Raw genomic sequence first — 66,772 nt, 5'->3', positions numbered from 1 at the left:
CAGCATAAAATGGGTACATAACGAAAATGATACATTAACAGCCACCAGCTGTTTACATTATGGGCAGCAGGTCGGGTTTTTTAACAGTTCCATAGGAGACAGGCAGCAATAGGCGAATGCTTCTCCAGATTTCCCTCTCTACTAGCTGGTTACAGCTATACCCGTGGAATTCCCGCCTGTCACTTTACCATGAAAAAGAAAAAGGAAATTAGAAAGTTATTTCCCTAAGGCCTAAGGCAGCCATTCAAACTGAACCCACCCCCGCTGCTGCCCGCGCTCTCCCATAAAACGCAAAACGGGTTTGGGACTCGCAGCGCTTGAAGGCCCCGTTTCGCCCCCTTAGCAACAGTTGCCAAGAACTGCGTAAGGAGCGAAAGGCGCCGAAGAAGCCAAGAGCGCCACGCATGCGCTCATGGAGTGAAGCGCTGGAGCCTGTGAAGCTGGGGAGGGTTGACTAAGAAGAGGCTCTTGGGCGAAGCTGTTTCCCCCTCTCCTTTCCCTGAAAAAGCGGGCGGAGTGGGGAGAGAGAGGGAGATGTAGGAGGCCTCGGAGAATTCCACGTTCCTTTTATGCAGGGGCAAAGGGAGCCGCGTCCTACAGGCTGGGTGAGTCCATTCCGCGCCTAGGGGGGGAGTGGAGAAGGTTTGCGGGCGTTTCTATTTCTGTAGAGGGGTGTGGCCGCTATAGTGCCGTGCCCGGTCAGTTCACGACGGCGGGCTGGAGTTTTATTGCGGATCTGCCTTTGCTCCTGGGAGGGGCAGAAGGAGCAGGCCGAAGAAATGTAGCCGTCGCGTTATTTTTGTCCGTTATGTGGCATAAATTAACGGTGGTGCTCCATTGCAAGGGAGCCTACCTTGCCAATAGAGTAGGGGGCGCAGGGAGCTAGTTGGAAATGAGAGGCTGCTGGTAAAATGGCTGGTTCCCACGACCTTTAATTAAATGGGGGGCGCGTGCCACTGTAGTGTTATACCATAAGGTATAGACTGCCTCGGTCTCGTTCCTTCTCAACATGACCCCAGGAGGCAGGTGGTCCCTGTTTTAACAGATGGGCAACTAAGGCCAAAAGACTGCCAGTGAATCTGCTGCTGAACAAGAATATATTCTTCCCAGCTATACCGGTTATACCGTAGTTGGTTTTTAAAGAGTTGCCAGCTTCTTTTCTTATCAGGGTTCCTGTCCATTTAAATAGGAGAACGATTGTCAGGCATTTAACACTTTAAAATGGAAAGGGTGTCTGTTGAGAAGAGATGAGTGCTGAATCCTTTTGTGTGTGTGTAAATTAAACTTGTGTGTTTTCAACTCTTGCTGGCATTGTAGGAAGTTGCTGCTTCTGTGTTTATGTTAGTTTGAGGCCCCCCCCACCACCACCACTTGTACCTATTCTCCTTTAGGAAGGGATTGGAGTAGGAGTCTTCCCCCCCCCCCCGGATTATTATTATTGCTACATTTGTATCCCACCTTTCCTACAGAGAGCTCAAGGTGTAGTGCATGGTTATCTACCCACTCTTCATTTAGCATTCACAACAACCCTGTGGGGTAGGCTCAGAGACAGTGACTGGCCCAAAGGCACCCAGCAAACATCATAGCTGAGTGGGGACTTGAACCTTGTTCCGTCAGGTCCTAACCCAACACTAACCACTACACCACACTGCCTCTGGTTTCTGTGCTGCTTCAACATAAAAATGCTCCCCATTTACTCAAGAGTGTCCCCAGCCACGGTAGAAGGTTGGGCTCTGACAAATGGCCCATGCTAGTTGGAGACACTTTCCTTGTCCATCCCAGCCTCTCATCAAGGACAAATCAGACAATGACTGGGTTCCCCCTCTTTGAAGGTGCCATCTGCTGGCTGCCAGCATGCCTACTCTGGAACCTGAGCAACTGACCATCAGAGAAATGAGAGAGGAGGAGACACCAGTTGTCTTGGAGCTTCTGAAGGTGAGATGGGCTTCTGAGAGAGGTGGCGGAGAGCCCAGGCTATATAAGCACTCTCTTTCCTTTCTAGAGACTTAGGGAATGTGTCATTTAATAGGAACCTTCCCCTAGAAGTGGGGTAGGTAGTTTGGTGTTCTCCAGATGTTGTGGACTACAACTCCCTTCATCCTTTACCACTGGCAATGCTGACAGGCTGGAGAGAGTTGTAATCCACCAAACTGGAGAACATTGCATTGTCTACTTCGTATTGCAAGGGAACTATGTGTGTGTGTTCTAGGAAGCTGTTTCAGTTCATCTAGGGCAGGCATGGCCAGACTTGGCCCTCCAGATGTTTTGGGACTACAACTCCCATCATCCCTAGCTAACAGGACCAGTGGTCAGGGATAATGGGAATTGTAGTCCCAAAACATCTGGAGGGCCAAGTCTGGCCATGCCTGATTTACGGCAATATTTCCCAAACTTGGGCCGCCGGCTGTTTTTGGACTACAATTCCCATCACCCCTGACCACTGGTCCTGCTAGCTAGGGATCATGGGAGTTGTAGTCCAACAACAGCCAGAGAATCAAGTTTGGGAAACACTGATTTAGGGTAACTAAGAAGCCTAATCAGAGTCCCAAGTAGGAAGTCTTCTAGAACAGCATCATCTGCAAAGCGCAGAGCTCCTCAACAGACAACTTGGAATGGGCAGGGATGTTTGAAAACCACTGAACTGGAATTACAGTACTGGTTCTGCATGCAACTTTATTTCCTGATTGTGATGTTAGCACTTCTGTTTTCTTGCATGCCTTTCACACTGCCGTACCTGTTGCAAAGGTGTTTTTTTTAATACTGATATTTCACGCTAAATTTCATTCTCAGCAGTGAGTGTGGTGTGACACAACAACAAAGGTTATTGAACGTTGCCACTACTCCTCCACCCTTTCCACACATGCATGCTTCTGTTCTCCCATGATTCACCCATGAAAACAGTAGGAAAGATCTTTATGCTGGCATACCGCCTCAAATTTTGTCACTTTACACCTACATATTTTCTGGCCTTTTGGGACTGCAAACAGATTTTTTTTTATGAAAGCAATTAACATGGAAATGAGCACTAAACTTCATTGTACTGTATTTTGCTAGATTTCCAGAAGCAGCTTTTACATAATGTAAAAGCACAAATATAATGCAGAAATTAGAGAAACTGAATAAACTGCTGTTTGAATGCAGCCCACTCTTCCTGCCACCTCCACTCTGATTTTTTTTTGGGGGGGGGGGTTAACTGAGCATATTAAACCTAGAGAGAGAGAAAATTGAGATGTTAGCAGCATAAAAAATATTAAAGGGAACTTGGCAAGAAGAGGAGCAGCAATTGATGATGCTTACGTCCAAGGATTGGACCAGGCATCCCCAAACTGCGGCCCTCCAGATGTTTTGGCCTACAACTCCCATGATCCCTAGCTAACAGGACCAGTGGTCAGGGATGATGGGAATTGTAGTCCAAAACATCTGGAAGGCTGAAGTTTGGGGGTGCCTGGATTGGACAATAAGCAATTGTGTTATTTATCCCACAGTTAAATGCTAGAAAGAAAATTCCCTCCACACTTAAAGACTGAGAATAAAATTTCCTAAGGGAAAGAAAGTGTGGTTCAACCCACTGGAACTATCTCAATTCCAATGCTCTTTTGTTGAGGTTCCTTGTTTCCCACTGTGGCTTGCATTATAGAGAAGCTGGGGTAGAACAACTTTCCTATCTGCAGGACAGTTCTGCTTTCAGTGTGGCTCTTGTCTCTCCAGCCTTTTCTTAGCCCTGTGCAAGTTGCTACAGACGCCATAGAATTCCCCTCCTTGTATGTTTTCAGGTAAAGGGAAGGAGAAGCATTTGTTTAGAGATGCACAACACACCCCGGGTCCTTTACTTCATATCCCTTTCTTTTTCCCACCAGGATGGATTCAAGGATACAGAGAACCGCCTGATCCTCTATGTGTTGACGCGGCCTCTGGCTTTGCTGCTGATGGCGGTGGTGAGCAGCGGCCTGCGTTTCTTCCTGAACTCGTTTGTGGTGGCTCTCGTGCTGCCGGTCCTGCTCACCGTGGTGGCTCTGAAGCTTCTGCTGTGGCGCTCGCCGGACTTGAGGCACCTGCATGCCTACTACAGCTCAGGGCAGCGCGGGCTGTGGGTGGCTGTATACGACGAGGATGACGTGTGCGGCTGCGTGGCGCTGGAGCCCTGCGGCGGGGAACCACGTACGGCGGAGCTCAAGCGCCTGGCTGTGAACCGGTGGTACCGGCGCTCTGGTGTGGGCCGCTCCCTCCTCAGCTTCCTGGAGGCTCACGCTCGCGCCCAGGGCTTCAAATTCTTAGTGGCCCAGGTCTCGGTAGTCACCAAGGCGGCGATTGGGCTCTTTGAGAGCACTGGCTACAACATGAGTGGTGGGCTGCGGTGGCTTGGCTACACCATTCAGCAGGAGTTCAGCAAGGAGCTCTAGTTGGTCTGCCTGCCAGTTAGCCACTAGGGAGGGACCCAGGCAGGGACAGCGCATTGTCTTGAGGAATCCCTGCCCACCCCGTAAACGTGGGGAAAGCACCGAGCTCCAGAAGCAAGGCTGCAGGGAACAAGTAATCTCTTAAGCCCCCAAACAGGGCAGTTCCTCTCAGCAAAAGTGGCTTCCTCCACCTGGAAAATCAGACACTGTAGCCATGAACACAGAGCTAAGCAGGGGAAAGGGTTGTCCATTAAGAGCCTTCTCCCTGGTCTGCCACGTCACTCAGGCTCCCTGTCATTTAGAGATTTCTACCAAAGATTATCTGTCCATAGTTTTGAGGAGTGGAAATAACCAATAATTATTGTTGTCCCATTCCCCCCCCCCCATGCCCTGCATCAGGTCAGACTCTACACCAAACACATTCAAATCTTACACCAGGGTAAACCTCAAATTCCAGGACTTATATAAATACTGCATATCAAGCAAACCTGGATTTCAATACAGTGCATTCGGCATAAATGGCATTTTATAGAATATGAGAGGGCAGGTCTTTATGCCAAGGAGCTTTCTTTCTTTCTTTCTTTCTTTATTTATTTATTTATTTATTTGCTTTGTTTTATTTAATAATAATAATAATAATAATAATAATAATTTTATTATTTATACCCCATCCATCTGGCTGGGTTGCTGTATAGCCTTGCCCTATTCTAATGTCTTTTTGTGCATTTGGAACTTCATGGGGAGGAATGCTTTTGGTGTGGGTGTGGGTGGTGGTGTAGCAGGTGGGAAAAAGTTTTAGGAATATGCACAGGTGTGTGTGGACAACTTTTCTGCTTGCTCCAAATCTCCCCCTCCATCCCAAGCTGCTTTTCCTTAAAAAGAAGGAGCTGTTTCGGTTCTGTTAAACTCATTTCCATGCAACATGCAGTTTGACTTGCAAGACGGCAAATGGCGCCTTGTTCTCTGTTGGATTTGTACAGCTATCAAACTAGGTACATTCGAGTATGATCCATTCAGGGCTTTATAGGTCAAGGCTGATCCTGTCAACTGTGTCTCTATACGCACATGGTTTCTTTTGATGGTATCATTGCAGCTGACAGGGTCTTTTTGGAGCCTTTCAGCTTCCTCCTGGGTTCCAGGACTTGGGTCTGAAGAGAGAGAACCTCTTCCTTATGGCTTGGTTTCTGGATCCCTGTTCCTCCAGAGGCTGAAGCAATTGATAAAACTGTGGATTGGCTGTAGGGTGGGTGGAAATCACATTTCCAGTTCCCAGCCCCAATTCAAGTCAGTCTGTATGTGCACCCCATTCCCCAAGAGGACACAGCAGACTGGAGACTCTATGATAAGGCAATTCAGGGAAATGTATAGTATGATTGCAGATAAATATGTCTCGCTAATGGCCTGTGATTATAAGTGGGAAGAAGTGGCTGGACCCAGGGGTGTAGTTCATAATACAGAAATGCACCCTGCAGCCCTCTGGAATGAATCCCTGATGATGGGGACTGGGTTACCTGGTGTTGGGGGCAGAGGAGATATTTTGCTTTCATTAGAAGTGCTCTCAATATGAGCCATTTCCGTATTCCCACAGGAGTGGTACCTAAAAGAAGGAGCAGGGAGCAATGGCTTTTTAACAGGAGGATGAAAATTTCAGCTGGGAACCACCTTCCTTGGAAAAGTTGGGCCATTGGATGAGGGGGGGGAAATCTCCACCCACCCACCAAATAAAAATAAAATAAAAAGTTTGCCTACCTTAGTGTGTCTAGGGGAAATGTCTTTTCCCAATGGATGAAAACTGGGAAATGGGCTTGAAGTGTGAGGGTGAAAAACATGTCCACAAAGATTAGCTATGTGGAGAATCCAGAGGGGAAAACTTGTGATAAAGAGAGTTGTTGCACCAAAGCTAAAATGGCATATGTGTGTGAATATGCACAGGAGCAGACTTCTCCAGGTTTATGTAATTTAAAACTGGAGTAGATGTTCCTCCATTTAAGAAATGAATGGTGGGTGGGGAGAGTGAGGAATCCAAACAGGGGTGGTGATTTGGAGAGGGTTTCAAAACGCCGGAAAGGAATGACTTTTTGTATGTGTGTATAAATAAATATTTAGATGGTTTTAATTAAGGAGTTTTAATGACTTGGGCAGTTCAATTGCACTCTGTGTGTAAACCTCATTGGCAGACTTGTGTGGATTGAAAGTTAAGAGTAGAAATGAATTAAATACACATTTTGAAACAATCTGAATGGCATGGAAATTAGCTGTACTCCTGCTTATCTGTGATGCAGGCTGAAATTTCTGAAGAGTCCAGGGCAGCTCCACATCAGACGTATTGCAGTAGTGTCGCCTTGCAGCCCTTTGAAAAAAAATAAGCTTGGTGCCCAGCACCCTTAGATAGAAGGGAACAGTCTTTGATCTGGAAGCTACTGCCCTAAATTTCAAACAGTGTAGAACATAAGGTGTGAATACTGAGTAGTGCAGGGAAAGACACATTACACATTCTCAAAATCACTAGTTGATTGCTTCACGTGTTCTAGGGCTGCGGCCTGACTTTGTAAGACATAAGTTCCAGGGACCAGACTAGGCTGAATAAAAACTGTTGTAACTGTGGTCTGTGTGCACACAATTACCCCAACAAAAGATCCTAGCAACTATGCACTTAACTATATTTTACTGGTCACCCTCCCCAAAGTAGCCTGCCGCTGCTCTAAATTAGTCTGGAATGTTTGGCTGTGCAGTGCTGGGTTGCTATGGTTACCAGTTTATTGTGCTGGAAACCATGGAACCAACCCAGTAACAGAAATTCTTGTTGGAGCAATGGGCACATCCCATAAACTAGGAATAGCCGCCATTGGGTCCCCCAGGCTCGCTCAAAGCAGCCTCCTCCCAGCATGGCCTGGCTTCATGTTTCTGGTGGTGCCTCCATTGTGATTTCCCCCAGACACAACCTGATCTTGACTGTTTCTGTTCCTCTTTTCCTAAATACAAGAAGACCAGCTGGTTCTCTGGGATGGTGGGTGTGACTCATATTTCCTGTGACATGCTTTCCCTGTGGATAGATTTGGCTATTGCTTTGCTGCTGTTGCTGCTGTGCTTCCAACCGGCGTCAGTCTACATTTCATCCCTGTGTGGGTGTTAAGATAAGGAAGCTCAGAATATTGTGAAGCGCAGGAACTTCCACAGATCTGCAGGCCTCAAGTAGGGGCCACAGTACCACACAACCCTGTCAGAATGGTTTCAATGCTCTCTCATTTGTACCCTGTCCTTCCAAGGAGCTTGTGGCAACTGACTTTGTGTCTCCCCTGTTTATCCCACATCGAATGAACAAGTCAGTCACTGTTATCTTGGTGGGTAAGATGCCATTCTATAGATAGCAAACTGAGGCAGAGTATTTGCACCAAAGCCAGCTCTATTACTTGTGAAACTTGTGCAACATGTTACACCAGGGGTCAGCAACCTTTTTCAGCCGTGGGCCAGTCCACCATCCCTCAGACCACGTGGTGGGCTGGACTATATTATGGGGGGGGGGGGGAATGAATGAATTCCTATGCCCCACAAATAACTCAGAGATGCATTTTAAATAAAAGCACACATTCCACTCCTGTAATTCCCAGACCATCCGTGGGCCAGCTTGAGAAGGCAGTTGGGCCTCATCCGGCCCACGGGCCTGAGGTTGCCTACCCCTGTGTTACACAGCAGCTTTGCAAAGTGATACTCCAACACTTTTTCCTTTGAAACATATCTACCAATTCATTTGAAAAGGGTAACGGAGGGCGAAAGGATATTCACCCAAGCTCTTCCTCAGTGAAAATGGTGGATCTCCCCCCAGCTGCTGTTTGCCCTTTGAGAAGGGAGAATTGGAGAAATGGTTGAGGGGAGGGCTTAAATGTGTGTGTGTGTCACACTGCTCCTGCTCTGGAAAAACACAGTTGTAGAACTCTGGAGGAAGCAATGGTTGGATTTAATTCAGCAGTGTACTAAAGGAAAGGGGCAGTGAGACCAGGTAGAAAGGAAAGTTGAAGGAGGTGGGAAGAAGCCAGAGGGTGTGGGAGATGTGTTGAGATAGGAAATTAAGATAAATGGGGACAGTGGGAAAGGGTAGAAAAAGCATTTGTGTAAGTTTACAACCTTTTCTCCAGCACATGACAGAAGTTCCAGCAGTGGAAGTTTGGACAGAGGCCTCATGGAAAAACATTCACTTGTGTGATACTGCTAAAGGTGCAGAAGAGGTGCCTGCCTCTTCTACAAAAGGTGCAGGGGGGGCACAAAGCAAGGGATGGGAGATGAAATAGGGCTGAAGAAAATGTGCAAGGGGTGGCTAGCGATGAGGTGTGGCCCTGGAAAATGTTTTCACTTTTTCTCCCCACCTCTGCACACAGATGAACTGGAAAGGCAAAAGAAATACTGCATTGAATGAAACTAGGCCTTTAAGTCTTTGTGAGCTTGTAGCCAGAACACACCATTTCAGAAGTGCTACTACCAATGTTGTTCCTTTGGAAATCCTTGCACAAATGTGGCTCTCCCAGGATTGTTGAAACGCCTCCTATCGGTCTCCTCCACTCTGGCTCTTCCCAGGCTGCAGATTGGAGGCTACATGATGACCCAGAGCAAGCAAGGGTGTTTCCCACTCTCTTCTGCCTGGCTGACTCACTGCCTGGGTCCTCTGCCGGCAATAAAAAACGCCTCTGGTTTACAGAGTTTCCTTTGCAGCTGACCAGAACACAGAGCCGGCCACTAAGACAATGCAACAACGCCTCTTGTTTTTTCTGGGTGAGTGTTGCCCTCTGCACAGCCAACCCCAATTCCTGGATGCCACTCTGAAATTACCTTGTGAACAGCTGATCCTGCCAAGGAGCAGGGGGCTAAGAGTTTCCACCAGCGACATCAGAATTGTGGGGTGTGTTTATTGGGGACTAGGATGTCTGAGCAGGGAATGAGTTCTACTTGAGAAGCATTGAAAAGAAGCCTACTCAGGTCAGTGCAATAGTGTCTGCAATGCTGCAGCATAAATAGCATCTTTACTTTCTCAAAGCAGCTCTGCTTGCCTCCCCCACCACCACCTACTTGCACATTGGGAAATCTTTTCTCCGTCTAAAATACATGTTGTAAATTCATTTACTCTGCAATCTCCTGATCTGTATTGGTTTCTGAAGCAAGGGACTGTTGGTAAACTGACACTCATAACTGATCTGGTTGCACTTATAAAGAAAAGTTGCAACTCAAGCATGTTCTGAAACTTTTATTGTCCCCATTTACTGTGAGTGGAGGGTTGGAAGAGAAGCAGTGCACTGATATGTTGTGTCCATTTACTAAAATCAAGGTATTGCCCCCAAAGTTTGAAATCTGCAGAACACATTTTTAAAAAGACATTTCCCAGTATCTCCCTGAAGGACACGACAGGGAAATGTTGTTCCAGAAAGCAGAGAGATAGTTTGACCATATTTAGAATAGATGTTGTTAATGGCATTTTACATTTTGTGAATTCTGTCCTCCCATAAGTCTCCCAGGCACAGTGGTAGGCTTGTGGCAGATCTGGCATACCCAGTGGAAGACCAACAAATTTGTCCCTTCCCTCAGTCCCCTTCCATGCTGTAACTTCTGGTGGGGGTGTAATAACGTAGGTACTGAGCACCTCATCACTGCTGCATTTCTAATTTAGGTCATTGTTTTGGGCAAAGGGAATACCAAAATGGAAAAAAGGGGCTGCGATAGCTCAGTCAGTTGAGCACGAGACTCTTAATCTCATGGCAGTGGCCTCAAGGCCCACATTGGGCAAAAGATTATGAATCCTGCATTGCAGGGAGTTGGAATAGATGATCTTCATGCTCCCTCCTACAGGCAGGCAGTTCAGACCTCTGGCATGAGGGGTCTGTCTTTATTCTGGAATGTGGCCCCTAACAGATTATCCCACCCCTTCTATCAAGAAGGACTCCCCACCACTGATCCATTACTGTGCTCTGAACATGTGACTAACATCCAAAATCCTTCCCTATAGCCTTTGTAAGTTAAGAGTACAAAAGGCTGATAAAAGAGTAGGAGGAGTTAAAGAAGCTGGTGTAATGCTCTAGGAATTTTAAAGAGTATTGGTGAACAGCTGCTTGTGATTGACAGGAGCATTCCAAGGCGGTTGGAGTCTGTTGGAATCAGAGTCCACTAGAGAAGGCCATTGGGCTACCATATTTATTTGCCACCAGTAGCTGCCTCTATCCACTCCCTCTAGAGGAAGGAAGGAGCCTGGGGACTGGGACCCATCAACACCTCAGCACATCCCTAATATTGAGAGCCAATCTGGTCTTTTTTAAAACAAAACAAAACCAGGAGTTAAATAAAGTGTGGAATAGTATCAGTGGTGGTTAGGAGACGTCAGGAAAGAAAAGTTAGTGAGATTAGGGTGAGGACAGGGATGGAAGATGCAGAAATAGACTTTTCAGTTGTGGATAGGCTCAGGCTTTGCTCTTATTTTATAGGAAGAAGTCCCAGGTGGTACTGGTTAATACACACCTTTTTATTTGTTTAACCCTCCAAATATTATTTTCTGGCTCTGGCTCTCCCATGAGCATGAAAATGTCTACCTAGATCCATCTCTGCCAGGGCTTGGCAGCCTGTTGTGATCTTGAGAACACAGCCCAGAATGTTTACACCGGTAGAACTAACCATCCACTTGAGCTTAATCTCATTTGAAACCTCTTGCCTTGTTTTTGCAGTTGCCTTCCTGAGACTTCATGCCACAGGTAAAACGGAAAGGAATCTTTGTCTCTTTCCCCTTTGCTTCCTCCAGTGACCTCCAGGTTGGGAAGATAAGCTTAGCTGCCTTACCTCAAGTCAGATAATTGCTCAGTCTAGCTTAGTATTGCCTAACACTGACTGTCAGCGGCTTTCTGGGGGTTCAAGAAGGAGTCTCTTCCGGAACTATTTGGAGATGTCAGGGGTTGATCCTGGGACCTTCTGCATGCAACACAGATTTCCTACCACTGAGCTACGGCGTTTCTTCACAGCCTGGGATGCTATCACCATACCTTCTATTTTCAATGTTCAGGCCGGAGTACCTGTGCTGTGCAAGCAAAACAACACCATCCGTGCACTAGATGAACATCTCAGAAGGCTTGTAGAAGTAAAAAACAAAAAACAAAAACCCAAACCTCAAAACCCATAGAAAACAACAACCACCTAGACAACTGGATGGGAAGGGGAACTGAATGGAGTACGCAGGTAGAGGGCATGGCTGGCTGACTGGCACTGTGAACAGGAGCACTCCACACTGCAGCATTTCGTTGCAGGTCCCATGTGTCCTGCATAATTAGATGTAGAATAGGCTGACAATTCATTACATGCTGTGCTCCCCATCATTTTCCAAGGGGGAAACATCCGTTATTTTTCATTAGTGTGCAAATGAGAATAGCATGTTTACAAACACTATTGATTTGATCTTGCTATAGTTCTGGCTTTGGGGGAGATCTGGCCTTAAGAGTCGAGAGCATTGTTTAGGAAATCTGCATGAAGGTGAAAACTGACTTGATTATGAGATCAAGAGATGTCAGGATGGGCATATGGGATATCAAAATCCAGAACCCCCTACTCAAAGTGGGAGAAAGAGATAAGACAGGTCTCTCCTTGACTTTGATTATTTCTCCTCCTGGCAGGTCCCTTTCCAGTACGTCTGTCTGGAGGCCCAAGCCTCTGTGCAGGACGAGTGGAACTGTTCCTCCAGGGTGAATGGGGAACAGTGTGTGATGACAGTTGGGATTTGCAAGACGCAGCTGTTGTGTGTCGAGAGCTAGACTGTGGGGCTGCCCTTTCAGCACCCCATGGGGCCTGGTTTGGTGAAGGACCTGGACCCATCTGGCTGAATGAGGTGCGCTGCCTGGGCACCGAGGAATACCTGCATTCCTGCCCCCACATTGGGTTTCGCAAGCATGTCTGCACCCATGAGGAGGATGCCAGTGCCATATGCTCAGGTAGGACTCTTGTGATTCAGAAATTTCATCAGAAGAACTCTGTTGACCTTTCCAGAGAGTTGATTGCTTCAAGCGAACGGGTTGTTGTCACACAGACACATCTCTGTACAGTCCGATTTAAAGCACCCACCACGAGAAGGATGTTTAAAGATAAATTCAGCACTTGAATTATTGGAAGACACCTGTTTGTATAAAGTTACATTTGGCTAAACTTGTGGGAGTCAGGGGGTGAAGCTTGAATTCATTAAATGGCCCCTGCCTTTCCTCTGTATAATTCATACTGCTCTGCTTAGTTAAAAAGGCCTACCTGCGAACTCCCTTTAACTGAAAGCTCTGCAGTCTCGCCTTTTGACAGTATGGGGGAATGTATCCAGCCAACTCTTTAAAATTAAGGCTGCTTGTTGCGATTGGGTCCAAGCATAGAGCTGGATGCAAGTTTAGGTGTTTAATAACTATTGTTCTATCCCTGAGGAAAAGGGACCTAAGTGTTTTGTAGCATACTGGACCAACGAGCATGTTCATTTCTCTCTCATCTCCCTTGGCAGCTCAGCCCTTCGCTCCTCTTACCGCCTTCCCCCCTCAACCGGATTTCAGATGGGGCCAAATGAAAGCAGCACCGACAGCAAGACCATTCATATCTTCTGCACCTGCTGAGGGTGAGTATGCAGGCACCCCTAAAATGCACCACTTTCATTGTTTAGCTGAACAATACCCATCTCCAGAGTTGGGTTAAAAGAGATTGTGGCGATGTGTTCTGGGGACCCATTTATTAATCTTTTGCCATATATTTGCATAGTGGCAGTGCTCCTGTTGCGACCCACCTTGGATCAGGTTGCAACCCACTAGTGGGTCCAGACCCGCTAGTTGAAAACCAGTGATCTATGAAGATCAAGCTTGCTTCCTTTTTACCAGCCCAGCTTTAACATAGCAGAAGAAATCTTCCCTGACAGCCTGAGAGCTTCTTCTGCTACATTTTCATGAGTTTGTTAAGGCACTGGAGCTGTTTGCTTCAGGCACAGGAGCAAGACCAGAACAAAGTGGCAACCATACTAATTTTTGGTTCTATTATTATGCCAAGTAATCATGCCTCAAATGGGAGAGAAAAGATGTAGGTATGAAAGAAGGAAAAGTCTATTGGTTTCACAAGGCACTTTTTATACTGAACAAAAAGCCATTATTTAGCTCAGAGATGGAGAACCTTCTTCAGTCCATGAACCACATTTGCTCATGGGGACCAGTGGTGAGTGGGGTCAGGGGCAAAACTGGGCAGAGCAATGGATATATGATGCTTAGCATCATACATTCCAGCCATGAAAAGTCAGAAGGTTTCCACCCCCCTCACTCAGATCTCCATCCAGCTCAAGACAAGACATTATACTTAGGGAAAAGCAATCAAGGGTGTAAAGCAGGACCAGTGAAGGGTAGGGCATAGCCTAGGAAAAGTCCTGGGGGCCCGAGGTCTCCCTTTCCTGCTTTAGTTGCACAATAGTTGTGGGCTTTCATCTAGAAATAAAATGGACAGTGGCATTCAGATCGTGGCTTGGGCTGGAGACAGTTCAGTTCCACTTGCCTTAAGGTTAGTGGGGTTCAGCATTTGCTTTAGTGCCCAATCAGAAATATGAACTCATTTTCCTTGAAAAATCAGATAGGCTGTAAGATAGGAGAACCCCATGCCACACCTTTGGGCTCTCCAGGTGCTATAGCTTGTCTTAATCTCCTCTCCCCCTTTTCCCCCCCAGGGACTCCTGCTCTACGTCTCGTGGATGGCAGAAGCCGCTGTTCCGGCCGACTGGAGGTGTTTCATGAAGGGGAATGGGGCACAGTATGTGATGACATGTGGGACCTTCTGGATGTTGCTGTGGTCTGCCGGGAGCTGGACTGTGGGGAGGCACTGGCAGCACCAGGCAGTGCCTTCTTTGGCGAGGGGAGAAGTGTCATCTGGTTAGATGATGTACAGTGCCAAGGAGAAGAGTCAATGTTGTCAGAGTGCCGTACCAGCCTTTGGGGGACAACCAACTGCCGGCACAGTGAAGATGCTGGGGCTGTGTGTTCTGGTGAGAGAACTGTAGCATTACTTACACTTAACCATTTCAGACTTCCGAGGAAATTCTGAGAATTCTAGTTTTGTGAGGATTCCAGAAGCTAGGAATCTCAATCATCTATCCCTTAGCATCTATCCCAACAGCAATTTCCAGGATCAGTTGGTTAAAGCCATGAGTTATAAAGCTGGTGTAGATATACCATTGGTATACAGTGGTACCTCTGGTTACGAACTTAATTCGTTCCCGAGGTCCGTTCTTAACCCCAAACCATTCTTTACCTGAGGCACGCTTTTGCTAATGGCGCCTCCCACTGCTGCCGGCGCACGCCTTCCTCTCGCATCCCGGGGCAAAGTTTGCAACCGGGAGCATCTATTTCCGGGTTAGCGGAGCTCATAACCCGAAGTGTTTGCAAGGAGGACGGTATGTAACATGAGGTTCCACTGTACTCAGGCCATGGAAAGGTAGCATTGGTCTTACTGTGAAAATTATTTCTCATTTGGTGTGTGGATGTCTCCAAGTGAGATGTGTTTCTCCTGTTGCTCATTAAGGCAGGAAACCATGTTGTACGCTCTCTCTTCCTGTTGAAGCCTCTGTTCCATGGCTGAGCTAAATTCTCTCTCTCTCTCTCTCTCTCTCTCTCTCTCTCTCTCTCTCTCTCACACACACACACACACACATATGTACAGTACAGGCAACAGCAGAGATTGTAGAAGAGTATGGGCTCTGGCAATACTGGATGTCAGGACTACAAGTTAGCTAGCAATATAAGAAACAGTGTGAAATAACCACTATTAGGATGTGGCCTGTGCAACAACTTTCACAGTAAGACCAATGCTACCTTGTCCTTTAAGTATGGGATATCTCACAGTGGGGTGTACTAAAGCTAATAATATATTGGATGGGAAATTAAAAGTCTTCTGTCATGGCTCTTACATTCTTTTCTCAAGCTGCTCATACTTTTTGTTATCTTGACTACAGGCTGTCAGTAAGTGGTCAGAGACTATAGTCCTATAGTCAGAATGTGCTGATCCCAGGGTGTTCTTCCACACTCAAGTCATGCTTGCACTATAGGCTGAGTGCTGCTTCTTATAATTCTGAGATTATGAATCTCAGGCTTGGCCATGTGCTTTCTCTTTAGCTAGTTTTGTTTTGCAGTATTGGAATATCAGACTTCAACAGGGAAGACTGAGGCTTCAACAGGAAGAGAGAGTTGAGAAATTCCTCTGAAGCAAATGGTTTTCTGCCTTCCCAAGCCACAGGAGCAACCCAACCCACTCGGAGACATCCAGCACCCAAGGGAGAAGCGAATGATTATACCAGTATTAATTCCGCTCTAAATTATTGTGTGGGGCTAGGGTTGCACTGAAGCTTCCTTTGTATGTGCTGTGTCTGTGTCACGTGGTGTATCTTCTCCCCACAGGTGAGATGCCCCTGGCCATGGTGGAAGAGCATGTGGCCATGCTCACAAGGACTTTGGCACCCCAGAGGCGTCGGTATATGGCCCCTAAAAGAATTCCCCGTCCTACTCAGCCTACAGGGAACCAAGAAGCAACTGTAGTTAATGAAGCATTACAAATAGAGAAGAGCCAAAAGGAAGCAGTGCCAGATGGTGAGTAGCAGAGAAAGGTACTGTAGGTGTTTATGTCCATCATTGACTCCCATATAATTCGCACAGGTGCTGTTTCTTGTTTCCCCAGCCACTCTGGGCGGCTTCCAACCGAATATTAAAAACAGTACAGCATCAAACATTAAAAACTTCCCTAAACAGGGCCGCCTTCAGTTGTCTTCTAAAAGTAAAATAGTTGCTTATTGCCTTGACATCTGCTGGGAGGGCATTCCACAGGGCGGGTGCCACTACCGAGAAGGCCCTCTGTCTGGTTCCCTGTAACCTCACTTCTCACAATGAGGGAACCGCCAGAAGGCCCTCGGTGCTGGATCTCTGTGTCTGGGCTGAATGGTGGGGGTGGAGACGTTCCTTCAGGTATACAGGACCTGCTGCTACCTAAGCAAACAGGTACGACTCCACTTTCATTTGAGTAAATGACAAAATTTGGGGAGATACAATCATGGATCTTCCACATGGCATCTAGTACCGGTAATGTCTTGAACTGCTTTCAGGGGGCATGGGTTACATAGTCATAGTATCCGGATTCCTTGAAATGATACTGTGTTTAGATTTTTATTTATTTGTGCTTGTTGTAATTTGTTTTAGTGTTCATACTGTGGCTGTAGGTAGCTTTGGGTCACTTTTGTGATTAAAGCGACATCATCATTATAAAAAAATAGAGGCCTTTGGGATACACTAGTATGAACTGAGAACCTCGAAGGGAAGGACTGTGGTTTACGAGCGAGAGATCTGTGATGCAAGAACTTTAAACTCCTCTTATCCTATAAACATTTCCCCTTCATATGCTTTTAAATTCAGGCCAGTGGCAGGTGCGGCTGCAAGGAGGCCCTGGATCCTGTGCTGGACGAGTAGAGATTCTGTACCAAAATCACTGGGGCACAGTATGCGATGATGGCTGGGATCTGGTGGACGCGGCAGTGGTGTGCCGTGAGTTGGGCTGTGGGCCCCCTCTTCTCAGCCCTGGTAATGCAAGATATGGGCCAGGATCTGGACCTATCTGGTTGGATGATGTCAACTGCACTGGGGCAGAGTTTACTCTACAGAACTGCCGCTCCCAGCCCTGGGGGACACACAACTGCAATCACCATGAAGATGCTTCAGTCATCTGCACAGGTAGGGAACGACTCAGTTTACAAGCCGATTCCCAGTCATGTTCAGTGAGTCCATTTGCCTGGTTCCGGAACATTATGAGATATGCCATATTTAGGAGAGAGAACCCTGAACTTGTGGATAAGCCAATAATAGAAAATCCAATGTCCTTGGGGAGAAAGCAGTAACAATTTCAAAAGGGCTAAATCCAGTTTACTGGAGACTCCAGTAAACACCTTATTCTGGGTATGTATATACAGTACTAAAGACTTACATTGGTTTTATGGCAGCTTAATTGCTATAGCCTTCCATCTTGGGAATCTATTTAGGTGGGGGTGCTGAGAATTCTCCCTGTACTGCTATAATTCCCCGCCAAGAAGAAATGACTGTTAAAGTAATTTTAGTCTGTGATGTAGGAACAACCTTCTGTATTTTCAGGCAGGTGGAAGCGTCTGTCATTGCCAGACTCATCAAGCAATTCAAAGATAGCTGCACCACCAGCTACAACCATGAATCCAGGGCAAAGCATCTTGGATGTGGCTGAGACTAGCCCAACTCCTCAGGAGTTTTCAGCCAGCTGGGAGCTAGAGTTCCCCGAAGCACCATTCCTAACCACACAAACTGTGGAGCTTGAACTGGAAAAGGAGCAAAAGCAAGCGAGCCCCTTCAACATAATTGAAACAATCCCTAATCCAGAAACCCTGCAGTACATCCAAGAGATGGAGTCAAGAAACACTCCCAAGATAGAACCATCTACACAGAAATGGGGGCAAGAGCCCGTTTATGCCTCAGTTGAATCTCTGCCAGCCTCACCCACGCTGGAACTGGTGTCTGAAAGAGAAGCAGAGACAATAAGCCTGTGGAATATGGATAAAGCAACACCTAATCTAGAGATCCTGCAGCATGTTCAGGGGACAGAGTCAGCCAGCACCCCCACTACAAGGCCACAAATGCACAAATTGGAACAACCCCCCGCCCCCTCCACAGCTGAGTTTCAGCCAACCTTAGCCATGCAGGAACTGGAATCTGAGAAAGAAACAGAGTCAACGAGCCCAACAGGAACAGGACTGCCCACAGTTGCACCAGGCCTAACACTTGCAACAGAGGTAGTGCAGTCTGAGCACAGGGACATTGCATTTAAAGCGCCCTCTGTACAGAAGGTAGAACTCACCTATCCCACGGCTACAGATCAGCCTACCACTTCCGCATCAGTTCAGGAACCTGACAGAGTGAATGTAATTGATCATGTAGTAAAGGAACTGTTCCTGTTCTCAAAGATCTTGAAGGCTGCAAGAGAGATGGAAGTGTCAGCAGCCACACAGAATGCACAATCTGTAAACTACATGGACTCTATAAACCACAAATCGTCACATTCTGAAGAGAACGCAGATCAGAAGCAACAAGAGGAATCAAACACATATCCCCATACCATGGGGCCCACAGGTGAGTAGCTGCCTCAGCGTCAGCTCCAGGATTTTGAGGGGCCTCAGGTAAGGTATCTTCATTCGGGCCCCTCTAGTCAAATAGGTATGGGCAGTGGTTGTTCCTCATCATTCTCACCACCAGAGGGAGAGAGCAGGCAGGTAAACTGGCGGATGAGCAGAAGCTGCCCACAGGTTCACCTGCCTGTCTTTTCCCTCTGGAGCAAAATCTCAGAGGAGATTGACAAGAAAGTGAGTTGGTAGATGGATGGTTGGCAGAAGATCCACCTCTTTTCCCTCCTTTGCCATCAACCTGTTTGCCTAGCAAAGGCTGCATACACACAGTACAGTATAGTGGTACCTCTGGTTAAGAACTTAATTCATTCCGGTCCGTTCTTAACCTGAAACTGTTCTTAACCTGAGGTACCACTTTAGCTAATGGGGCCTCCTGCTGCCGCCGCGCCGCTGGAGCACAATTTCTGTTCTCATCCTGAAGCAAAGTACTTAACCCGAGGTACTATTTCTGGGTTAGTGGAGTCTGTAACCTGAAGCGTATGTAACCTGAGGTACCACTGTACATTTAATGCACACACATGCTCCTCCAAGAATCTTGGGAACTGTAGCTTTGTAAGGGTAAATTACAATTCTCGGGATTCGGAGTGATGGGGCAGGGGGAGATGATAGCATAGTCACAATGAGCAGTCTGAACAATGGTGTCATACCATCACAACCAGGAGAGCTTTTGCAGCCTTGTATTTAAGCTTTTCAAAGAGCTATGATATTTCTCAGTCCTCTAACATTAACAATTTCCTTCTGAGGAAACAGATATTTTCCAGTGAAACGAGTAACTTAGCTGGCACCTCGTCAAGGTTTCTTTTATTTAGAGGTGATTTGGGGATATTTATTTCTTTGCTTTACCTAGTTTCTTTTGGAATATTTAAATCTATCATTTGTCTCTGAGGAATTATTAGTTGAGTTTTTTCACTTTACCTACACCTCGTTTCGGGGAGTTATCACAGCACAGTTTTGTTTTTATGCTGGTTATACCCATCTGTGATTGTCTTTTTTGCTTTTTTGAACTGCTTATTAGGCAGGAACATACCTCCCCCTTTAGCTCTTGCAGTTGGTGCGGGTTAAAGGTGAGCCCCAGCTCTCTGTGAATGAAGAATGCCTTGTATAATATCCTCTAGAAACCTATGCAATTGTCAGACTTTCTTGGCAGGCAAGTTGATGGAGAAAGGGCCTGAGATGGCCTCAGCTACCCTCCTAAGATCAATGATACCCTGTTCTTTTGTTTGGGTGTGTGTGTGTTATTTAACTCTGCTGCTCTCATTTAATGTTACCACATTCTCCCTCTCCATTTGCACCAGAGCCTACCATTGCTCCCATTGTCTTGACCTCTTTGGCTGAAACAGATGTTCACGATACAACTGTTCTGCTCCAAAGTACAGTGTCACATACAGTTTCTATGGATGGGCTGCTTCAGGATAGTTTGGTGAGCTCAGGAAACACAGAAAGAGGAGCTGGTAAGTATCAGAGACAAAGCTTCACTGCTGAGGCTAGGAAAAGGGTCTTACTTTGAAGGCCTCTTCCCAAACAGCAGAGCATCATTAACAATTTCCCCACCTTCTGTACCTGTCAAAAGCTCAGAATTGGGTCTCACTTACCTCACTGGCCATGTTTAAGTCCAGTAGTCAGGGATGGAACTTCCTTCTGGACAAAGTCAGTTTTCACAGACTATTGATCACAGTCAAAGCTACAGCCACTGTGTTTTTGTAGTTTAGTTGACCACATAACATGCAAACACACCACCTTGGGGATACGCCTTACTGGCTACTGGGGTGATGGTGTCAAGGCACAGTACAGTCATTAGTTATTTTTCTGTCTCTCTGAATACATAGGTACCACCTCCGCACCAGGCTTGATTGAAGCACCAGGTCCAAACACCACTTTGACTGAATCTGTTACCCACAGTGCTACAGTTAGCGAGACATCCTCGGACTGGCCTTTTAGGCAAGACTCAAGGGGAAAGGATCAAGGCTGTTGCTGTTCACCACCTGGCCTGGAAAACTTGGCCCATGCAATGACAAGTCTCCGTGGGGAACTAGGCTCCCTCTCTACTGCCATTCAACATCAGGGATCTCAACTACAGGCTGTTGCCCGCAGTCTGGCGGAGCTGGCAGCTTCTGTGAACCATCTTGTGGGGGTGCTGCCTGCCTTACTGAAGCCAGCAGCTGCCCAGTCGTCCTCAGCTCAAAATACGCAGAATGAAGGCCAAATGCATAACCAGCTGCCTTTAAAATGAAAACAGCACTTTCTATAAGGAAAGGAAGTTGCCTCTCAAGCCAACTAGTGTCAAACATCTGCTATGAGGTGATCCCACCTCCCATGAAATCCCATTAAATATGCCATAAGCAGAGGTCACACATGTTACAAAAAGGTACTATAGGAGACCTCCACCCCAATGGTTATGGGGTTTTGGTTGATCTATTTATAAGCAGTTAACTAGAAAAATGTGCTGAGAATGGTAAAATTGGGAAGCGTTGCACAGTTCACAGGAGGATGCATTGTCTGAAATCCAGAAGTCAAACGGATTTGTAGATTTTTTTTAAAATGAACATGATACTGTATAGCAATTTCAAAGGTAAAAATGCAGAACCGATTATGATTGGGTACTAGATTGATTGGGTAAAAATGTTCAAATAAGTGTTTGTATAATTGCTTACATTGATGTGTGGTGGCCTGATCAGTATTATCTTCTAAAATATTTTGGATTTTAGCATAAGCCTTCATGAATACTCCATTCATTTGTTTGTGTAGGCTGGTCATCGAACCTTTCTATGTAATAAACTGTTGAATTTTGTGTGATCATTTCTGTGCAAAATGGGAGGGACGAGTAGAGAAGACTGGAAAGGGCAGGAGCCAAGCACTAGGTGTATTCTTTTTGGTAATACTTGTCTCAGAAGTAAATTCCCAAAATGACCACCAGATGTCATCACAATGTCATAGACACAACCCAAGCACCATAACTGAAATCCCTTCCATAGTTGAAAATCCTCTTCAATTTGATCAGTTAAACCTACTCCTAATAAAACTACTACAATAGTGTAAGAAGTCACTTAGAGGGATGATTTTAGGAGAGAAGTTGACACCTTCACTAATGTCTGAATCTGTTGGACAAAACTCTGCAATAATAAACAACTAAATTATAACCATTATGCTTACTTTGGGGGGGAAAAAGGTATCCAATACGTTAGAATTAGGAATTTTGCTGGTAATGTCAATGTGACAATGAGGATGATAAATGGTATTGTTATCATAAAGGTAAAGGGACCCCTGACCATTAGGTCCAGTCATGACCAACTGGGGTTACGGCGCTCATCTCGCATTATTGGCCGAGGAAGCTGGCGTACAGCTTCCAGGTCATGTGGCCAGCATGACTAAGCCGCTTCTGGCGAACCAGAGCAGCACACGGAAACACTGTTTACCTTCCCGCTTGGAGCGGTACCTATTTATCTACTTGCACTTTGACATGCTTTCGAACTGCTAGGTTGACAGGAGCAGGGACCAAGCAACAGGAGCTCACCCCGTCATGGGGATTTGAACCGCCGACCTTCTGATCGGCAAGCCTTAGGCTCAGTGGTTTAACCCACAGCGCCACCTGCATCCCAGTTGTTATAATAAATAAACAAAATTTCACACTTGCCACATGCCACAGTGTTCGTATGGCCCCTGGGTCAGGGACCTAATCTCTCCCCCCCCCCCCCGCTTTTGCTACTTAATAAAGCCCCATGCATTTTAATGGAGCTATGAAAATGAGAAAATATTAAGAATTTAAATTTTAACAGAGAAGGGTGACCAAGATTATCAAGGGTCTGGAAGCCAAGCCTTATGAGGAACAGTTGAAGGAGCTGGGTATGTTTAGCCTGGAACAGAGAGGACTTAGAGGAGATATGATAGCCATCTTCAAATATCTAAAGGGCTGTCACATGGAAGATGGAGCAAGCTTGTTTTCTCCTGCTCTGGAGGGTAGGACACAAACCAATAGCTTCAAGTTACAAGAAAGGCGATTTCAACTAAACATCAGGAAGTACTTTCTGACAGTAAGAGCAGTTCAACAGTGAAACAGACTCCCTTGGGAGCTGGTGGGCTCAGCTTCACCAGAGGTTTTTAAGCAGAGGTTGGATGGACATCTGTCATGGATACTTTAGTTGACATTTCTGCATTGCAGGGTTTGAACTAGATTACCCTTGGGGTCACTTCAAAATTTACAGTTCTATGCTTCTATGATTGTAACAGATTAAAATAAGCTTCCTTCATTTAGAGGCAATATATTACCGATTTCTAGAAGCTGAGACTTTTCCAGGTGGCATTTAGCTCACTGCTGTTGAAGGTCTGCTAGACATTTTGTCTGTTCCAACAAAGGAGGGTGGTATCTTCTTGGAGGCGTTGCTTCTGCCACTTGCTCCAATAAGCAGGGCTTATGCAAATTAGCTGTAGAATCTTAGTCCCTATGAGTTGGAGGAAATCTGTATTCTCCTAGTTCCAGTCTTCTCAGTGGTCTGAGACCATTTTTGCACCATTGTCTTTTTTTGGCACATAGGTGCCAATTGTAGGCAAAAAAATGGTGCCCTCTCAGTGGGCTTATCCACACTTCCACTTGTCCTAAGGCTGGACAGCATGGGCCAATGCACTTTTGCTTTTGTTCCGCAACCTTCCCCCAGAAAACCCGCTCTTTAGTACTAAAGCAGAGCAAATTGGCGTTTGCTCCAACTCAGTGGTAAAGATTGGGCTTTCCTGGGGGGAAGTGGTGGGACAAGTGCAAGTCTGGATGAGCCCTGAATCTACTGCCCACAGTAGTTGCTTCACAGCAAAGTCAGATAGCAAGACAGTTTATTCATTCTCCAAGGCTTTAAAGGTGTTGGCGTCAATGTATTCCTTCTGTGTATTCCATTTTTTCAATGTCATTCACACAGTGTTCTCATCCAAGGGTATCCTGATCTGCGGATACCCAACTGCGGATACATTACCCAACTGTGGACATACTGAAGCATTGTGTGGGCAGGATATTGTTTTAAACATGTGTGGTGTAAAAAACTACACCCCCTACTTCGGTTGGAGAGTTGCTTCTCCATGGGTTGCTGGTAGGTCTGGGCATGGCACACACACATAATTATTTTTTGTTATCTTGCTATTCCATGAAAGTCTGGTATATTGGAAAACTTGCATCTCATTTATAAAACACATAACCCCCCCCCCCCCGAACTGGTGCACAAATACTTGCTTGCATGCCCACAAAAGTTGAGATTCCTGCATTGCAAGGTGTTGGGACTCGATGACCCTCAGGCTCCCTAGCTGAGAAGTAGCAATCAGAGTTCAGAATGAAGTTGAATGAAGCAGTGGAATTTGCTCCGAAGGAGTGTGGTGGAGTCTCCTTCTTTGGAGGTCTTTAAGCAGAGGCTTGACAGGCATATGTCAAGAATGCTTTGATGGTGTTTCCTGCTTGGCAGGGGGTTGGACTGGGTGACCCTTGTGGTCTCTTCCGATTCTATGATTCTAAGTTTTGCTCTTGGAGACTAGACAAGCCATATGATTTTTGCTCTAACCATGGTAACAGGATATGGACATCACAGGGATGACATCACAATGTAGGCAACAATGCTAATGGCATCACAATAGCATAGGTGACATCAGAGTAGGTTACTGTTACAACCTCAAGGTTGCACTTTGTTACTCAGTCCTTTCAAGTTATGACAAAAAACCAGGCAGGATCTTGATCAAGGTGGCCCAACTTTTGACACCAGGTGGGCCACAAAAGTACTTCAACATGGAACCTATGGGCCACACACTGCTTTGTTGTGGGCCTGTGAGTGGGGAGGGGTAGGGAAGCAAGGCCTTGCTCTGCCTCCCCAAAGATGGCTATGCGAGGTACCAGGCTTTGGGAAGGAGGTGTGAGGCTTTCGCAGGGTCCTAGAACCCTAGCATCTCCTTCCTAAAGCTGAGAAAGTGCTAACTAGGCTTTGGGAAGGTTTCAATATTCTGCTTGGTTAAGGTATTGCCAGGCAGAGGGCCTTCTTGGTAGTGGCGCCCGCCCTGTGGAAAGCCCATCAGGGAAATAAACAACTAGCCGAAGAAGACATCTGAAAGCAGCCCTGTTTAGGGAAATGTTTAGGGAAGTTTTTAATGTTTGATGTTTTATTGCTTTATTATTATTATTACTATTATTAATGTTGTTGGGAGCCGCCCAGAGTTGCTGGAGAAACCCAGCCAGATGGGTGGGGTATAAATATTATTATTTCCAACCCTGTCCCTGCTCCCCAGTGGGTCAACATTGATATCAAGATTGCCTTACAGATTTTCCTTCAGGTTCTAGCTCTAACTGTGTTGGGAATGCAGAAGGAACGGTGGGGTGGGTACCACGTTGGCGCTGAACACATCCCATTGACCCTCTACTGAGGACTCCGTCAGCTGAATTATATTTAGCACAGTGATTAGAGAATGAGAGGCGTGTCAGGTGCAGCTGCTGCCCAGGGATGGGAGGGAGAAGAGAGGTGCTAATTCATTCCGTCATGGGTTGGGAGTGGCAGCCCAGGTGCCACGAGAGACCCTGATAAGGACAGAGCTGCTGTTCAATGAGCTGGTGGCCCCACAGGGGCCTCGCACCTGACCCCCTTATGTAAGCGCTCATTAGCAACTAATCCCGCCACCTGTCCCAGCCTTGAGGGGACCAGAGGGGCATGTTGTGGCATGAAGTCCATGGCACTGCACACTCCAAGGACATGTGCAGCGGATAGGTTTGGTGTCCTAAGCGCCGCTCCCCAAGGGGTCCTGCATATGAAAAAATCCAAAGTAATGATTTACAGTAATCTTCCTCTATATATGGAAGTAATGGAAAGAGTTCTAGAATAGAGCATGTTATTTAAAAAATAGATTTTCATGATTATTTTACATTTTCAGCTCTTTGGGGGCTTAAATTTTGTAAAAGTTTTTTTAAAAAAATTTAACTTTGATTTTTGCCTATGTATTTTCTGTAAAGCACCATGTACACTGATGGTCCTTATTAATTAATTAGTCCTTATTAATCATTTTAAGAAGTATTAATAAAAATTGCATGTGTATTTTTCCAGAAAAACCTAAGCCCTAACTAGCAATGGCTGAATCTGCCAATCTCTCCGTTTCTCATTCTTCCAAACTTAATTTCAGTGTCTCACATTTACAAATCAGTTCATGGTTGTTGTTTTAAGTCCTTATGAAAATTCATAGCATTTTAGTGTGAATTTCTTCTAATATAGGCGTACACACACTTGCATGCAGCTTTGTATTACATTATTGCAAGGTGATTCTCCCTAATACCGTGTTTCTCATATTATAAGACACGTCTTATATTTATTTTTTCCTCAAAAAAACACACTATGGCTTATTTTCAAGGGATGTCTTATTTTTTTCCTCCTCCTCCTGCCGCGGCCGGCATTGCTGCTGCTCCTATCACTATGTCTTATTTTCGGGGTATGGCTTATATTCCTTGAATGCTTAAAAATCCTGCTATGGCTTATTTTATGGGGATGCCTTAAAATATGAGAAACAGGGTATAATGTGTTATTTTTCTGTTGTTTTCACTAATATATGCATTTTTATGCACACTCTACCCTAGTCTATGCATTTTTGTACACATCAGTTGGCTGGAGAGTTGAATTGCAAAATGCAGAGAATTTCTAAAAGCAGCAGTGTCCCTGTTCCTGTATTGTTTCACAAAGTGCAAATTAGGCAGGTTCGCCTTACAATGTGAATCTAATTTCTCCCCCACCCCTAACATAAAGGTAGCCAATGTGGTGCCCGCCAGGTGTTTTGTACAGTGGTACCTCTGGTTAGGAACTTAATTCGTTCCGGAGGTCCGTTCTTAACCTGAAACTGCTCTCAACCTGAAGCACCACTTTAGCTAATGGGGCCTCCTGTTGCCCCGCGCCACCGGAGCACGGTTTCCGTTCTCATCCTGAAGCAAAGTTCTTAACTTGAGGTACTATTTCTGGGTTAGCAGAGTCTGTAACCTGAAGCGTTTGTAACCCGAGGTAGTACCACTGTACTATCAAGGCTACCAACCTAGTCAGTGTAGCCAATGGTCAAGGACTCGATTCCACATCTGGAGGGTACCACGATTGCAGTTCCTGTAACCCCTCTTATTTTAGAAACGAAGTCCTGTTGAGGAGTGTATTGGGTAGTTACTAAGCAGCTATCAAGTGCTTCCTCTCCCCTAGGACAAAACACCTCTCTTGAGCCAGTAAAATGTCAGCAGCAACACTGTTCTCAGGGAAGAATACTGCCAGCACACAGGGTCTTCTGCAGACTCCATTGCACAGGCCACACTCAAGGCAAATTCTATCAGTCATAATTAAAGCATTTAGTGGCTGTGTTCCAGCAGTACACATGAACTGAGTACAAAGCAGCAGCTGGTCCATACAGTGAGAAAGCAAATGCCATTCCAATCAAATAGGTACAACTGGAAGCTATGAATGCCCTGCCCTCTGCTATCCCCAAGGGTAGCCCCCAAGCAACAGCTGCTTGGGCCTACGTCTGGAGTGTTGCTGAACGTCCTTCTGTCATCAGGCCGTCACTCAGCATGGCCACAGAGGGGGACTATTTACAGCCCAACACATCTATTTATACCTCTTTCCCCTCCACCCTCTTTGCTCTGTGCTGCCCCTTGGCCATTTCATTCCTTCTCACAGCTCCTGGAGACGTCACTGGGAAGAATGTCGCTATCTCCTCTGCAATGGGACAGGGATGCCAACACCAGCTTCCGTGGCGGTACCCAACAGGGACCTCAGTGGTACCCACACAGGAAACCTTGGCCGTACAAGGCAAAGATTGCCTCTTTGCAGGCCCTAGTGAGAATAGAAAGCCAGCAAAATTGACTGATTGGTCATACAGCTAATTAGTCATTTGCTACTCTGCTAGGGCATGTGTGTTAAACCACTGAGCCTAGGGCTTGCCAATCATAAGGTTGGCGGTTCGAATCCCTGCAACGGGGTGAGCTCCCGTTGCTCGGTCCCTGCTCCTGCCAACCTAGCAGTTCGAAAGCACGTCAAAGTGCAAGTAGATAAATAGGTACCGGTACAGCGGGAAGGTAAACGGCGTTTCCATGTGCTGCTCTGGTTCGCCAGAAGTGGCTTTGTCATGCTGGCCACATGACCCGGAAGCTGTACACTGGCTCCCTCAGCCAATAACGTGAGATGAGCGCTGCAACCCCAGAGTCAGTCACGACTGGACCTAACGGTCAGGGGTCCCTTTACCTTTACCTTTACTCTGCTAGGGATTAAGAGCAACAAACAATTGATTGACTTCAGGAATTCAGGCCCCAACCAAAGGATAGGAATCTGGACATTCCAGGAAGTGGCAACATTTGCCTTGGATATTCATGTATCTCATTATCAGGGGAAGGGATATACTGTATACCAGGCACCCCCAAATTTCGGCCCTCTAGATGTTTTGGACTACAATTCCCATCATCCCTGACCACTGGTCCTGTTAGCTAGGGATCATGGGAGTTGTAGGCCAAAACATCTGGAGGGCTGCAGTTTGGGGGTGCCTGCTGTATTTTGTTTCCTTGCAAACCTCAAATGCATAGTGGATAAACGCAATGACTATTCAACCAAAGCAGCAATTGGCACTAGCAAAAGCTTTGCTTTGCTATACTAATTTAACACCTCTTGCTATAGACAAAAAATGTGATCTTTGTTAAGCCCTAAAAATTAACAGAATCAAACATACAGATAAATTACAATCTCAACAATCTCACATTGAAATAGCAACATGTGCCCACACAAACACAGGCACACACTTTCCTGGGAACTTACAGACATAAGAGTGTCTTGTGGGTTGAAAAATATGCTGTACTCTGTTAAGGCTTTTTGCAGTCCCTTTCCACCTCTGCTCCCCCTCACAACCAGCTCCACTTTCTCAATATGTAATGGCTTCTTCTGCCTCAGGTCCTAAATGAACCTGACTGATGTTGGGTGCTATATACCTTGCATTGTACTGGGGGATCCATTTCTCGTTCTGCCTCTATTAGCAAAATGTATTGACAGCTAGGCATGCACATGCCTAGGTTGTCATGCAAAACATGTGGTAAAATGCCAGGCTGAATTCACTTCATATATTCTGTTAATTATCACTGGAAACAGGGCTCGGGACTGCAGAGTAAACTCATCTATTTGTCTCTTCTTGGTACAATGTTATGTTAGAATGCCTACCTGTATCAGCCCTGCTTGTCTCTGGAAGCTGACTTTGAGCATAATGGAAGAGATGGCGGACTTTGGGCTCTCGCACTCCATTCTACAGCATTGTTGTGGCGCCCCCTGCAGCCAAACCGGTCGCACTACCTTAAAACCACCTCTGATAGAAGGGCAGAAAATTGTTACATTTAAATGTATTATTATTGCTATTATAATAATCCCAGGGAGAGGCATTTGTGGGATTTTCTGCCTCAGGTGCCAGTTTAGGATACTATGCATCTTGACTTAACCAGAGATGGGTGCCATTTGCTGTTCCACCTCAGGCAGCAAAATGTCTTGGATCCACCCTGATGCCCAGGTTCGTTTGTTTTTAACTCTGTAGTTGTCACAACACTGCAAACCTCTTACATAAAAAAGGAGACTTGCCAATGCCAGGCTGATTGAGTGAGTCACTGAAGATGCTCCTCGTGTTGGTTTTTTTTAGGCTGATTATTGCATGCGGTTTGATATTTTATTGCTGCACATGTTGCTACTAGTTTTACAGTTGAATCTATTTTTAAATATTAGTTTTGTTCTTTATTTCCTATTTATGTGCACCTAGGCCTTTTTTGTGATAGTTCTCACTGACACCGATTAGCAGCACCTCTATTTTCTCTGTCCATCGCAGCCATTTTGCATTGGAACCCACCATGCTTTTGCCAATATATGAGTAAGGTAAAGGTAAAGGGACCCCTGACCATTAGGTCCAGTTGTGGATGACATTGGGGTTGTGGCGCTCATCTCGCTTTACTGGCTGAGGGAGCCGGCGTACAGCTTCCAGGTCATGTGGCCAGCATGACTAAGCTGCTTCTGGCGAACCAGAGCAGCACACGGAAATGCCGTTTAACCCACAGCGTCACCCACGTTCCTTAATATATGAGTAAAGGTAAAGGGGCCCCTGACCATCAGGTCCAGTAGTGTCTGATTCTGGGGTTACGGCGCCCATCTCGCTCTATAGGCCGAGGGAGCCGGCGTTTGTCCGCAGACAGCTTCCGGGTCATGTGGCCAGCATGACAAAGCTGCTTCTGGCGAACCAGAGCAGCACACGGAAATGCCGTTTACTTTCCCGCCGGAGCGGTCCCTATTTATCTACTTGCACTTTGATGTGCTTTCGAACTGCTAGGTGGGCAGGAGCTGGGACCGAGCAACGGGAGCTCACCCGTTGCAGGGATTCGAACTGCCGACCTTCTGATCAGCAAGCCCTAGACTCTGTGGTTTAACCTAATTTGTTTATTTATTTTTTACCAGAAAGAGCATAGCACCGTGTATACCACTTACAGGGTTACTGGTTTTATTTCTAATCTAACAAAGCAAGGCTTTGGGGGAAACCCCAGAAAGGATCAGCAGGATTTCATGAGCCATACAGGTTCCCCACTGGCCAAGGCAGCATGAGGGGGAAGCCGGGGCAGCAACCCCCAACAAGTAGCTCACCTCCCCACCACTACAGGATACCTATGGTTACCTGAAGGAAAAGCACTTTCCACATGCAATTAATACATTAATAATAGATTAAACTAAGGCTGCAGACCTATGCATTCTTATTGAAGACTCAGCTCAAACCAATAGGACTTACTTCAGAGAATATGTTTAGGGTGGGCCTTGCAACTTGGCCCTACAAAAGGACTTTGCCCTGTCTGTGCCCCCCCTCATTTTTCCTCTAGCACCACCTCAATAGCTAAAGATGCCACATCTTCTGCATGCTGAAAGGTCACAGGAAATGACCTACATTCCTGCAATTTGTAGACCGGTTTCCCTTGCATGCTAGCTCATGTTCACTCTACACATGCTCCAGAAGCCTCCCTTATTTGTATTAATAAATATTTCAAGGTTGAGCCACAGGAGTGAAACCACATTCTAGGACTCATGTAGAGTCTAGAGGAGACTGAGATGGAATCTACACACGTATAAATAAACGCTGTGAAAATGCTTTTTAAAAGTTTTGAAAAATACATTGAGTTTTGCATAGTTCACTGTCACCATCTAGGGTCACATTTTTATATTGTACTTTACAACACATTCAAAACGTTTTATTTGCAGCGGTGTAGGTGAGTCCTGAGAGGAGATCTGCTAGACACCTTCAAATATCTAAATCAGGGCAGTCCAACTTTTCATACCAAATGGGCCACAAAATTACTTCAAAACGGCACCCACAGGCTGCACACTATATCTTTGCTCAGGAGGGGGCAGCAAGGTCAAAATTTGACGCACACTCCACCAGGATTTGGGAAGGAGAGACAAGGCTTTGTCAAGGTCAAATGCTGCCAAGGGCTGCCCTGACCTAAGGACTGTCACATGGAGGATGGAGCAAGCTTGTTTTCTCCTGCACCAGAAGCTAGGATTCGAACCAAAGACTTCAAGTTACAAGAAAGGAGGTTCTGACTAAACATCAAGAAGAACTTTCTGACAGTAAGAGCTATTTGACAGTGGAACAGACTCCTGTGAGAGGTGGTGGATTCTCCTTCCTTGGAGGTTTTTAAGCAGAGGTTGGATGGCCACCTGTCATGTATGATCTAGCTGAGATGCAGGAGGTTGGACTTGATGACCCTCGGGATCCCTTCCAGCTCTACAATTGTATGATTCTATGACCCCTGGTTATGGTTACACTCTTAACAAGACAGGAATACTCATGACAAATAGCACATATGGAATGCCTATTGGGATAGCACTGTCTGATAGTAAGCTTTATGGAGTTTATTGCCTCTTTAACACATTACACCAACAAATCAATCTATAACTCAAACTGCAAATTCTGCACTCCAGAAGGGTTCTCCTCTGTCCTTTCTGCTCAGCTTCCCTCTCACTCTGGGAGGAACCAGTTGCAGGAAGATAGCCTGACGCTCCTGGCCTCTTTTGGAAGGTAATTAATACTTGACACCACATTAGCAGCACCTGGGCTTGGCGGAGGGAAAGGTCAGGCATGCAGCCATTTACCGCAAAGACTTCCGAGCAGCCGCCTCTCTTTGCCTGCCTGCTTAATTTGTTTACTCACTAGGATGAGATTGATGGTTGGAGGACAGATTGGAGGAAGATGCCTCCAGAACAGGTCCAGACTTGAGAGACAAAGCATTCCATGTGCCCACTTGCATGCTTAGAGTATAGGTCAAAATATTTCAAGTCCATTTCTAAGTGCCAGAGTGATGGTTTGAAATGAACAGTGCTTTCAATCATGTACCTTTCTGAGCCTCAAGCACTGGTGAGCCATGGCATACCCACCTCTAGAAATGATATGGGGTAGGTTACAGAATAGACTTTCAGGTGGGCATAATATATTTGGCATTCCTCCTCCCCCCCCCCAAAAAAATCAGGCACTGCTTCTGACCACTACATGTCATGCAACATCTGGGGAACATCTGGTCTGACTTCTGTTCCAAACTCTAATCAGTAGGTGCCCAAAGTTGAAATGTTAGATGGGCTGATTCAAAACTTTGTGCCTTTTCTACAGTTCTAAAACATATTCACGCGACTCAAAAAAGGTTGCTATAGAAGTTAGGAATCAGAATTCCCAGCTCATGGCTCTTCCCACTCACCCCAATATATATTCATTTTAGCTACAGCGAGGAGCCAGGAGTCTTGGTTTCCGACAAAAGTTCTTCAAAAGGAACATAATAATATATGATGGACCCTGCTGGATTAGATGAAAGACCCAACTGTCCAGTATTCTGTTTTTTTTTTACCAACCTATGACCCATGAGAAGCCTACAAGTAGTGCATGAGTGCAAAAGCACTATCCTTGCTTGTGCTCCTCAGCTTGTGCTCTGACATTCAGAGACATAGTGCTTGATACTAGATGTTGTGCACAGCCATCGTGGCTAGTACTTACTCGTAACCTTATCCTTCAAGAATTTGTCTATACCATTACTAAATCGTGTAGAAGATTTCATAGTTTACTATGCACTCTGTGAAGAAGTACTTCTTTTGTCTTTCCTGGATCTTGTAACATTCAGTTTCACTGGATGACATCAGGTTCTAGTATCACAAGAAAGGGAAGAAAATCCCCCCTCTATCCACTTTCTTCACACAAGGCATAATTTTATACACTTCTATCATGCTCTCCCACCCCATTCACCTTTTTCCTAAACCAGAGTCCCAAATATGTAATGTTTCCTTGTAGGGAAGTTGTTGGACCAAATGAAACTCGGAATCCCTTCCAACTCTAGAATTCTATGGTTCTATTATTTCTGTCCCCTAATACCTTCTTTGATTTTGCTTCTTAACCAAGCTGACGTCCTCTTGGCCTTGGTGCTACATTCTGGCTCAACTTCAGTTTATTGTGGTTTTGAAGAACCCACAAGAATTCTGGGGAGGTTTGACCCTGTTTACTTTCCCTTTCCACTTTCTTTTTACCAATCCAGTTTTCAAAAGAGAATTTTTCTCTTTTGAAGTAATGTGTGACTGTGTTTGACTTTCACTGTATATGACTTTTTATATACAAAAAACAATTGTCCACTTAATTTGATAAAACTGTGGTCTCTGTATTGTGTGTGTGTGTGTGTGTGTGTGTGTGTGTGTGTATGTATATATATATATATATATATATATATATATATATATATATATATAATAAGTAATAATTATGTATTACTTTTGTGTCCCATGCTTTTCCAAGATACAATGATTAAATGAAAAGCAGCTATGTAGAAGTGAAATTTTCATAATGTGCAGCTTTTCTTAGTCCTGGCATGACCAAATTCCCTTTTCTCCACTTCTGTGAAGGGACAGCAATCTTTCCATCCTTTGCATCTGGCTACCCAAAATAAGCCACACTCCAGTCTATCCACACTCTCTGCCCTCTGGGGGTGGGTCTCAGTGGAACTATCAAGGTCTGTTATTGGGGTGCTTTGCCCGTAGAAACTAGGTGCCTCCTCTTTTTGACATTAAACCACTCTGCTCAATACAATAATACTCTCCTGGCAGGACACAAACTCCGTGTGCTGCCAAAGAGCTGTTGACAGAGCATGGCCTCCAGAAATAGACCCCAGGAAATTTCCATTCCTGACAAGTCCAGATGTGAACAGGAGTTGGTGGGTTAGCATGGGGATCCATCAGTGTGTGGATGACCAAAAGCAAAAGTGGACAAGGAGCTTGTTTGTGATTTAGAAATTGCATATTTTGCCCAGGTGTACAGGTGTGAAAAAAAATCTGCACCTGCTGAAATTCTCTCTTCTGCACAACTCTAAAGGCTGTACTCATCAGTCACCATTGATTAGACATGCAAGTGGGAATGGTAGACTAAGTGGTTATGTAGGCTCTCAGGCCTTAGCTGGCAGCTTCATTTTCTCACTTCCAAACGAAGAACATATTCTTCTGAACTTTGAAGCGACTAGTAGATTTAAATGTATGTGGGTGTGTTCTCACACTTGTAGATTCACCAGTTCACCTGGGTCCTCTCATCACAGCCAAGACATGGGGGTGTGGGTGGAATCTATGCATGGCACCCTAGTCCCTTTGCCAGTCACACCTAGCTCTGAAGGAAACAGTTACATAAACATAACAGTCAGTATCTCAACATAGCCCTGTTCTGAATGCAGATTAACTGTTCCAGCCGCAACACTCAGTCCCCTCCAGGAGGTGCTCTTCTTAAGGCACAAACCCATGATCCCTAGATAGAGCTTGAAATTTGGCAATGGTAGTGCCTTTTACATGAGACAAAGAACAAGGGAGCATTCCTGTAGAACACTATCTGCTTAATTTACCTGCTAAAAGGGGGACAGGAAGCATGACCTGTGCTTCCTGCTTTCAAAGCAAGTGGTATAAGATTCAACATGGATTTGCATGGAAGAAAATCACTTAATGCATTCCAAGATTTCCTATATCTGTTTGCTATCATTACATCAAATACATGAAATGGGAAGCATAACTCTTGCTTTCATTATCTTGTAGGCAGAAAACCTGCAAAAGAATGCACAAGGTACATACAAATGTGCTTTACAACAGGGTGATGCACTCCTGCAAAACAACCGTGACTTTATTCTGCTGACCTTTACTGTGAAAAAGGATGGGTCTTGTGACACAAGCACACACTTCCACATCCCTCTCTTATGGATGTTGAGTTGGATCCAGACAAAGGGCTTATCCACATCTGTGCTTAAAATCTCCATTTTCAAGTGCTTTCCTTCCTTTCTTTTCCCCCAGAGCTTTCACTGTGAAAACTGCTCTTTGGTGCTCAACCGTCACAGTTGTCAATTTGAGTTTTCAAAGGATTGCCATTTGCTCCGATTAAGCTTTAAGGAGAGGGTTTTCACAGGGAAAGCTCCAGAGTAAAACAGGTGGGGGTCACTTGGAAATGGAGTTTTAAAGTGTGGACGGTACCTGGAAAGAGCAGAGCAAAGGTAAGTGTGGACAAGCCCTTAGTTGCATTTAGGTCCCACTGAAAGCAATGTGGTGCATTAGTCATGCCTTAAATCCTATATAGACTTCAATCCACATTTTCAGTTCAGTTCTATAAATGTCCAGAAAGTGTGCATAGGATCCAAACCATTGACCTCTTCTTGTAAACAGGTTTCAGCAATTAATCTTGTAAGCAAAACCCCTATCCACATAAAGACTAGAATGAGATGAACTGTAAAGCACATGCTATGCAATTACTTTAAAAATAGAGAGTGTTTGGATTTAATGGCATAAACCTGATTTATTTACTGTATAACTATAAAAGCCATGTATTCAGTGTTGGTGTTTTTCAAGCGTTATCACTATTTTAAAACAACCATTTGAAATTTATGTGGCTCATTGCTGTGGTGCTAATGCCTGACTATTTTTGTAATTCTTGCTTCAAAGCTTAAAGCTCCCCCAAAGCTTCCCTCCCCAGCTGTTCCAATTTTTAAGTAACCATGAAAAGGAGTACTTAAGCCTGGTTCCAGATGCATAAGCCAAGCAGTTGCGTACTAAGAAAGTCTTTCAGCAGCTGTGGAATTTTAAAAAGCACAAAGAGGATTTTTACTAGACTGAAATGATGGTATGCGTTAAGAGATTAGCTCATAACCATCTCATCATTGGTAAATGATGACATTTGATTTGAATACCTTGCTCTCTTGAAATGCCTTGCCTACAATGTAAATCAAACAGTGATGAAATGGAATGGAAAACATTGCAAGGAAAGAGGTCTGTCATCTGCCCATAAACCCCGAGATTCCCTTTTGCCTCTATTGATCTAGTTTCCCTGGAGATGGCAGTTGTTGCCTAGTGAAGGGCATAGGAAAAGTGGTTACCACAAGAGTTTTAAACCTTCTGCTGTTTGAAAGGCTGGAAGCAAGCTTTGAGGAGGTTTTTTTTAAAAAAAAAATAAGTAAGAGGAATGGAGGACAACTATGGACGCTGTACCTGAACTGATGGGAAAAGGAAAAGATGGGTTAAAAAAGTGGACTTTGAAGAACAAATAAAAGGAGATACAACTGCGCAAATGAAGACACGTGGAAAAGTAGTCACTGACTGTGAGAGGACTGCTTGAAGATTTGCCAGAAGACCGAGATTGTCACCGCAAACAAGTCTATAAAAGGAGCTTTGGAGAGCAAATAGGCAAAGTCACAGAGGATAAAATGATCACTGGCTCCTAGTTTTAACAGCTACAGTATATTACCTCCAGGATTAGAAGCCGTAGGCTCTGAATATCAGTTGCTGGAGATAGAGTGGGAGAGTGATGTTGCTCTCATAAGCTACTTGCACACTTCCCATAGGCAACTGGTTAGCCGCTGTGAAAACAATCCTGGACTAGATAGGCTCTTCCTCTGTTCTTAAAGTTCTGATATTTATTGGGCGGAAATGAACTATTGATATACAAATATATACAGTCAATCAAATATTCAAGTTGGTAAGAAAGGCAATACAAGTTACAATTCCTCCACAGAATTCAGGAAAGACCATTAGAAAAAGTAATGTATGGATATCCTGCTGTTTTTCCTAGATTTTTGGCAAAGCATACATTTATTTAATTTTATTTATTAAATCGTACCCAACCTTCCTTCTAAAAGTACACATGTTTACGCAGACGGAAGCGTTGCCCTCAAAGGCTCAGGAATTCTGGTGGGTAGTGGTGAATCATTTTATGTAGCAGGATGAGGGACAGGCAGACCCTGCAAATCTTTAGAGAAGCACAATCCTTAATCATTTGAAATTCTAGGCCAAGTTACTCTATTTCTTACTGTATTTCAGTACTACTTTATGAACTGCCCTGACAATGGAAAGGCAGTATAAAAAACCTTTTATGCAAATGATGTGGATTTAGCCACTTCATGACATGCAAAAATCAAAACTTTTCCTTCTCTTCTGTGCTGTTCTTTTCTTTGTACAATCTGGATTGAGGGTAGGATTTTTTTGATGTTGTTTAATTAACGTGAAACAACAGAATAATATTGTGTATATTCTTTTGAGGCATTTTACTAGATTTTAAACTTGTGGACACAGTTTGCTTCTTTTACCTTTCATATGGTGCGTGAGCCATTCGGGATAGTAATCCCTGTAAACAGCAAACTTAGTGGTCTCGTGCTTTGTTAAAAAAAGAAAATGACAAAGACAAAAAGGGACAAAACTTTCAAAAGAGCGACGAGGGGTGGGAACTCTCCTATAGGAAACAAATTATAGAAACACTAAAAAGTCAAGGGGAGGAACTGGCAGTTGGTGACAGTTGAAATAAACAACAGTTGATTTGAAAAACTGAGGCTACCTCTTCAGAGCCATTGTAGTGTAGATTTTATGAGAGAAAGAGCATTACACACTGAACTTCCATCCAGTTTCTAATATGAGGAAAACATAATTTCAGAAAGTAACTGCACAAGGAAGAATGACTAATGAGAGACAGAATTTGGAAAATAGATGAAACCATTGTTCATCTCAGGAAAGAAGAAAAATAAGAGAACTAGGCACTGGCACTTAGAAAACTACATCTGGATACAGTAGTATTTTGAGAGTGGCAATTGTTTAAAGTTGGAAGAGAAATTGTAGAAAACCAGACTGGATTAAGAAAATAAATGAACGCAACTGCATAAATAATAAAAAAATATGTGAAGGGTGAAAGTGTTGATAGTAGAGTATAAACTGAAGAAAATGAATAAGGATTGAGAAAAATTACACAATAATTTCATGAAAAGGGAGCGGCAGGGTATTTTGGTACTCTACTCACAGTACCATGGCAACCATTTTGTGGCAGTACCCACAGCATTTTTTATCAATATCTGAGTACTGGCACCTCAGGATTTTTTTTTAACCAACCCCCACCCCATGGGGATATTTTAAAAAACATAGAAAGTTGTTCACATACTTCACTATTCCAAGGTAACATCATAATTTTTTTTCATTATTTATATTTGTTTTTAGACTTTGTTGATTTTATATGCATTTCATACTGTTTTACATTAGCAGTTCAGATTTTTTTTATTAAGCTGTCTACAAATTTTGGTAAATAATATATAAATAAAACAAACCCAGGGAAATAAAAGGACAAAGAGTGCTCACTTCAAGTCTAGTTAACAGACATTGGTGATATTCTGATCAAAACTAGCATAAAGATTGGGGAGTGGGGCATTTATTTGTGGGGAACATGTTTATGAATGTTTCTCAAAATAAATGTATTTTGCCAAGCATAGAAAAATATGAGCAGTTGTTGATGGTTCATATAATATAGTGAAAGGAAACAAAAGGAAGTAAAAGGAAACGGAAAGGAAACAAAATGAGGTGTGAGGAGGGAATTTTTTTTACCAGTAAGTATTCCTGAAAAGTATAAGCAAAACTATTTCAATGCATACCCACCCACCCTACCAATAAAAGGCAGGAACATAGAACAAAGTCAGTAGGAAGGGGGGGGGGAACCCTCAAGTTAGTAATAACAGCCCAAAGGAATGCCATAAAGAGGTGTGAGGGGGGAAATAAAATGGAAGGATTTCTAAAATAGATGGAGGAAAAATATGAAACTCTAAATGAGCATAGAAATGCTAATGGTAGACAGTTTGTACACTACAGTGAAGGTAACTGAGGGAATTAAGGCGGTTTATAAACAGAAAACTTTAAGTATAAAATTGGCGGGAAAATAACAAAAGCATAGAAGAGGATGCTCAAGGCACCAAGTAGATAAAATGTTGGGTTGGTTGGTTTTATGTTTAATTATACAAAAGAGACAACAAAAACAACTGAACAAATGTGTGCTCATTGGGCAGAGCTGAGAAACAAACATACAAAAATAGCAACATGGCTGTTAACTTGAGAGTGTTCCAGAGCCCTTCAGTGTGCAAAAGACATAATGAGTTTTCTATAGGCAACGTGTGCTAGCAAGGCTTAGCTCACCCATGAGGCAAGGGGAGGCATGGTGAAGCAACTACCTCAGACAGCAGGATCCACAGGGGCAGCAGAGCTGGCCTCCAAGGATGCATTGCTTGAAGCTGACACCATGGAGGGAGCAACAGCTGTGGCGTGCTCCTTGGAGACTGGAACGTTTCCCCTATGAGAAAAGCGGTGATTGCATGCTGTCACCATGGAAAGGTAGATAATAGCAGTGTAACATGGCATTTGGTCTCTCTGGGAATCCATTTCAAAAACTCTTTAATTACTTTCACCTTACTTTTCAGACAGTTATTGTCTCCCAAAGCAATAAAGAGAGGGAGGTGCTGCTACTAGGCTTGCAAACTAGAAAGACACACAAGGGAAGGGAGTGGAAAGAAAAGGCAGAGAAGAGAGATCAGTCCCTCAAGGCCAGAGCAATGCAAAGGGCTAAAAGCATTTGTATCTAGTTTGGGCCAGGCTCATCTTCCCTTGCCAGTGTTTTGCCTCTAATTAAAGTTAGTGGCTCTTTCTTTTTTGGACGATGGCTGGGGCCAGTGTGTTCTTTCCCCTTGCCTCTTGAAGTCCGAGGGCAGCAGGCAACCCCCCCCCCCCAGGTGTCCCTTTCTGGTAGAGAGGACAGAAGCAAGTCCTTTGCAGCTGCTCCTTCTCTGGATGATGGATAGAGCGAGGATGGTCCCTTTTTACAATGATGTTCTTTCAGGATGCAAAGAGTGCAGCCTCCCAGTAGCCCGTTGTTCCCTGACCAATGGCATAGCCATAGTCCCTTCAGCTCTGAGGCCCTCAGGCAATTGTTTCCCAACACAAGAGATCAGTGTGTTATAACATAACAGACTTATTACAGACTTATAAGCTGTGCCACCCTGATCACTATTTGAACGTTCTGTTAAGTTAATAGTAATTTAATTACAATAACTATTTAAGTGGCAGCTGGTTGACCACTGTGAAAACAGGGTGCTAGACTAGATGGAACTTTATTTTGATCCAGCAAAGCTCTTATGTTATGTTCTGATGCCAGTAGAGTTTTCTGAGGGCATTCCACAACCAAAAGGGGCACTCCTGGAAAGGTTCTTCCGCTTGCTTTCACCTGCCATACCTCACTTGGCCGAGACACTATAAAAACATAAGGAGAGTCAAAGGCCTTTTTAGTCCAGCATTCTCTTTCCCACAGATGCCTTTAGGAAGCCCACATGCAGAACATGAGGGTAACAGCCATCTCCTACTGTTGTTTCCCAGTGACTAGTATTCAGAGGCAGCACGGAGATTGTGCCTAGTAGCAGATGATAGCCTACCCTTTTATGTTTTATAGCTGTTAGTGTGCAGGAATAATCAGGTGAAACTTTTCACAGCATAGAAATCAGCATTTACCAACTAACATCTGCATGCCAAATTCCTGTTAAAGGTACAACAGCAGGTCCTGGGCCAGCCTTTGGGAAGGGTTTATATACGTCTTTTAACCACAAAAATGATGATGATGATGATGATGATGATGATGATGATGAAAGCAACTGAAATGTGAAACCATGACACTGTAAAATCTGTCAGAATAGGCATCCTTTTTGATGTAGGAGGTTGGACTCATCAAGGCCCAGATTTAGCACTTGTTTTGAATTTCATGGCATACCTTAGAATATGTTAAGTAATATTGGAAAATGAGCATGGGCAAAGTGTTCTCCTTCAGCATATTTATGAATCAGTTGCATCTGATGAATTAAGCATTACCTACTAAATTCCCAAATCAGTCAGATTTTAAGGGGCTATCATAAGGACTCTTTCCTCCCTTGCCTACAAGTAACTACAAACATCACATCTCCATGTAGGTCAGAGGCTGTAGCTTCTATCCAGACTCAAATTCCCTATCTAGAATTTAAGCATACAGAATAGGTATTAATTTCTAATTCTCTGTTGCTGGCTTTGTTTAGTCCTACAATGAAAATGATTAGCTATACATACAAACCTGAAGCACATGAACCTGATCTCTTTAACGGTTAACCATATAATTAGAAAGAAAACTAGAAGTCTGCAATAAGCAAGAACCTGGCACACATTTTCCAAAAGGTTAAACTGATATCTTTGTTATATTGCAAGAAATCTTAAGGCTTCTAATTCTTGGTGAAAACATTTTTCTTATTTTTGCTTGTAAAAAGGAGAAGCAGCTAGACTACCTTGTAAAGTAGGGCATGTCCCAAAGCTGCATATGAGCAGGAACTCAGCCAGCCATTGTAAATAGTTGAGGCAGCTGCTGGGATGGGCTGGCCTAATGTTACAAGGCGGGTTTATGGGATGATCCCCTCTTGCCACAAATATCCCAAGGGGCCACAGAATAGGTCGCACTAGGGGGTTGGCTCTTAGCCCCATCATTTTTGCAGAGTTAACTCAGACACCACATCCTGACCTTTGCTTTCACTCCTTGCCTCTGCTTGGATCATGCTGGGCCAATGCCAGGTCCATTAGCTATTTATTTGGAGAACATTTGGTTTTCTTTCCTTGGACTCTGGTTCAGATCCTGCCAATGCTTTCCCCAGTGGTCAAAGTCATTGCACCAGTTCTGGGACATGTAAATGGTAACTAAGAGAGTGCCTTAGCATATGTGACTACTTTCCCCTCATTACCAAGTAATCACTGCCAGTTCCCATTTCTGGACTGAAACATACAGTACTTGTTCCTGACAATTCTCTTTTGTGTATTTTGGTGTCAAATATTCTCTGTGATCAAATATATGTTGAATATTTTCCAGATATTTGTTATCTATATTTGGTACATATTGATTTCAGTATCTGATATCTGATGAGTGATAATTTGATAGATAACATGCACTGGTATTTAAAATCTGATAGAATTAATATTCAGTGTTGTATCACAGTGCTTTTCCATTTTCTATCTCAAGGGAGCACTCTCAATGCCAACTTGTCTGCCAAATAAACTGCATACAGTATTACTAAGGATTCTGGGACTTGTTTTAATGCTGCCAGTTAACGTAGACTTACCATTGCTCAGTGTGAACTCACTCTCTTATATGTATTGCTGAGAAATATCAGTAACAGTAAGAATGCTGTCTTTCAAGAAAGCTTAGAGATGTTGCTAGAGGACAACTTCCATTATCCCTGACTATGCTGGCTAGGGCTGGCAGGAACTGGATTCCAACAACATCTGGAAGGTGGCAATTTAGCTACCCACTCCTGACACATAGAGAATCTTCAGGTGTAAGTAGTTAGACATGCAGGAATATTTGGTGTATCGCACACCCACAGCTGTATGTAATGAATTAGGAGTTTCATAGGAACCAGCCAATCAGTGTTGTGCGTTGCCAACTTCTGCTGCAGTCTCACAGAACTGCCTGCTCCCTCTAAGCACAGGCCTGGAGAAAAAAATGGTTTGCTTGAATAGAAAAGGACAATGTGCTTTCAGAGTAGCCCCACACACAGATAAAGAGCATATCTGTGGTTGAAATTAGATCTGAACTGCATATTTGCTTGCTCCCAGTCGGTTGTCACTATACAGTACTCTTATTCTATATCATTCTAGAAAACAAAGTCCTCTCACTGTAACACAATTTGAGTTTCTCAGAAGCAGCTCAAAAAATGGACAAAATAATATTTTACAAATAAGAATGGTTTTCTGTTAGATAATCCAACTTTCTTTCCTAGGATAGAAGTTTTCTGGTGAACTGCAAGCAACCATAATACGTAAACTTTAACTATAAATCTAAACTGGATTCCCAAGTGTTATGTGGTTTAAGGAGTATTGAGCCAAGATGTGATTTTCAGTAAGGCACTTTCAGAGTCAGACCAACATTTTCCAAAATATCTAAATATATAATGGCAGTTCAGCCTCTTTAAATGCAGATCTTCCCCATTCACATTGGAAATTGATTCGTGTGAGGATCTCTACTCCCCCCCCCCCCATCAACTGCTTGCCTAATTGCAGCCCATTTCTCAGATACTATGTTCCAATCTGGGCTTATTTCCAATACAGTGGTACCTCGGGTTACAAATGCTTCAGGTTATAAACGCTTCAGGTTACAAACTCCTCTAACCTAGAAATAGTACCTCAGGTTAAGAACTTTACTTCAGGATAAGAACAGAAATCGTGTGGTGGCAGCGGGAGGCCCCATTAGCTAAAGTGGTGCTTCAGGTTAAGAACAGTTTCAGGTTAAGAACGGACCTCCGGAACGAATTAAGTTCTTAACCCGAGGTACCACTGTACTGTAGTCCAGTCAAGAGGGATTCACCTCTGCTCTGAAATCTCCTTTGCTCTTACAATCAGTCTTCAACTCCTTTATATTTGATTGGGGCAGGTTCACATTTAAAGAGATGTGTTTGTAACCATCCTCTAGTTTGATAACTTTTCTCTATACAAATATTTACTTTTTTCATATTTAAGTAAAGCCCAGAGCTCAAGGCATAGTTGCTGCATGGTGTAATTGTCAGAAGGCCATGGTATAGTCACCCAATACAGTGGTGCCTCGCTAGACGAAATTAATTCATTCCACGGGTCTTTTCTTATAGCAAAAAATTCGTCTAGCGAATCCCATAGGAATGCATTGAATTTTTTTTTGAATTTTTTTTTTTTGCCCATAGGAACACATTAATTGAATTTCAATGCATTCCTATGGGAAACCGTGATTCACTAGACGAATTTTTCGTAAAACGCATTCGTCTAGTGAGGTAACCTCCGCTCGAAAAATCCTTTCGTTAAGCGGAAATTTCGTTAAGCAGGGCATTCGTTAAGCAAGGCACCACTGTACCACTTTCTGAAACTAACCCTTCAGGAAGCAAAGGAACTTTTGTGAAACAGTGCCCATGTTCTTTAGCGATCAATCGTAGTCAAGTAAGATTGTCTTCCATAAACACGGTTTTAACAGTGAGTTTGTAAGTGACTGTGGAGGCCAATTCTGGATCCACACATCCTTCCACAGTGGAGACATTGGTTTCCGGGAGTTGATCACGGTGTGGATTTGCCAAGCGTGCCTTACTCTTAGCACATTTCTCCCTTGCGTCCTGAGTTCAAATGTCTTCAAAGCCCATGACACCTTTGGTTAAGGCTGTTCTCCAACTGGAGCGCTTGCAGCCAGTGTTTCCCAGTTGACAGTGTTTATACTACATTTTTTAAGATTTGCCTTGAGACAATCTTTAAACCTCTTTTGTTGACCACCAGCATGATTCCTCATGTCACAGACATGATTCCTCATGTCACAGAGTTGGTCTAGAAGGATACAATGGTCAATGGTATAAAAAACCACTGACAAATCCAGCAGCACAAGGAGAAACTACTGAATAAGCCCGTCATATGGGTGAAACAGGCAAAAAACGCCGGCAGCCTGTCTATCATTGACACTTCGTTCGACCTGCTGCCACTTTGCTGACCGCTATATAGCCTCAAAGACCATAAAGACTGGTTTGCCTTTCGGTATTTATTTGTACACGCTATCTGCTTGACGTTTGATTTTGGCGTCTGTGTCAGCACTTGTATATGGTTCTCTTATTGTTTTCTTTTTGGATTAATAATACTTGATTGAAACTTGATTGAATCTTGTGCCCTTGCGTGCTGCTTGTTTTGTATCAGACTGATGATATGGCTCCAAATAATCAATTTCCTCCAAAAATGCCTGGAACTCCCAGAAGTTAAATACCACCTACACAGCACCTTGCCCCAAAAGGGGATATTTGTGACCAGATAGTCATTTTTAAGTGGCTTAGGATTCAGGAAAAAATTCTTAAGAATTAGCTGTACCACTACTTATTACAAAGTAGCAGTCACCCCCCTCCAAGACCCAGCATTCACTACACCTAGAACTGCCCCCTTCCCAATCAGCACCCCCAGTTAACTCATATTAGCCATGATGAGCAAGTGGCTTATTGACACCATTGTTAAAACATACAGTGGAACCTCGGTTTATGAACACCTCGGTTTACGAATTTTCGGTTTACGAACGCCGCGGGCCCATCTGGAACGGATTAATCCACTTTCCATTACTTTCAATGGGAAAGTTCGCTTCAGTTTATGAACATTCAGTTTAAGTACTCCGTGGACCGTCTGGAACATGGAAAGTGGATTCACTTTCCATTACTTTCAATGGGAAAGTTCGCTTCAGTTTATGAAGGCTTCAGTTTATGAACAGACTTCCGGAACCAATTGTGTTCATAAACCGAGGTACCACTGTGTGTACTTTCTCCCCATCTACTGTGAATCCAAGGACCTTGCATTAATTTATAAAGCCCTGAACGACTTACACTAGGTCTAGGGTACCTCGGCTGCCTGAACCCTTACATCCCAGCTCAATCACAGAGATAATCTGCAGGAATGTTGTTGGTTTCTTGAGTTGCTGAGACTCGCTTAATGACAAGAAACGGAGTCTCTTCTGCCATCAGCCCAGTATTGCGGAATGGAATAGTATTGTCAACAGAGATTTAGCGGCTGCCTTCTGTTTCAACTTTTAAACGCCTGCCAAAAACATTTCTTTCCTGTCAAGTTTTTGCAGGCAACTAAGAAGACATCTTTCCACAATAGTTTGCTGATTTCTGATTTTCACATTTTTATATGGTTTTTACCATATGATTTTAAAATATGATTGTTGAAAACAGCTCTGATATTTTTAAAATAATAATAATAATTTATTATTTATACCTCACCCATCTGGCTGGGTCTTCCCAGCCACTCTGGGTGGCTCCCAACAGAATATTAAAAACAAAATAAAACATCAAACATTAAAAACTTCCCTAAACAGGGTTGCCTTCAGATGTCTTCTAAAAGTCAGATAGTTGTTTATTTCTTTGACATCTGATGGGAGGGCATTCCACAGGGCGGGCGCCACTACCAAGATTTATTTTTATTTATTTTTGTTTTCTATTTTTGTTTATAAAAGAAATAAGTAAGTTTAAGAGGCCACCAGTACAGCTATAAGCACCTTGTCTGTGGGCCTCAAAAATGGAAACTGATCATGTACAACTCCTTATGGTGGTGAGCCAAGAAAATGTCACAGCTGAATGTTTGAATTACTTGCAGTTAAAGTACAGTGGAACCTCGGTTTATGAACACCTCGGTTTACGAATTTTCGGTTTACGAACGCTGCGGACCCATCTGGAATGGATTAATTCACTTTCCATTACTTTCAATGGGAAAGTTCACTTCAGTTTATGAACGCTTCAGTTTATGAACAGACTTCCGGAACCAATTACACCCATGCTTCGGGTTAAGTACGCTTCAGGTTGAGTACTCCGCGGACCCATCTGGAACGGATTAATCCACTTTCCATTACTTTCAATGGGAAAGTTTGCTTCAGTTTATGAACAGACTTCCAGAACCAATTCTGTTCATAAACCGAGGTACCTCTGTACTGCTTAGTATGAGATCTGGCTATTCAATCTGATCCATGGTCAGGGCCATCTCAAGGATACCTTGCACCGTGGTTCAAAGATCCCTCTGGCACCCCCCCCCCCATTTCACATTTTTACACTGGGGAAGAGGCAGAGGCTCTGGGGCTTGCCCTCGGCGACCGCCCACCTCCTGGCAGCCCTCACACGCTGCAAGGGTTTGGCGAAGGGCGTGCTTGTGGTGGGCCTTGGCGCTTCGGCAGCTCCCACTGCCATGCCCTGAGGGCCCCTTCTCCGAGGAGGGGTGGGAAATGCAAGAGGCAGCCCTCTGGGCGGGCAGCGCTCTGACGGGACGGAGGCTCCGGGCGCCGCTCGGCATGGCGGAGGCGGGCAAGGGCAGCGAGCTGATGTGGGGAGGCGCTGCGTCTGGCCTTCGCCTCTTCCGTGGCGCCCTCCAGTGCCCTGCAGAACTTGGCACTGTGGTTCCCCGTGCCACTAGCCTCTATGGCTAAGATGCCCCTGTCCATGGTAGCTCTTTTACAAATACAGAAGAAGCCACCATATGGTTTTGCAATCACTATGTGAATGTGTGTGAATTCATTCAAAACCAGACTTATATCCTCTGGATGTGAAGTTAATTTGAAATCTTTCATCACTAAAATCCTTTTATTTTTATCCCCATACCTGTCTACCTTCGTCCCCATTGCCAGAATTTCATCTCTCCACCTGGGCTGCTCACCTCTTTGGGTTGAGTGTCCTGGGCCTGAGCAATACCCAGCCTCTCATTGCCCACACAGGTGAACAACTTGGAGTTAGTTCTGGCACCATGAATTGTTGCCATCACCTCGCTGCTCTCCCTTTGCTTCCCCTGCCTAACTTTGGAAGCCTGCCCGGCTTGTGTCTGAGCCTGTGACACATGTTGCCTTCTTCTCACAGTGGGAGAGATTAGAATGAGCCAGCTCTCTCAGGCACAACTGACAGGCTGAGCAGAGCAAGAATCCGACTGTTTTGCAACGCTCTGCCCACCCAGTGCACTCGGCTTAGGCCAGAAAGAAACAGCTCAGCCGGCACCAGGAACGATGACACCTGGGCAGATTGATGCCATAGGACACGAGAAACAAGCAACAACAAGAGAATGGTCTGTTGTTGTGTTTCCACAAAAGACTTCTACAGCACCAGCTCAGAAGTGCCTTCCAGATCAAGGTGAGTTCTAGGATACAAGGGGAACGTATACCTGCCAGTCCATGAGGTAAAACTGGCATGGACTTGCAAATGTTTCAGTTGCACAGGGCTTTAGATCTAGCAGCAAATTGTTTTGTGCAACTCAACAGATTGCATATTCTCAGAGTGCTTGCAGATGGAGGCTTAATATCGCAGAGAAGTCCTTCAGATATCACTAGCAACAGTTGAGCTCTCAACAGTTTAGTTCTCAGAGTTTTCTGCAGAAAGGGTAAAACTGGATTAAATTAAGGGTGAGGGAATTATGAGCTGGTATTTTTGTGCCGATGTAACCATCTGAATGCTGGAAAAGACTTAGATGCATGAACAGCACCAAACCCACAATAACATCCTCTGGAAGCATATTTAAATTTATATATACCGTGTTATATATATATACGGTGTGTGTGTGTATGTATATATATATATATATATATATATATATATATATATATATATATATATACACGGTTTATATATACGGTATATATATATATATATATATATATATATAACACAATTCATTTCAGGCAAAAAATTAAAGGATTATAGATTACCTTTCCCAGGAATTTTAGACATAATTCAGGATTAATTCAGTGCTATTCATGTTTGAATGCTGTAGGGTAAATGGGGACACAAATGTTTCCTTGCATTTCCTCCAAGACTGTTCCTGTAGAAAATATTTGCATGGTGCTTTTGTGGTGCCTTTTCCCTTACTGCTTTCTCGCCAGTGTAAATGGTTTGCAAATGGCTCATAATTTTGTAATAGTGTTGCAGAACACATTATGTTCAGTGTGTTCATATATGTTCACACATTCTGTGCATGGCAGAGATAATTGCACTGTGGAAAACCTTTGGAGCTTCCCAGAAGTGGTGTTTCATCCACCATCCTTGCAATCTACATTTGTTCAAACTACTGATTTCTCCAGCGTGTATACAGATAGAGCTCCATGGCCAAAACAAATGCATGTTTACTTAAAGAAACTCCAACTGAGTTCAATAATAAAAGCTCTGAATATGTAACAGTATATCAGTGGGAACTATGTTACTCGGAGTCATTTTAAAGAAGTAAATTTAATGCAGGTTCTAAATTCAAAATTTCAACTCATTAGGAATATCGGTGCTTTTAATCTCACAATTATGATCAAAACCAGGCTTTTTAGAACTCCAGCCCTAAACAGCAGCTGAACTGTAATTTAAACAGATTAATTTTAAAGCTCCACTGAATGAATTGGTTGTTATGTTTAATGGTCTTTTATATTTCTGGTCTGTGACCGTAATAAATCAATTCAATTCAATGGTCATTTAAACACTCCCTCTCTCTGCAACGGTCACTGTTATGCAGGAATATCATAATTATGCTTTTAAATATCATGAATTGGTAATGTATATGGCAGTGCAAATATATTTCACACCTGCTACCTTTATCTCTCAGCCTTTATTTCTATACTTTTATTGTCTCTCCAACAATAAAAAGATATATTGTAAGCTCCCTGAGACAGAGACCTGATAATTGTTTTTTTTTCTTGTAAATTGACAGTGCATAATAATCATTATCAGTAATAGTAGCAGCAGCTAGAGTTTGGCCTGGGGGCATATGGAGGAAACCTTCCTTTCCACAGCTCAACATAGAGCTTGTTTTCTTATTATATTTTTAGTGCAAGTAAACTATTAGGAATAACTTCCAAGAAAACCATATGATTTCTCTGGAGCTCTTGTCAGCAACAAGTTTAATAAGCACGGCATTTTGAGTGGTGATGGCTGACAGTGGCAAGCAAAGCACCCACAGCCACTTGGCGGAGGGATTTATCACTGTGGTCTAAACCACTGAGCCTAGGGCTTGCCGATCAGAAAGGTGGCGGTTCGAATCCCCACGACGGAGTGAGCTTCCATTGTTCGGTCCCAGGTCCTTCCCACCTAGCAGTTCAAAAGCACGTCAAAGTGCAAAATTACATGAAAATGATGTATAGATGGTACATTACACCAGCAAAAATTGCAAACATGTACAAAATTGAGTTAAATAAATGTTGGAAATGTAAAGAAAAAGAAGGTACTTTTTATCACATTTGGGATTGCAGAGAGACTAGAAAATTCTGGGAGATTATATATAATGAACCAAAAAAGATGTTTAAAATGACATTTGTAAAAAACCCAGAAGCATTTTTGTTAGGCATTTTAGAAAAAGACCTGCCAAGGAAAATAAAGACCTTATTCATGTACGCTACAACAGCAGCAAGAATCATGTTAGCACAAAGAAGGATGACTGAGGAAATCCCAACGAAAGAACAGTGGCAAGAAAAACTGATGAGCTATGCAGAGTTGGCAAAGTTGAAATATAAATTACGAGGGAAGGATAACCGTGACTTCAAAGAAGAATGGGAACTTTTTACAAACTACTTAAAAAGACAACAAAAGGACTTGGACTCCTTGGCAGGTTTTGAATAAACACCCACAATTTATTAGTAGAATATATGATAGATAAGGCAATGATATGTACAATTTTATAATATGCAGAGAATATCATGTGCAAACAAACCGGGGGGGGGGGGGAGAGCTGAGGGAAATATAGGGAGGGTGGGAGAGGGAGGTAGAGGAGGGTATAAAATGGGGGGAAATGTATTTGGCTATATTGATTGACAATGTATTTTCTTAAATTTGTTTAATAATTTTTTTTAAAAAAGAAAAGAAAGCACATCAAAGTGCAAGTAGATAAATAGGTACCACTCCGGCGGGAAGGTAAACGGCATTTCCGTGCGCTGCTCTGGTTCACCAGAAGCAGCTTAGTCATGCTGGCCACATGACCCAGAAGCTGTCTGCGGACAAACGCCGGCTCCCTCGGCCAGTAAAGCGAGATGAGCGCCGCAACCCCAGAGTCGTCCGCAACTGGACCTAACGGTCAGGGGTACCTTTACTTTTACCTCTACTTTCAAGCTCTTTCAATATTATCTTTCCCAATGGTTCAATGTTATCAGAATTGTTTTAAGGTAACTCTTTATTTGCACTACAGTGTATTTTCATCACCCCCAATTATTAAAATATGTGTACAACAACACTTTAAAAAGTGTTTTAGAGCAAATTTTAAACTTGCTTTTTCTAGTGGGTACCATTTCATTAGTCTTCCCCCCACCAATTATCATTATTTATATTATTGAATAAATAAATAGATAACTATATATATATATATATGTTAATACTGTAAATATCTGCACCCTGTAACATTATTTGTAATGAAACTGATTACCTTAAAATAAAATATATCACTCTGACTTAACATAGGTTTAACATATAGAGGCATCTTATATAGAGGCATCTTGTTTGATCTCCAAATCATGATATATGAAGATGACAACTAGCTGAAGACTTTTTGGCTATTCCACTTTCTTAACTTGAAAGCCCTTGTCCCTAAAACCAGATGCATCAAGACTGATTGAGGCTTGTTTGAAATCTGCCAATATTCAGAGGTTTTCCCTTCTAATTAATTATTTCACATCTTCAAGGGCTGAGTGCCAGCATTTAAAACAGAGTCCATGGCTTAAACTAGATGAACCTTGGGCTCAGATAACTCCCATAAGTAATAGATAGCTTGAGACTATGCTCAATCATCAGTTGACCATGTGTGTTTGTTTGCATTCCTATGTACTGCATTTTTATCCTGCACTCCAAGGACCTCAGGGTATTAAACATGACTCCCTTCTTTATCCTCACTACAACCTTTTGAGGCAGGTTAGGCAGGGGGAGAATGACTCAATGGAAGTCACTCAGCGAGCTTCGCAGCTCAGCATTAATTTTCCTGTGTCATGGTTCAACACACTAACTACTACTAATCCAGGCTCTCTATTTTCCACTGGAATTTATTCACATACCAGCAAATTCAGGTTGCATTATTATAGTTGACTGGGAGGTCTTGCACAACAAACCTGCTTCCCCAAAAGATCACCTTTTTGCTATAAGGAAAGTGATGAGGAAAAGCACTGGAAAGTGAGAGGCAACACTTGCTTTGATGTGTCATCGAACCTCCCCCAAAAACAAATCAGAATGAATGCTCATTAAATAACCTATGTCATCTAATCTCCTTGCAAACAAACCTTATTTAGGTATTTATATTCCACTTTTTGGGTGAACCTCACAAAGAGGTTTACTTTAGGTTGTTACAAAATTAAACATCTTTTAAAGAAACCACTTACAGTAAATATTACTGTCAGTTTAGAAGATGTTGCAACTGCTTCTTCTTGGCTTCCTGCAGGGCAAGATGGTCCTTCAGAAGCTGCTGTGGTGACAGGTGGAGGCCACCACTGGGGAGCTGGAGGAAAGCAGTTCAGCAGGCTCTTTCCTTCTTAATTGCAATCAACCCTTTGTGGCTGTGCATATTTAGAAGCCCAAGCAAAAGTATTTCCATGGAGTTAGGCATTAACTTTCTGCTTTAACACAACAGGACAGAGAAGTGAGGATGGAATTGTTTTTTTGAAATTTACTCCCAATGGAATGTTTAACCCCCCCCCCCAAAAAAAAACACCCCAAAAGCAAAAGTCAAATTCCATGGAAGACTCCATCAACAAGAGAAGATTGCAGGGGAGGAGAATCCTGTTGCTGTGGGACGTTGTCAAAGCTAAAAAGATAATTGGGATATGGGAGATGGATTAGAACATATTCACAGAGGATAAATCTATCAACACCTACTAGCCATAGTGGTTAAAGCGTAATTTATCCAGTCCTTTGACCTGAGACAGCTGAAAGCTGAAAGGGAACAATGGTAGAAGGGGAAACTATAAAGCAAGAGAGGTGATATGTTTATCTTGTAATGGCTAAGCTATTAAAAAACACTGAAGCGAGCTTTCTAATTACATACAGCGATATCTTGTTCGGGCTAAAGAACAAAAAGGTTCAGAGCAAAAGAGAAGTTTCATGTTCAAAGAACCACAAGCTGGCTCTCCTATGGTTCTTTGAACAAAGGAAGGAGGGGCTACGTTAACTGAAGTTGTAATACAGAATAAAAAATTAAATGCAGAATCATAAAATATTTAGGAGTAGATCTTTATCAGTTCTGACTATGCAAAAGGTAAAAGCTCAGTAATCCCAAACTTAAAAGAAGCAAGTTATGAAAAAGTCTCATTAAAATGTTAAATGTTATAATATAAAAAATTATCTTACTCATTTTTTCACTGCATTGACTTAAAGGAAGGAAGTGTGTCTGTCTTTTCTGTCTGTGTGTATGGCGGTGGTGTCTTAACCAATGTAAAAAAGCCATGCTATTTATAATCCAATTAGCACAATCCTTAAATTTTCCTGCTCCTTTGTTCTAAAAATGATTGTTTCAGATGGAAAATATGAACATAAACTTCTAGCATCTTTCCATTTTGTTCTGAACACCTTCACCCCGCCACAAGCATCTTGTATGGTAGAGAAGAAGGAATATTTCCTTTCCAAGGGTTCTGCTCTGTTTACACAAATGGATCAAAGAGAATAGCTGTAATTGAGGAAACCAAGGAGGAGAGAAATGTTGTTCCCCCTACAAGTGTGCATCCAGTCATTACATTTTTTTCTGTGGAAAGTCCCAGCAGACTAGAATTGTGAAGGGGAAAGGGAACGTCAAACTGGAAAAATTACGTGTGATGCAATTACAACTCTTCCCCCTTAAGATTTTTTCTGGTTAGTCTACTGCTCCTGGAAATCTGCTGCCCCAGGCAGCCATCTGTGTTACCTATAGGGCTGGGGCAGTCTTTGTTTATTGACTGGTGTGAGGAAGTCAGGGCTTCTAACTTCAATGGTGGGAAGGTTGGTTCTACTTGCTCATTGGTGAATAGGGTTGCCAGACTCAATAGAGGACAGGACTTCTGTGCCTTTAATTGCCCTGCTCTCTTTTGAGTCTGGAAACCTTAAAGAGAAACCAGCAGACCCTTTGCTTGGAAATTACAACAAAGGGTCTGCTGCAAAATAAAAAAATTCCTTCAGTAGCACCTTAAAGACCAACTAAGTTTTTATTTTGGTATGAGCTTTCGTGTGCATGCACACTTCTTCAGATACACTTGAAACAGAAGTCAGACCCTTATGTATATACAGAGGGTGGTGGGGGTGGGTGGGAATGGGTGATGGGCTGATGGGAGTGGTAAACCTGTAGATGGCTGTTAACGACTGCTGATGACTGCAATTGGTCCTGCGGGGGAAAAAGCAAGGGCTGAGGCGCTAAAGAAAGCTTGATCTGCTGGTTTCTCTTTAAGGTTTCCAGACTCAAAAGATAGCATGGCAATTAAAGGCACAGAAGTCCTGTCCTCTATTGGGTCTGGCAACCCTACTGGTGAAGGGGAAAGCACGCTGTGCAAGCTCAATGGTACTCTAGTCATTATTCTTAGTTTTGTGTTCCAGTGAACCTTGGTATTGAAACACCAGGCTAGGTTCTGGTAAGTCCTGGATGATAGTAAGCCCAGATCAGATCCAATATTTGGTTAAAAAGCAATGTGGATTAAAAAGAGCAATCCATGGCAATAGAGAGAGTGTGTCCCTATTTTTCAGAGTCATTTACCGTACAGACCTATCAGGCAGGTTGCTTGCACTCCCCCCCTCCAAGTGGCCATATATTTTCCCTGTGGGCTTCAGAGCTGGGCCCACTGAGTGTGAGATTCTGTCTCAGCAGGAGCTCTAATATCGCTGTGCAAGGGCAACCTGGCACCCAATACCCTATCAGCTATTTCTCACAAGGAAAGAGCAAACACCTGCCCAGGTCTGCAGGGCATTCCCTTCCCTCCTCCTGCACCATGAAGCTAGTGCCCTATTGAGATCTGCACTGTCTATCACTATCAGTTTCTTAAAGAGAGAAAGCTAAGCAAGGTTTAACTTCTAAAACGAGAGGTGCTGGGTATTCAAGCCGAGCTGAACTCCCTTCTTGATTTATAGGTGTGAATGGGCTGGTCAGAGGTGAGAGAAAGGCTCTCAGCAAATTCCTGGCTTACAGCTTGTTTATTTCCTTTCCCCCCTACCCTTATCTGAGTAGCTCAGGGCAGAGTACTGTACAGTACTTGGTTGTGAAGCACCCACCACGCAGCACAATTTAGAGTGAAAGACAACCCAAGATTGCCCAGTGAGAGTTAATGCTGACTGGAGATTTAATGTCCTCAAGCCACCTAGCTTTCTAGCCCCTACTTACAATGTTGCTACCCTATTTGCAATTTTAACGGTATTGATTGCAATGTGGTCTACCAGAGTTGAGGTCCTAGCTTGGGAAATGTTTGACCCAGGATTCCATGGCTGTGTACAGACACACATAATCTGAGCAGTGTAAAAGTACACTCAAAGCATTATGGACAAATATGCAATATAATCTCTCCCTATATTAAGTTCAAGGGAAATCTGTACTTCAGGTATGCAGCAAAGGCCAAATTTGCAAAGCCCTGGTTGACTGAATTCCCTTTCTGGAATATTTTTTCAGGTGCTTTAAAAAAAAATGTTCTTGACAGGATAAATATGCAAGAGAGGCTAGTGGTGGGGAACACAGAACACAGACTGTCCGAAGCATGGCAGGGGAGAGGAGAGAACAGGAAAAGACCTTTGCCATTTGATTTAGAGGCTGGACATGTGTCGTTTGAAGGGCAAAGGCAAAGAGAGCAAATCTCAGAAAAAAAGGGGGGGGGAAGCAACCTGCTTGTCTTTCTATCTATATTAGTGTACCAGAGCTCTGTCAAGGATTATATGAAGTAATAAAAGTGTGTCTGAATATGTCCAGAGTGCCTTTTAATGACTTTTTAAAAGCCCAGGTTCATTCCCATATGACTTCCAGGAAATTTGAGTCCCTTCTGTTATTAGAATTCAATAACAGATCAGTGCCCCCCAAATCACAATGCTTGTTTGCGACCACATCTCATTAATGATAGCTTAAAATCTATGCCACCCACCGAATGAGTATTTTGGCATTTGAATATTAGAGGTTCAAATTGCTCAGTGCTTTCAGGCACCTCCCAAGTAGGTGGTGCAGTGATCGATGGTACCCAGCAAAGCATTGCCAAAAACGTAAATAAAATAAAATAAAATAAAAATCTAAAACAATCCTGACAACAGAAAGCGTTTCAGTACATCTCCAGTTGGGTAACATATTTTTTTCCTTACTACATTGTCTGTAGATCAGGAAAATACAAATTAAATTGGGGGTGGGGGAGCACAGGCTGCCACTTGGATGAGAATATCATCATGTGAACGAAGCGAAAAACTTACAAACAATGGGGTGCATCATATCCAGTTTAAACTGCCATGCTCACCAACTTTCTGCTATGCGTTACACCAGACTGCTCAATGAACGACTTCTCTATAGCTTCAAAAACAACAGAGAATTATATACGGGAAGATGAAGAAGAGTTTGGCTATGAAGGATAAGGTGATTACTTAAGGGAGGGTTTTCTCTGCCATATATGGTTTCTTGGCTGTTGATGAGTTAGCAGCAAATCCCTGTGCGATGCATGCCCATGCCAATGTGTTTTACGGTGCCTGATATGCAAACTGACTCACCGCTGTCTCTCCCATGTTTATCCTCCTAAACAACGTATTCACCAGAAAGCTGGGGAGAAAACACTTCGCCCCGCTGATCGATGACTCTCCCCTCCATTTTCTAAAGGTGCTCATTGTTCCTAGTTGCTATCTCATGATGACCAACAACTGTGAGTATCTAGTGCACTGGCCCCAAAGTGGGCCTGCTGTTTGTGTGCCTTTGGTCTCATGAGAAGCATCCCTGAAATGAGGGGGCTGGGCTTCTACCCGGAACACCTGGTTGCCCCAATTATTCTTCGTTTTAGTTTAAATTTATGGCAGACAGCTTTTAATAAAAGAATGAGGCCTTGCCCACCACCTCGCAAGCCATACCCTTTCAAACTACTGACCTGCATCGCTCAGTTTGCTCATGATTCCTGCTGGTTTGGGGTGGATCAGAAACTAGCCCCTTATCATATTTAACATGTCTGTGTATCTGCTTTATATAGTAATCTTGTAATTGTGTTTTATTAGATTTCTAACCTTCTGTTTGCTGCTTGAGTTTTTTAAAAAGGAAAATAATGATGAAAACGTTTTAAATCAACCAACTAAATGACTGGCAGAGTGGGACACCCAGAGACCGCAAAAACACAGCTGCAATAACTGTGAGCGTGACAGGGGCTTTAGCGGGGCAAGGGTAAGGCAACTTATTTAAAGGTCTTAAATATAAGCAGGTAAAACCTTCTAAACTTAGGGGGAAACACCTGTATTTAACTCACACATATTTGGTAATGATGATTCAGAGGCACGGATATTTGATTTGGGGTTATAAGAGCTTACTCTAATGAAGTTAACTGTGAAACCGGCACTTTACAAACACCACATAATTTTCATTATTCACCTATGAGAAATCAATATTTTAGTGCAGCAGCACCCATTCTCCAGAACTCCCAGAAATATTGGTCAGGTGCCATCTTCGTACTGTTTTCAATTTCTGCTAAAAACTGTTTTTAGGCAAGTCTACCCAGATGTACTTTTATTATTTACATTTGTTTTTAAAACTGGATTAATTGACAATTTAATAATTTTACTATGTCTACTGTTTTTAAAGTCTGTTTTTATTGCTATTTTAAATTATATTTTATATAATTTCATGGAAATGGTTAGATATCTTGATTAAGCAACACGTAAGTTTAGCTAAATAAATAAAGTAAAAAACTGGATTTGCTGTTTGGAAGAAAAATTTTGAAAATCAAAAGATAAATGGCTAAATATGCAAAATTGGTAGAAAAATATTTTTTTAAAAAAACTGAATAGAAGCCACTATTCATAAAATGTGTTGAATATTTAGATTGGCACAAAAACTGATGAAAAATATTTTAAAGGTTTTGAACTATGACAGTTGTGGGGGAGTAGAAGAAGGATCTTAGGCTGCTGTGAGCCCAAGTATTAGAAAATAATAGTCTCCAGTGAGAGAAAACCAAACCCAGGTAAGATATGCCCCTGAAACTTCCCACAATGTGGGGTAGTGGGGGGGGGGGGACACCAAAACTCTAAAGCTGATTTGAATTTGTGTGCAAGTTTAGCATGTCGTTAAACTTTCAGAATTCCGATTAGAAATTTCGAAATGCTCAAATTTCAGTCTTAAAGCCAGCTGTTGAAAACCTCTTAATGCTGGCCACTAAATCTTTTTACTATTCTCATTGGTAAACCTTTTAAAACAAAATTTGTTTTCAGCTTAAAAATAAGCAGTTTGTAAATCTTTTCATTCAAACATGGTAGTAAGCGCTGCTTCAGGTGCTGATTTGTTAGTACCCTTTTCTATAACAAAACGGTCCTATGTTCCCATGTTTTTCTCATCAGGGGGCAGCAGAAGCAGCTATCATTTTATCATTTTATCCGTTTTTCAAGTAAATTTCAAATGTGAAATTGCATGTGCTCAGAATATTCCCCCTTCTTCTTCTTCTCCTCCTCCTCCTCCTCCTCCTCCTCCTCCTCCTTCTTCTTCTCACTGTTGGCAAACTCCTTTTGTTAATTTTTTTTCCTCTATACTGTATCAGGAATGCAAAAGTAGATATAAAGTATAGAATAGCCGGGAAGGGAAAATGTTAAATGTGTGCTTTGTATTCATAATCGAACGAAAATCTATGGCTGTCAAAAAATCACAGAGGAAGGTGGGGGCTTAAGACCATAACACGAGGGTCAAATGACCTAGCACTGCTTTTACCTTTCTTACTGTAGTCCCGGAGCAACAGAGCTTTGCATTCAAGACAGCACCCCGACCCCAGCCAGTTTTCCCTAAGCACTGCTCTGACTCCCTGAGAAAGTCTTTCTGGGATCTCAAACTGCAGAGTCAACCGCTAACACACAGGCAAGCGGCATGAAGGGAATGTCCTCCCGTGGTGCGCGGGATGGTGGAAGGATGCCTCTGGCCTGGCGCGGCTCCAGTTCCCAGCCTGCTGCTATATTGGCTCCCTGCTCCCGTTGGTTATCTAACAACCCCCGCCCGCTGCCTCTTCTCCTAAATGCATACTTCCCTGAGTGCCATACCTCGATAAGAAGAGATTCAGGAAGCAAACAACCATCACACCTCATTAAAATCAGGGGCAACTGCACCAAAACCTTCCCTCGTTAGGCTGATAAACTTCAAAGTGTTCAGTTTTTGAACAGAAGGCAGGAGCAAGAACCTCAGCCTTAGCTTAAGGAGAGCCCTGTGCCCTGCGCTGCGCAGGGGAGTATTTGAAGGGCTGTTCATTCCAAGTTGTGTTTAAAAAAGACAAATTAGAGAGCATGAGCATTACAGTTATCCATCAGCACTAACTGGACAGCAGATAGGGTGCCAGACATACAGTTCACATTCTTCCTCACTGTGGTGAGATGTATTTTATGGTCTATTTAAAGAAATAGTGATTGTCACTAAATCTGCATCCATACATGGTTCATTTCCCCTTATTTGATGATGGGTAAGTGACATAGCATGCTGCTGCTGCTCCACCTCCTGTTTTATCTCACAGAAAGACCAGGTGTCATTTCTCCCCAAGAAAACCAAGTCAAAGTCCTCAACAGTTTCTTACCTCAGGCAATTGTGACATCTGCTGTGTCTCACCTAAGTTAATTAAGTGCAGGATCCCCCACTTTCTGTGCTCTTGCAAAAATAAATGAGCCCAGACAAACTGAGAGGAAAGGTGGCCTCTCCCCATACTGTGCTGTTGATGCTGAAGGTCAGCCTTCATAGATTCATGGGATGGGGTCATAGAATTGTATAGTTGGAAGGGACCCCAAGGGTAATCTAGTCCAACCCCGCGATGCAATAATCTCAACTAAAGCATCCATGACAGATGGCCATCCAACCTCTGCTTAAAAGCCTCTAGTCCACCATCTTCAAAGGGAGTCTGTTCCATTGTCAAACAGCTCTTACCATTAGAAAGTTCTTCCTAGAATCATAGAGTTGGAAGAGACCACAAGGGCCATCCAGTCCAACCCCCTGCCAAGCAGGAAACACCATCAAAGCATTCCTGACAGATGGCTCTCAAGCCTCCGCTTAAAGACCTCCAAAGAAGGAGACTCCACCACACCCCTTGGCAGCAAATTCCAGTGCCGAACAGCTCTTACTGTCAGGAAGTTCTTCCTAATGTTTAGGTGGAATCTTCTTTCTTGTAGTTTGAATCCATTGCTCCTTGTCCGCTTCTCTGGAGCTGCAGAAAACAACCTTTCACCCTCTTCTATATGACATTCTTTTATATATTTGAACATGGCTATCATATCACCCCTTAACCTTCTCTTCTCCAGGCTAAACATACCCAGCTCCCTAAGCAGTTTCTCATAAGGCATCGTTTCCAGGCCTTTGACCATTTTGGTTGCCCTCCTCTGGACACGTTCCAGCTTGTCAGTATCCTTCTTGAACTGTTGTACCCAGAACTGGACGCAGTATTCCAGGTGAGGTCTGACCAGAGCGGAATACAGTGGTACTATTACTTCCCTTGATCTAGATGCTATACTCCTATTGATGCAGCCCAGAATTGCATTGGCTTTTTTAGCTGCTGCATCACACTGTTGACTTATGTCAAGTTTGCGGTCTACCAAGACTCCTAGATTCTTTTCACATGTACTGCTCTCAAGCCAGGTATCACTCATCCTGTATTTGTACCTTTCAATTATTATTTTTTTGCCCAAGTGTAGTACTTTACATTTCTCCCTGTTAAAGTTCATCTTGTTTGCTTTGGCCCAGTTGTCTAATCTGTTAAGGTCATTCTGAAGTGTGATTCTGTCCTCTGGGGTATTAGCCACCCCTCCCAATTTGGTGTCATCTGCAAACTTGCTCAGGATGCCCTCAAGCCCATCATCCAAGTCATTGATAAAGATGTTGAATAAGACTGGGCCCAAGACAGAACCCTGTGGCACCCCACTAGTCACTTCTCTCCAGGATGAAGAGGAGCCATTGATGAGCACCCTTTGCGTTCGGTCAGTCAGCCAGTTACAAATCCACTGAATGGTAGCATTGTCTAGTCCGCATTTTACCAGCTTCTTTACAAGAATATCATGGGGCACCTTGTCAAAGGCCTTGCTGAAATCAAGACAGGCTATATCCACAACATTATGATTAGTCTGACTCTCCTTTTTTGTAACTTGCAGCCATTGGTGCAGGTTACAACCCTCGAGAGCAGGATAAAACAAACTTTCTCCATCTTCTAATGGAAATTAGAAGACTACATGTAGATTACAGAGGGTGTTTAAAAAAATTATCATTCCTCCTTTCTCTCCACAGGCTCTATTCATGAGCAGAACACCACCTCAACTGAGGCTCTGGAAGATGCTGAAGACAATGAGGAGCTCATAGAACAGCTCATGTGCATCACCTCAGACAGCTTACCCCAGCTAGAAGTAGAGGAGAAATATGACATAGCCAAGGAGCTAGGCAGTGGCTCGTATGGGCATGTTCTGCACATCCAGCATCGTGAGAGAGGTGAGAGTGTGAAAAGGGCAAATTCCATGCTAGGGATCATTAGGAAAATGACTGATCATCAAACAGCCAATACCATAATGCTGTTAAATAGATCTGTAGCATGACCACTTGAAATACAGTGTACAATTCTGTTCAACTTGCCTGGAAAAGCTTCAGAAAAGGGTAACCAAAATGATCAAGAGCAAGCATCCCCAAACTGCGGCCCTCCAGATGTTTCGGCCTACAACTCCCATGATCCCTAGCTAACAGGACCAGTGGTCAGGGATGATGGGAATTGTAGTCCAAAACATCTGGAGGGCCGAAGTTTGGGGATGCCTGAGCAATAGGATGGAACAACTCCCCTATGAGGAATGACTATAACATTTGAGGCCTTTTCATTTAGTGAAGAAGAGGAGAAATGATAAGAGGTGTACAGTTTTACCTTGGAAGTCGAACGGAATCCGTTCTGGAAGTCCATTTGACTTCCAAAACGTTCGGAAACCAAAGCACGGCTTCTGATTGGCTGCAGGAAGCTCCAGCAAACAACCGAAGGCCGCAGAAGCCCCGTTGGACATTCGGGTTCCAAAGAACGTTCACAAACCGGAACACTCACTTCCGGGTTTGCGGTGTTTGGGAGCCAAAATGTCAGAGTACCAAGGCATTCGGGATCCAAAGTACAACGGTATACAGTTTATGCACTGGGTGGAGGAAGGACATTTTTGTCCCTATCTCATGATGTTGTAACTTGGGGACATCCAATGAAGCTGAGTGTTGGAAGATTCAGGACTGACAAAAGAGAGTTCTCCACACAGCACATAACTATGGGATGTAGAATTCTACAGAACATGTAGAATTCACTCCCACAGATTGTCAAGATGACCACCAATTTCGATGGCTTTAAAAGAGGATTAGAAACATTCTTGGAGAATAGGTTTATCTAGGTTACTAGCCATTTTCTGCCTCCACTGTCTGAGTCAGTATGCCTCTAAATTACAGTTGCTGGGAATCACAGGTGGGAATAATGTTATTGACTGGGCTTCCCATGTGCATCTGGTTGCATCTGTGAGAACAGAGTGCTGAACTAGATGGACCTTTGGACAAACACAGCAGGTTCTTCTGATGTTCATAAGGGCCACACCAGCTCAGAAGAGCCAATGTGCTGTTACAGCTGGGGACCGAGGTACCAAAGTCTGTTAGTGAATATTAGAAGCTAATAAACTGTAGCATTTGGATAATATTTGGGATAAAAAGGGGAAATGCAAGCTGCAGAACTGTGCCAGACAAGGAATTCATGGGTTAGTTTACACCAGGCATCCCCAAACTGCGGCCCTCCAGATGTTTTGGCCTACAACTCCCATCAGTGAGAATTAGGGGAAGGATGTAATATCACAGGAGAATTTGTCCTTTTAGAAAGCTAAAAAGTTTGTTAGGAAGGAGTGGGACAGAGTTCCATGGGCTGCTACGAAGGCAAGAAGCAGGAACACAATAAGTAAAAGTTGCAGCGGGAAATGGGATGTTAACCAGATTAGAGTGTAGTCTTGTTTTGAGATTGACCCTAGTCTTGAAGAAAACCTACCCTCTAATACTACAAACATATCCTGGGGCTAACGCTTGACTTAAGACCTGCCTTGGGCTGGCTCCGCTGCAGCTCGGCCCAAGCTGCCCCCCCACCTCTTCTAGTTCACTAAATCCTGTAATTAATTAGCTGTGTCATCCCAGGAGTGTGGGCAGCTGCCAGCCAGCAGGTGCTGTGTTGGCGATGCCAAGTGCATGCAGCCGTCAGAGTAGCAAGCTAGCCAGCCTCACAGCTGTAAGAATAAGAAGGAAGGAGGTAACCATTTGCACATAAATGTAGAAGGGTATGTCACTGAACAACAGATTGAACCCGAGTCCCAAGCCCAGGTTAGGGACAGATTATTGTTTCTGTTGCCCAGATGAAAGATCTTCCTCACCATTTGAAACTAACTTTGCAGTGCCCCCTGCTGGGGAGACAATGGTATGCAGCAGTTATTTTCTGAAAACAAGTGTGTTGCCAGAGTTTGAATTGCCCTCCAGAGTTTCTGACCTGAGTGTTCCTTCTCCCAATCCAAGAACGATCAGCTTCTAAGGGCTTACAGGTTAGCCCATAGCTGCCAAGTTATCCCTTTTTTAAAGGGATTTTCCCTTATGCTGAATAGGCTTCCTCGTGAGAAAAGGGAAAACTTGGCAGCTATGGGTTAGCCTCTGTGTGAACTGTGTGTTTGAGGTACAATGCCTGGCGCATGCAGGTGTCAAATACTAAACAGAAGATGTAGGAATGATATGGGCTCGGCTTTTGGTGCTGTAGCACCCAGGCACCCTCTGATGTCCAGACACTTGACATTTTGTTGTTTTTTGCAGGAACATCGATGGCTCTGAAGCTGATGTCCAAGGAGCGGGCAGGGAGACAAGAGTTCCTGCGGGAATACTGTATTGCTCTCTGCCTCTCCTCACACCGCGCTCTTCTCCGAACCACTGGCATTGCTTTTGAGACATCTACACATTACGGCTTTGCACAGGAGCTGGCACCAGCTGGTGACCTCTGTGCCATCCTGAATTCAGGGGTACGAAGTGGGATGGTAATGGGAGTCTCATAGCACAGGTGGGAAAGTAGTAGGATTTATTTTGTGTATAGGGAAAGATTAAACATGCAAACAATTGTAATCTAAAACTCAGAGTGAGCCTGCAGTGTAGCTCCAGTTTCCTCCTGGCTCTAATATGAATGGCTGAAACACACCCTAGCAGAGTGTTGTCAAAACTTGGGTCTCCAGCTGTTTTCACCATCCCTGACCACTGGTTCTGTTAGCTAGAGAGACCAAAGTTTGAGAAACATTGCAGCCTAGCATATTAATTAAATGCTGGTTCAACTGGCCACCTTTTCATTCTTTAAAGTGCCATAGTACCTTTCCCCATTTTTATGTTCATCCTTTGCCTTCTTAATATTTCTAAAGCCCCAAACTGCTCCAGTGTTAAGCAGCTGATGATAATATAGCAAAACTGTTCTAAGGATGAGGGGAGGTGATAACATAGGTACCACTAGCCAGGTAATTACATCTACAGTTAGCTTCTTTCAATGAAAGGTCAATTTGCACTTGACTCAATGATGACGGTGCTTCCAAACTGGTCCCATTCCTCTGAAAGACGGAGGCTGGAGGGTAATCCTTTTCAGGAGGTAGTGCTCATCTTTACACCCTGCTCCCTTTTCTCTTTCTCAACAGGAGGGCCTTCCTGAGGTACAGGTGAAGCGATGTGCAGCTCAACTGGCTGAAGCGTTGGATTTCATGCATGGCAAAGGCTTGGTGCACCGGGACATAAAACTGGACAATGTGATGCTTTTTGACAAAGAGTGCCGTCAGGTGAAACTGGGAGACTTTGGCCTCACACGAGTGGAAGGCACACAAGTGGCTGCTATGTCTGGCACTCTGCCCTACTCCCCACCTGAACTGTGCCTTTTGGAAGGCACCGAGACTTTGGCTCTGGACCCCAGCCTGGATGTCTGGGCCTTTGGAGTGCTACTGTTCTGTATTTGTACAGGTTGCTTCCCTTGGGATGTGGCCATGAGCCCTGACCCTCAGTTTGAGGAATTTGGCATCTGGCAGAACCGCACAGTGCCAGGGGAGGCTCCGGCCCTGTGGAGAGGCTTCACCACCCACCTCTTGGGTCTGTTCCGCCGCCTAATGGCCATTGACCCTAACCGCCGCAGTCCTGCTGTTGAAGTGCACAAGTACTTAGCTCTGCCTTGGCGGGTGGACAGCTGTGGAGGGACACAGAGTCCCCAAGATGAACCTCTGAATACAATGGATTCGGGTGCCTTCCTCAATAACCCTATTGGGGGCAATACTGACCTGGGCAATAGATCTCAGGAGAATTGTCCAGGGGAAATACTGCCTGAGCTAATTCTCTGTGAGAAAACCCACACCATTCAGAATGGTCATAGCCCTGGAAGCAATCCCAGTCCACAGGAAGCCTCATGGCTAACTCAGCCTGGGCTTCAGCCCTGATTTTAGATAATCCTCTTCCATGAACATGCTGAAATGAGTTGAAAGACCCAAGGAAGGGAAATAAGACTTAGCAGTAGTTTGTTCAGTATAATGCCACCTCTGCTATTGGTCAGGGTAGCATAGAACTAGCTAGTCAGTAATGGGTGATCTACTCCCTGCCAGAGAGACAATGCATAGTTGGGGAGCAATGATATCAGCAGAACAACCTTTATTTCAATAGCAGGAACATCACTAGAGAAGATAACGGTTACTTCCTCTTTAGCTTGATTAGCTGGAGATGCCTTCCTTTGTTCACTCACTTTTTGTGGAGCATCTAGGCAATGTCATTATTAAGGTGTTGCAGCCCAGAATTTTCTGTATCATCTCACCATGATTTTTTTAGACAATTATGACAATTTTAAAGAAATAAAATATGATCGCTGGACCAGCCTGCCCACAAGGAACAGGCAGAGTTATGTTCCAGCTTCTCACAGCTCCTGTACCTTTAAGACAGGGATGGCCAACTCACAGGCTGGAACAAGGCTGCCATGCCTTCAAGTCCCACAACCTGATTAGGAAATCTCACCTGCTCTTTAAGGAGCAGATGGGGCACTTAATCTCCAGATTGAGACATAAAATTCCTCTTCCGAGATGGTTGGACAGTGTTCTCGAAGCTACGAACATGAGTTTGACCAAGCTGCAGGAGGCAGTGGAAGACAGAAGTGCCTGGCATGCTCTGGTCCATGGGGTCACAAAGGGTCGGACACGACTAAACAACAAATGGAAAGATAAAAGATCCCTCTGGCCTCTTTTAGAGGGGTATCTGAAGAGCAGTCATAGGAATCATTTCTCCCTGATCTTAATGCTCAATACCACAGTGCTGAGACTGTAGATTATCCCTCTACCTAATATTTAAGAGTAAAAGCAACATGCACACCCCTCACTCCAGTCCTAGGGAGATAATTGGGGAAATGTTGTGTTTTAATCTTAAAGAGCAAACAGCAGGCTCATATCCAGCCTTAGCACTGCGGTGCCTAGCATTAAGATCAGAGAGAAGTGTAGGATAGGTTTTAGTGGATAGGAGAGGATATATTAATTGGGACTTTATCCCTCTAGGCCACGTGTGTGGGGTGAACAGACTTTTAAAATCCCACCCTAAACTGAACAATTAAAAGAGTAGGAATTAGGCTGTAAAACCTTGTTTTTAGCAAGTCCAGCTATGAAGTAAGCTGGCTCTCCTTTCTTACCCTGCTCAATAAAGAACTGGGCAACAACTTGGAAAGTAAGTTAAAAACTATAACTTGTTTACTTATAATCTAGCATTGGTTCAAGCAATGGCAGCAGTAAAAACTATGCAAGCAAAATACTTACATTTGCAGTATAACCATCTTCAGGTATGCACCTAAAGCTGGAGTAAGTAGAGGCATGTCTGCATCCATGGCTGTCAAAGGGAGGGAGGGGGAGGGGGAGAAAGAGAGAGGGGGGGAAAAACAGGAAGTACTGCATGCTCCTTCCTCTCCAGGAGAGGAGGGGAAATGACATCACACAGAGCCCTTGCTACCAATTTTAATTCGATGGTCTGAGTACCTATCAGGAATACTGCTCTGTGGACATAGCCTCTTCTCATGCTAACTTAGCAAGAATTTGTGTTTGTTAGGTTTTGCTGCTAATCTCCTACAAGATTCCCATGACTGCTATTTGGAGATCCAGCACTGGAGTAATGTGGATGGAAATGCTGTCCTTAACTTCACACAGTCCAAAAACAGCTGTAGGTTTTCTTTGTCAATAGGATCTTTA

The 66,772-nt window shown here is 43.8% G+C and overlaps 3 protein-coding genes across 5 annotated transcripts; all 3 read left to right on the top strand.

Annotated features, from left to right (window-relative positions):
- The first annotated feature begins 350 nt into the window (after nucleotides 1–350).
- On the top strand, nucleotides 351–6,093 carry NAT14 (N-acetyltransferase 14 (putative)). The gene is made up of 3 exons (XM_035136052.2): nucleotides 351–605; nucleotides 1,833–1,935; nucleotides 3,858–6,093. The coding sequence occupies exons 2-3, from the start codon at nucleotides 1,855–1,857 to the stop codon at nucleotides 4,398–4,400; spliced, it is 624 nt and encodes a 207-aa protein (XP_034991943.2). The 5' UTR covers nucleotides 351–605; nucleotides 1,833–1,854; the 3' UTR covers nucleotides 4,401–6,093.
- Nucleotides 6,094–6,244: 151 nt separating this feature from the next.
- Nucleotides 6,245–22,069, top strand: LOC118095072 (soluble scavenger receptor cysteine-rich domain-containing protein SSC5D). Of its 2 annotated transcripts, XM_035135987.2 has the most exons (10): nucleotides 6,245–9,161; nucleotides 11,096–11,122; nucleotides 12,032–12,346; nucleotides 12,892–13,002; nucleotides 14,086–14,400; nucleotides 15,809–15,997; nucleotides 16,814–17,128; nucleotides 17,543–18,547; nucleotides 19,896–20,051; nucleotides 20,427–22,069. In XM_035135987.2, the coding sequence occupies exons 1-10, from the start codon at nucleotides 9,134–9,136 to the stop codon at nucleotides 20,828–20,830; spliced, it is 2,865 nt and encodes a 954-aa protein (XP_034991878.2). In that variant the 5' UTR covers nucleotides 6,245–9,133; the 3' UTR covers nucleotides 20,831–22,069. The 2 variants fall into 2 exon arrangements, with proteins under 2 accessions (XP_034991878.2, XP_060137527.1); XM_060281544.1 differs by having other exon boundaries at nucleotides 6,245–11,122.
- Nucleotides 22,070–47,350: 25,281 nt separating this feature from the next.
- Nucleotides 47,351–66,449, top strand: SBK3 (SH3 domain binding kinase family member 3). Of its 2 annotated transcripts, XM_035136483.2 has the most exons (5): nucleotides 53,672–56,732; nucleotides 57,421–57,525; nucleotides 60,801–60,998; nucleotides 63,357–63,559; nucleotides 64,214–66,449. In XM_035136483.2, exons 3-5 carry the CDS (start codon nucleotides 60,881–60,883, stop codon nucleotides 64,994–64,996), a joined length of 1,104 nt encoding a protein of 367 aa, XP_034992374.2. In that variant the 5' UTR covers nucleotides 53,672–56,732; nucleotides 57,421–57,525; nucleotides 60,801–60,880; the 3' UTR covers nucleotides 64,997–66,449. The 2 variants fall into 2 exon arrangements, with proteins under 2 accessions (XP_034992372.2, XP_034992374.2); XM_035136481.2 differs by lacking the exons at nucleotides 53,672–56,732; nucleotides 57,421–57,525 and adding an exon at nucleotides 47,351–47,572.
- Nucleotides 66,450–66,772: the final 323 nt, after the last annotated feature.

This window comes from Zootoca vivipara, chromosome 13, assembly GCF_963506605.1.
Source record: "Zootoca vivipara chromosome 13, rZooViv1.1, whole genome shotgun sequence".
In the NCBI taxonomy this organism is placed as follows: Eukaryota; Metazoa; Chordata; class Lepidosauria; order Squamata; family Lacertidae; genus Zootoca; species Zootoca vivipara.
The sequence above is the reverse complement of the archived record's forward strand: the minus strand, read 5'-3'. Positions and strand labels throughout refer to the sequence as shown.

Excerpts from the sequence above, each read along its gene's own strand:
- NAT14 (XM_035136052.2), top strand. The coding sequence starts at position 1,855 with ATGCCTACTCTGGAACCTGAGCAACTGACCATCAGAGAAATGAGAGAG. Across the intron at positions 1,936-3,857 it reads TTGTCTTGGAGCTTCTGAAG|GATGGATTCAAGGATACAGA; the intron begins GTGAGATGGGCT and ends TTTTCCCACCAG.
- LOC118095072 (XM_060281544.1), top strand. The coding sequence starts at position 11,023 with ATGTTTACACCGGTAGAACTAACCATCCACTTGAGCTTAATCTCATTT. Across the intron at positions 11,123-12,031 it reads CCTGAGACTTCATGCCACAG|GTCCCTTTCCAGTACGTCTG; the intron begins GTAAAACGGAAA and ends TCCTCCTGGCAG. Across the intron at positions 15,998-16,813 it reads AAAGGAAGCAGTGCCAGATG|GCCAGTGGCAGGTGCGGCTG; the intron begins GTGAGTAGCAGA and ends TTTTAAATTCAG.
- SBK3 (XM_035136481.2), top strand. The coding sequence starts at position 47,449 with ATGACACCTGGGCAGATTGATGCCATAGGACACGAGAAACAAGCAACA. Across the intron at positions 47,573-60,800 it reads GAAGTGCCTTCCAGATCAAG|GCTCTATTCATGAGCAGAAC; the intron begins GTGAGTTCTAGG and ends TTCTCTCCACAG. Across the intron at positions 63,560-64,213 it reads GTGCCATCCTGAATTCAGGG|GAGGGCCTTCCTGAGGTACA; the intron begins GTACGAAGTGGG and ends CTTTCTCAACAG.